Source organism: Drosophila innubila, chromosome X (genome assembly GCF_004354385.1).
Source record: "Drosophila innubila isolate TH190305 chromosome X, UK_Dinn_1.0, whole genome shotgun sequence".
Classification (NCBI taxonomy): Eukaryota; Metazoa; Arthropoda; class Insecta; order Diptera; family Drosophilidae; genus Drosophila; species Drosophila innubila.
The window spans coordinates 25,460,130-25,526,756 of record NC_047626.1 but is presented as its reverse complement, the minus strand read 5'-3'; the positions used below and the strand labels follow the sequence as shown (position 1 = coordinate 25,526,756).

Here is a 66,627-nt window from a genome sequence, read left to right as displayed (position 1 = left end):
CTTGATTTCCGCTATTGTTTCCGGCTCCTCCTGTTTCAAGTTGAAATTGTTGTTGTTGTTGTTATTGATATTGATATTGAGCTTTTTGCTCTCCGTTGTTGTTGCTGTTAGTGTTGTTCTTGTGGTTGTAGTTGTTGCTGCGGCGTCTGTTGTTGTTGTTGTTGTTGTTAGTGTTGTGGTTGTAGTTTGTGGCTGTTGTTGTTGCTCCAGTACCATTATGGCCCACTCTTCCCTAAAGCTGTTGCCATATAATAATCTGATATATACATAGATTATCTTTTAACACTTTAAGCACTGGAAAAACACATACACACGAATTGCACAGTTATTGCCGTTAACCGTTAGTTTGTTTGTTTTCGGTTTGGTTTTTTACGTGCTCAAAAAAAAAATACAATACACACAATTATTGCTATTGATAGAGTTGTTGCTGTTTGCCGTCGGCCGGCGTGCAAAATGCCAAAAATTCCAAATGCAAAAACAAAACACACACTGTTAAAAAAGCACAGAGCGCGACTCTCAATCAAATTTAATAAGTTGTTCGCAATGCGAGAGAGTTTATGTACATGTGTGTGAGAGTGTGTGTGTGTGTGCGACAGCAGCAACTGCAGCAGACGACGCAAGCGCTCGCAATGAAAATTCAATTTGAACTGAGCGCCGCTGACGACGCGCCAAGCGAGGAAACCAAAAGTCCAAACAACCCAAAAACGCAGCGTCTACGTCGACGTCGACGTCAGCGTCAACGAATGCGCCAAGCCACAGAGAGCGAGAGAGCGCGTGCATTGAATGAGCGAGCGAGGCAGATAGCGAGGACAACCACCGCACCAACACCAACCAAAAACGAACAGCGGCAGCGGCAGCGACAGCGACGGCGACAGCGATGCCAAGCAGCGAGCAGAGATTGTTGCCATGTTGTTGCGGTTGCGTTTAAGTGTATACGTGTGTGTGTGTGTGAGTGTGTGTGCGAGCGAGCTGGAAATTCATCAAAAAGCAACAACCACTTAATTTTTATATGCACAGCGTCGCCTGTTTCAATTTTGATCAACTTGCTGCTGCTGCTGCTGCCGTCGGCTGCAAAACGGCAACGTCGTCGTCCCTGGGTAATTTATTTAAAAGAAATGCCACTATATCTCCATGTGTGTGTGTGTGTGTGTGTGTTTGTGCTTGTGTGTTTCTCTTTTTGTCTGTATTTCGTGCATGGCCATTTTCAATATGGAGTCACTGCTCGTTTGACTTAAGCGAGAGCGAGACAAACAGCTTGCGTCTCGCCACTTTCATTGGCTGTCTAAAGCTTTATGAATACTGGGAATTTTGTCAGACGACTGAGTCGCCATTGCCAAAAACGACTTGAAGAGTTTTCAATTTTCTTCGCATGTGAGCAGCTGTATAAGTTTGTGAGTGTGTGTGCTTGCGTGTGTGTGTGTGAGTGTGACTTTTCCAAGGGCGGAGTTATGCAGCATTTTTCAATTTGCGCCACATCAAATTATTATGCTCCACTCCTCTGCCAGCGTCGACGCAACGCATTCAACTCTCATGATGAGCTCAACCCTCGTTCTGCTCGCTCGCTGCTCCCAATAACCATAAATGGCAATTTCGCAGCGCCAAATAGAAAATGAAAATTCGTTAACAATTAATTAGCAAACGATTGTGCACAGCCCTCTGCCCTCTCCCTCTCCCTCCTTCCCCCTCCACCCAATGCATTCCCTATTGCTAGGTACAACAAAAAATTCAAATAACACAAAAAAAAAAAACGCAAGAAAAACGCGTGCGTTTTGTGCGCGTTGTTTGTTGTTTATTTGCTTCGTTGTTTTTTCTTTGCTCTATTTTTTTTGTTTTCAATTAAAATCTCTGCACTGCCCTGGAGAGCTGCAGCATATGCAGTGAGGCCTGCGTGCGAGCGAGATGGCAATAGCTCAGCAGCAGCATCAACAGACACAACGGCGACCAATTTGCTTTTAATTTGTTAACATAAACGCCTCGTCCTTCTGCTCCAACTGCGACTCCAACTTCAAGTCGTGTGTGTGTGTGTGTGCATGTGTGTGTATGTGTGTGTGTGTGTGTGTGCGTGGCCTGCGCATGAATCATTCATATTATTAGTGCTGTTAGCAGCGACGCCGACTGCAGCAGAGGCAGCAGAGGCAGCAGCGCCACTTTACTTAACCCATTTGCTCTGCAGCATCCCCCACTGCTTCAACCCCCCTCACCACCACCGCACGGTCAGTCAACCAGCCAGCAAAGCTGACTAAAAGCTGAGCAATCAATGTCATTGTTGCGGGGGCGTCTATAAAGCATATTTTTTCGTTAGCTGCAAAAGCTCAGCAACCACCCCTAAAGTGGCAGCTTGCCACACCTCCAAAACGGAGCATCATCCCCTTGCCCCCCTTTTACTCCTGCTGCTGCAGTGTCAACTGTTTTGTTGGCAGGTTACTTAATTGCTCTGCTCTTTGCTCCAACTCTAGCTGCTCTTCCTCTTCCTAGTTTCAGTAGCTCCATCCCCTTCACCCCTTCACCCCTCCACGGCAAAGTCTCTCGGGCAAGCTATTCCATGTCACATGTGCGCCGTTGTCGGTTGGTGTTAATTTTATTAATGACATACAACGCCAGTGGCCATTCCCATTCCCTGCCCCCCCCCCCATCCCTCTGCAACTCCCCAGCTCACCTGACATCCCTATTCACCTAACTGACGCGCGTTGTTAATACAATTTTCATGCGTACGAAAACTTAATTAATTCTGCTTCAGTTTGTTGCAAAAAGTTTTCCGTTTTTTCCTTTTTCCTCGACAAAAATGGCAGCCGTCAGTTGGAGAGGTACAGGAGAGTGTGGGGGAGGGGGTGGAGCTTAGGAAAGAGCAAGTTTTACCTTGTCAACCCTGAACTTTCCCCACACACACAGTTGAGCTTTGCAACCGCCTTCTGCAAATCAAATGAATGAATTTTAATTATTTTTGTGGTTACCCTGCTCCCTTCTCATTCCCTCCTACACATCCCCCAACTGCATACTAAATCAAAAAAAAAAAACAGAGAAAAGCAGCAAGAATAAAAACACACAAAACGTAAAGAGAGAAGAAAAGTTTTTGGTAAAGCAAAAAGTTTTTAGAGCAGGTAGCTGAAAAAGTTTTTCAGACTAGCCGGAAACAGGAACATAAGCCCCGGGGAGACTTTTCCGCATGCCACAAAACCGGAAATAATATGAAAAACAAGCAGAAACAGCAACAAACCATATAACATCGGAAATTCAAAAAACAACGGGGAATCGCTTATAATATAAGCCTTTTATCATACTGAAATAAGTTCCAAAATACTAGCTGGAGGAATAAAAGATATTTGACTTGGATATCTCACAGTTTTCTTCGGAATATTTGACTTAATAACGGGAATCTAGACTCGAGACATTCGTCTTAAGAAAACTTTGACATATTGAAAATAAAATATTGCATATGCAAATTTTTAATAACAAATGAACTTTGCAAATAAATCATATAAAAGAAAATAATAGAAATGATGAGATCCCTAAAAATAACATTTTTTACAAAACCAAATTTTGCTTAGAGAAATTCCTTAATTAATTATTGTTTTTATTATAAAAGTATTAAAATTGTATGCAATGTTATAGCTTTAAAATTTGGTAAAAGTTTCGATTTCTATTCAATTAATTCTTAAATTGGTATTATTACTATTCTATTAGTTAAATGATATATATTTATAGTTTATCAATATATATTTAGATGACACATATACAAAAGTGTAATGAATTCTTTAATTAATAAAATTAAAATTAATTATTAGAAATAAAAATATTTCAACAGTGGTTTGACTTACCATCGAACATTTTCAACATTTATTAACATATTTTAAAGTACCAAATATTTTTATTAAAAAAATTCAATGTCAATGCTAATTAACATCCGATTTCATTAGCAATATTCAATGCCAAAAACATAACTTATTAATTGATTTTTAAGCATTACTAATTAAAATATTTTCACTAACACTACTTTTTTAATGCTAGTGAAATTAAATTTCATTATCACTACTTTTTTCAATGGTAATTAAAAATAAAACAATGCTTAAATATTAATATATTATAATATATATGTATACTATCTTTGGCTCTCAAGTAAATAAAATATCACACAAATTGCTAGAGCACTCGGAAGCTGTATCTTGCTACGTTGCAATGCGTTGCTGAAAACGGTTTAACAATACTGGGAAATGAACATGAACGAATACTGGGCAATTTGCCGTTCAAGCTGTGGGACATTTGTGTTGCTTCTGAAAGTGTTTAATGAAATTGTTGTTTGATTGTCACATCAAGTGCCACAAAGGGACGACAAACCAATGTCATAAGTAAAAGAAGAACAAAGCGAAGAAAATATTAATGCTCGTAAATAAACAATGTACGGGAAATTAACAATCGTTATATTATTATATATACTATAAGAATCGGGCTATAAACAAGATTGCCATGTGGTTCTACAGCATCTTTTTATAGATCTATAAGATATGATATTTGCTACATAACAAATAAGATAAGATTTACACTTATCAAAAAGAAGACATTAAGAAAATGTACTCGTATAATATGGAATGAATGAAATATAGATTTGAAGGTAAAGAATATGAAAGCTAAAGATAGAATAAGAAAGAGATAATTGTATGAGGCAATAAACTACCACAATGAAATATGGAATAGAAGATATATAAAACAATTGATGTTAGTAACAAGAGAAAGCGTACACACAGGAAAAATTCAGTAATCCGTACTCAAATCAAGTACGATCGATGTCTATCCCGTAAATTCTTGAGTCAAGTACAGAAGACTCATATCAAGTATTATTTATTTAATCCCAAAATACTTGATCCTAGACTTTTTTAAGTACTTTTGGGATAAGTTCAAGAACAATTTGTACTTATTCCAAGCGCGTTTCAAACTATATTTATTCTTTTAAATACTTATATTGAGAACTTGCATATTTAAAATATGTATGAAATTTATTGTGAGTATAACATTATAAAATGTAATATATATAGCTAAAACAAAAATAACATTTTTTTTATTTCTGAACTAATTTCGTATTTGCAATGAATTCCTAAAATAATCATATCAAATATTTTTTTATTTTATTATTACTTTGTTTTTATTTTGTTTGTTTTTGCTTTGTTTGTTTCATTGTTTTTTTAACTTTATTTTTGTTACTTTATGTTTTATTTCTCTTTTCTTAACTTTATTTTTTTAATTATATATTTTATTTTTATGAACATGTCGTGCTAAAATGACTGGTATTCAAAATCAAGAATATGCGTCTAAAATGTACTTATACATTTTGAAATGTATCTTTTTTTAATAACTTTTGAGACTTCTGACTTAATATAACTTAATGTTAGTATTGGCTTCTTTTCTCGCTCTTCTTTTCTTGCAATCGCATCCCGACATATTCGCCCCTATCTGCCCACCGTGCTCCGTCCTGATTTCTACACATTTCTCTCAATCGGAACAGTTGTGCTTTCAATTAAATATTAGCCCTAATCGCCGTGTTAATTGCTTGTCAACGAGACAGCGAACAGATAAACCATAACCATAACCATAATGTAACCGCAACATATCGAAAGTCAAATGACACGCCCACTTGACACACTCGCCGTGTGGCACTGTGGCAATGTGGCAAGGAGCAAGGATCAACAGATGCAGCGCAACATTTTGGATGCTTCTTCATATTATGATTATTATTATGATTGTTATACTTTCATGCATTTATTTTTTCCTGTGACAACAATGAAAACAAAACACATGTGTCGCTAATTTGAACCGGAATCTGTGGCACGCCCACTTTGCAACAACACTGAATGTGGCAAGTGATGCGTTGCGTTGTTGCAATCACTCGTAAAAAATTGCTTTCAATGCAAGCCAGGACAACCCTCAGTGAGGGTAACCCTGCCCCTGCCCCTTCGCCCACTGCTGCTGCCTCTCATTGTTGTTGTTGCTGTGGTTGCTGTTGTTGTTGTTGTTGTTGTTGTTAGTGGTCTCGTTGTTGCATCCACCAGACAAAGTCAAGTCACACGAAATTATGGCAATTACGTTAAGCAGCCATTTATTTTTATGAGCCCACGAATTATGAATAATTGCGCCTCATACACCAACAACAGCAACAACAACCAGAATAACAGCAACAACATCAGCAGCAGCAGCCACAACAACAGCAACAACAGTTAGTTGTCGTTGTCCGCACTAACTAGAAATTCTGGCGATTTTGGCCAAGTGGCAACGTGGGCAGATTTGTGGGGGAGTATGTGTGTGTTTGTGTGTGTGTGTGTGTGTGTGGGAGGGGCAGGAGGAGGGAGAGGGAGAAGCGAAAGCATGTCAACAATATCGTTAGCACGCAAGTTCGAAAATTCATTTGACACTTCGACTGCCACTATAATGAAAATGTCCATAGTGTGTCAATTAAATGCACGACTCTAACATATCCTGTGCAACAATTCGAAAAAATTTTAGACATGCGTATACACTAACAATTTATCTTTAGCTATTTTGTTTTTAATTTTTCCTACACTCTAAAACGAGCAATGAACGACCACAAAATACCCTATAAATCAGTTCAAAAACATGCATAAGCTTATACTCCAAAGGCTAGATAGACTTGTTGTGTTTCTTTGATTTATTCAATATATATACTCCTTGTCAGACTATGAAATACCCTGTAAATTTAAGTAGAACACATTTTCAAGTTTAGTTTTGTTCAGTTAATTTTTGTTAAGAAAAATTTGAAATGTCTCACTCATCTACACTGATGTCAGCAATGATAAGCTGTGCAACACCCTGTGAATCAATATGAAAATTATTTTACAGCGTTTATTTTAACAGATAGTGTCGTTCGGTTGCTTTTACTTAAATTAAAGCCTTAAAAAGACTCTAATCAGCATAAGCTGCAGTGATAGACTTTGGAATACCCTGTAATACAATTGAAAATATACTATCAGATTAAATCGCATTGACTTAAAGATTCTTGCATTAGCGACTCTTAGATGTCCTGTAAATCTTCACTTCCCAGTGATAAATTGAAATCTTCGCAATTGAATATTCGCAACTTCGCTTACATCATCAAGTATCCGTCACATACTTGCCTAACATACCCATTAGAATATCTAGAAAAGTGCGTCTCACATTTCTCTGGATCTAAGGGATGGGATTTTGAACAGTTCAGACATCAGCTCATCATCAAAGATGTGTTGAGGGTGCATGAAGTGTAAATGGAAATTCGTCATTAGGCTCATAAAATTGCAATGATTCGGCAGGAATCAAAGCAAAATCTTGAGAAAAAATTGTAAGGGAAACTTGACAAACGACAAGCAATAGATGCAGTCAAATCAGATCCAAGCGACTGCGTAATACTCTACAATAGAGCAGATTAAATTCAACTCAAAGTACAGTTCGAATTCTTGCTAAATGTATCAAAAGCAAGTTAAATAAAATCTCTTAATGTAAGTTTAAAAACCCAGGACAAACTGAATGAACAAATGGTCAGTCTCCACTTGTTGTCAGGGTGGCAGTTAGCGGATAGAGTGCTCTGGGGATTCCATAAGATGGTTTCTGGTTGGGCGCAGACAACGACGGCGACGATGACAACAATTGACATTCATTGGCCAGTTTGATGGTTCACGGCCGAAACGACCCCAAAGAAAAATAAAAAAAAAAGAAGAGAACTTAGGAAAACTTTTGCGCCTTTGTCATTGTCTAGTTCGCATTCTCAGCATCTCCACACTGAAAAAAAAATGTTTGAAAATCAAGATTTTGGTCTCAAAACTAAGAGATTTGGTCTAAAAAATGCGTCGAGAACATAAAATTCTAATAAAGAGAAAACACACATTTGGAATAAGAACAAGTTTTTATTTTTAGAATAAATGTTCTTAAAAATTAAGTCGAAAAATCAAAATATTACAAATTATTTTTAAATATTTATTTTATTTTTGCTATTTTAATTTCCTAACAATTTAAGATTTTTATTCTTGTATTAAGAACTTGGATTTTTTTGATTAATATTCTGAGTATTATTAATATGATCTTAAAATGGGCTTACTTTAAGAACAAAATACTTAAGGTAAATGTTCTTGATTTTAGAAGTTGTTTTTATTTTTCAGTGCAGCTCCTTCTCAATTTCATTCGCCGTTTCAGTCTCATTTTCATCGTTGTCTTCTTAGCTGTCGCGATTGATTTTCTCTAACGCCAACTTCTCTCAACATTCGTCCCAGTCCTCTTCCTCGTCCTCAGATTTATCCTTGACTGCGTCTCATCGCGACGCTGGCGGCAAATAAATTACATTGTAATTTGTGTGTCCCTGTCGTTGTTATTGTTGTCCTGGCTAGACCGCGTCCAACCCTCAAATTGGGGCGTCGACTATGACTCCTTATTGTTGTTGTTGTTGTTGTTGTTGTACTGCTCCTGTTGTTATTGTTGTTGTTGCTTTAGTGTGGACTCGTAATTTGATTTCGAGTGCCTTTTGCCCACAGAACACCGCCCACCGCCCACCGTTTTGGCATTGCTCATTTTTAGCTTGGCGACGTGCCCAGCAGCCCTCAATGAACCCCCCTCCCCCTCCCCCTCCTGCCACGCCCTCAACCTCACCCTTCGCTCGCCAGTGCTGTGAGCTCATTTAAAGTTGATGGTGTGTGAAAAAATGTGAACAGATTGTTATGTAATTGAGTTTTTAGGCAGCCGTTTTGAGGTCGCCTTTTGTGGCTGACTCGTTGGCTGACTGCCTGATGTCCTTGCTGCTCCTTTTAGCTTACATCCTTCCTCCTCACCCCTCCGCCTCCTTCTCTCGCTCTCTCTCTCTCTCTTTCCTTTTGTTTTGTTGTCGTATTTGTTACATTTATTTGTCGCTTGATTTGATTTTGTTCCCCTGCCTTCACTTGACGGCACGTTCTTCCTTTTTTTCTTTGTTGCCCCCCTCCCCCTTCCCACTCGTTTTCAGCCCCTTTGCGGTTTATTTGGCATCACAACTCTTGGCGCTGTATTAGCTGCCCAATTTGTGGCTCGTATTTTAACTTGTACAATGTACATAGTTAAGTGATTGTATATTTAGCTTATTACAGCCCTAACACATAATATAATAAAAAACAAGCATAATTATCTTAATTAAAGTTATTTCTAGTTAGTTCTCTATAAACTTAAATATGCATGTGGTCAAAACTGTTGAGAAAATCAGTTATAATTGATTATTAATAGTAATTAATATTGTCTAAGTGATACAATATGATTATATTCGTGCATAGATAAAAATATTCGTGTTCTATAACCAAGATTTTGGTCTCAAAACTAAGAATTTTGATCTTAAAAATGCGTCGTGAACATAAAATTCTTTTAATAAAAAAATACATCTTGGTTTTGAGTACATTTCAAATAAAACCCAGTTCTTAAAATAAATGTTCTTTTTATAAGAGTAAATGTTCCAAAAATAAAATTAAAAAAAAAAATGGGATTTTTCAATTTATAACCTTCTTTTTTTTGATAAATATTCTTAGTATTAGTTATATGGTCTTAAAATGGTCTTATTTTTATAATAAAATATTAAAGAGGAATTTTTGTAGAGATATTTACAGAAATCAATTGCTGAAATATGTACAAAAATCATGTTTGGAAATAATTACTGAAATCATGTGCAGAAATAATATACAGAAATGAGTACCGAAAACAACAGTAATTTTCTGTAGATATTATTGAATTTTATATAGCGTGAAGTCGAAAGAACAAGAAAACAGTAATCGTATAAATGCATCTAACAATTTATTCATTTATTTGATCACTTCACTCAGTTAAAACGTGTTTGGCTGACTAAATGAATTGAAAGTGTGCAGTGATTATATCAATAAATGCACCTTATAGTCACACTTAACTGTTGTATTCATTTAACAATCCCAATATGAATATTCATTGTATTCAACGTTTCTTTTGTGCCGAATTTCGGAACCAGCCATAAAATGAATAACATGAAAGAAGAATTACAAAAAAAAAAAAAAAAAAAAGAATGCAACGATGCACATGGATTGGTCATGGTTGTCTCAGTCTCAGTCGCAGTCTCGTCGATTGTCGGTTGTTGGTTGTTGGTTGTCGGTTGTTGCATGCAACGATCACGAATAACACCCTAAGATGTGGACTCGTTTATGTGCAGGTTACCTCCTCCGCCTCTTGCCTTCTTTCCCCCTGTTTCTGTTCTTATTAGCTTGCATTTAAAACCCAGCAGGGTTTTCACACCTTTTGCGCCCCACTGCGTCTGTCTAACTATCTCGCTCGCTCGCTCGCTCGCTCTCTCCCTCTCTCACTCTCTTACCTCTTTTGCACTCTGCCCAAAGTGCCGACAATGAGGAAGGAAGAGGAGAAAGGGAGGGAGAAACTGAAGCTGGGAAGAGCGCACGCGCGGCACAATCAAATTCAAATCACTTTGCATCTTTGAGATCTCAATAAAAATCTTGTTCTTCTCCTTTTGTTGTTGTTCTTGTTGTTATTGCTGTTGTTGTAGCTGTTGTTGTTGTTGTGGTTGTTGTGGTTCTGTTGTTGCCGTTGACTTTAATTGTTGCCGCAGGAGCATTGCTCAAATATTAATTGGTTTTGTCTGTATGCCCGTGCGGAGGATTTCTGGCTAAAGATGCTGACGCCGCTGCTGACGTCGACGTCAACGTCAACGTCGCGGCTGCCTTTTGTGTTTTGTGTTGCGGCTGCAAAAATTAATTACGATATCATGATTTACAAAATTAGCCGCAAATGGCGCGGCCTTTTTTTCCACTCTTTCTTTCTTTGGCCAATTCAAAAAGGGGCGTGACATTGAGGGCATGGTTCCCGTAGGGTTTTGATACCCTTTAACCGTTAAATGGCTAAGCAGAGGGTATTAATAAGTTGTGCTTATTTATTCGAGTTATAAGTTGGCCGATTGATATACATATAGTACTATACATTCATATAAGGGTTTAACTTTTTATTTTTGGAGGTATTCTTTAGTACGAGTCAAGGACTATTTTTCGTAAGTGGAGTTGGATGCGAAAAAAATAATCTGTTTGTTATAAAGTAAGGCAGTTATTCCGGACAGTTATCAACTAATTACGGAGCTTTGTATAATTTTTGAAAAAAACGCTGACAGTCAAGATTACAAGTAAGTTAAACCTTATAAATAAAGGCACTTGTGTCAATATACTTCGATTTATTCGTTGTCTAAAATTGCATTGAACAATCTCTGGAAAAAAAAAAAAAAATTCTAAGAGAAGACTTCAAGTAATTCTTTAAATTCTTATTCTTCGCATAATAAATCGATTCGGGAATAACGTAAATTTCGTATATTTTTATATTTTACTATCCTTAACTTGTTCAAGCAATGTATAAAAAATAATAAAAATCATTATCGTTAGTTCGATTTTTTAAAAAGTCAGATGTCTTTTCATATAGTAATTTTATAGATTTAAGAATCAAGAAAAAAAAAATTTTTCCTTTTTATAAATGTTTGTAATAATATCCAATATTTTAGTTGGGATAGTATGTAAGTTTATGAACTTATAATTTATATTTAATTTCAATGTTGCTTTTTGAATTGAATTTTTTGTTACTAATGCAATAATTTATAATTCACTATGTACACAATTAAACATGTTAAATGAATAAAATAGTACTAGAGCTTAAGAGTTCAAGAAACCGGATACTATAAGTCTCAGCTAGACTGGAAAAATTAATAAAAAATTGAAAATATTTCTAAATATTACTTTTAAGTTGTGTGAAAAAATCTCGGGAAATTGTTAATTCGTAAAAAAGTTCTTGACTTTATACTGAATTTTTGTGATAATAAAAGATTATGAAAATGAGTGGAGCTACAGTTTAATTCGCATACTGACACCCCCTGGTTTGAAAATTATTACAATTCTGAAGTTTGGAAGTCAATAATAAAAGAAATTGGAATGTAGGTCGAAAGGGTTGTGATTGAAAGCTAGCGGACAAATGCAAAGCATATAAATCGTGTCCAATCTCAGCAACAGCATCGCTGGCAAACCCTCAAAATGTATGTGTATGTGGGTTGTGCCAACGCCTACAAATGGCATCACTTGCCAAATTGCTATCCCCGATTTCGGGGGCACAAATCATTTGGCACAGTGTGAAGAGAGGCCACCCTATGACCCAATCGGCAGCAACCCCGTCAATCTCGTCCTCCATCCACCAAGCTTCCCCTCCTCTTCCGAATCAGCAATCGCTTTGATGGACACGTAGAAGTCATCAGTGGCGTTCATTATGTTTGCAAGGGGGGAGAGGGGCATGCCACAAATTGTGGCCTCATTCATTTTCATAAGCACTAAGCTACCACACATCCAATATTCCAATGCTCCAATGTTAGCTGTTGGGAAGAAAAGGTGTCGGGGTCGCAGTTTCCTTGGGCTCTTCGGCTTGGTTCGTTTTGGGAACCTGGCAAGGGCAATTAATGCGCCCAGTGGTCCACCTGATCGGCCTTGGGCCGTTTACGCGATGCTCCACATACACTGATAAAAAATAATGTTCGAAAATCAAGATATTGGTCTCAAAATTAGGAACTTTGGCGTCGAAAACACAAAACTCTTAAATTAAGAAAACACATATTGGTTTTGAAAACATTTCAAATAACACCAAGTACTTATTTAAGAATAAATGTTCTTAAAATTAAAATAACAAAAATTAAAAATGATTTTTAAATTGATTTTTTTTTTTTGTGATTAATTTTGCTTTATATGGTATAAACATTTTAATCTAAATTTATATTTTTATAAATGTTATTTTACTTTATTACGAGTAGGATTCGAACCCGTGCCTGCTTTCATCTGAAGCGGCGACTGTACCGAGAACGCTACTGAACCCCTTATGTCATATAATAAAATAGAACATATTAATACTTTCCTAACAATTTTTATTCTTGTATTAAAAACTTTGATTGTTAAGATTAATATTCGTAGTATTAGTAATATGGTCTTAAAATGTTTTTATTTTAAGAACAAAATATTTAAGTTAGTCTTTTTTTCAGTGTAAGAGTTGCAGCTTAAATCTTGGGTCGCAGCTGCCCCGAAGATTTGACCACGCCCTGTTTTAAGCTGGCTGCTCTGTATAAAATGGGGGGCCGCAGGCGTTGCCACTGTTACAATTTTGTCGCTTTTGCGCTTTGGTAATTAACATTGTTGCACGTTGCACAGTTGCACAGTTGCACAGTTGCAGTTGCATTTGCCGCTTTGACGTTTTTGTACTCTGGCTTTTTTGCATATGCCCATTGCGTTTTGCGTTTATTAATGTCATCAACGCCCTAATGGCCACGCCCCGCCTGTCCGGTCGTGCCACAGTTGACAACTCAATTGTTTGGGGCCGTCGTCATTAAAATGATTTCTGCGATCGCCCGGCAAAAAGTCGCCTAACAACAGCCAAAGGCAAACAACTACAACTGCAACAAAAAAATTGGAGCTAATTTGATTAATATGCAACGCACAGAGACTCCCTCTTCCCCCCGCCCAATGCCCCTCTATCAGTGGCACCCTAATGATGGGAAGTACGAATGCGTTTTGGCTCCCAAGCTGTTGGATGCGGACGCGGAACCCGCAATTCGTAATTCGCAATTCGCACGACGCGTAATTGCAATTGTAATTAGTGCAAGTGTTCAATGCGGCAAGTGGAGCAATCACACATACAATTGCCCCTACACAATGCACCCTGCATCAGGCATCATGCATCCTACAGAAAGCAACCTTACACCCATTCATCCTATATCTTCCATGTCCTCTACAAGTCATACATAGCCTACATCCTACTTCTTACACCCTGCATTCAACACATTCTACAACTTCCTTTAAACTGTATAAATCCGCTCCTCAATACCCTTTATTTATGTTCATTACACTGTACTACATTCTGAGAGCCCTAAAGCCCTACACGCCTCGTTCTTCAATCAACAATCTACAGTACAATCTCCGAATACAAAACCAAATTGTAAGACCCATATTTTCAGGAAGCCAGAGACCAGTCCAAAACTATTTAATTGTAACAAGGCTACAAACCACCCAAATTTTGGTAAAGATTCGGTTCGATGGCTCGAACCAAAGAGCAAGACTAAGCTTCGGTTTTTAAAGCGGGTTTTAAACCTCCTGAACCTGAAGTTTGGGTTCGAACCTTGGTTAAATTTATTTAAAAAAAATAAAATTCAACTCGAAGTCTCAAATATTAGGAATACAGAAAATGTATGAAATCATTTTTTTTCGAACGGACCATGTATTTAAGAAAGGTTCGGTTCATGATACGTTTCGGGTTGCTTAAAAACTCGAAACTTATTCATAGTCATTTATTATATTATTTATAGTTATTTTGATATTTATTAAATTTTTAGTTTTACTTTTTGTACTTAATTTGATTGCAATTTTATTTTAGGCAATAAAATATAAATCATTCAGTGTAATGGGTATGTAAAGTAAATAATACTCTTAAATATATAGTGTTATTACAAAAACATTTTTCAAAATTTATAAGAAATGTAGTTGAGAAATCGCCAATAATTGTACACTTTCGTGTCTATAGGTCATTATGCTGGGCGAGGCCCGGAACAGAACGAATAAAGACCGTAGTGACAATTTTTAAGGCCTTAGGCTATTGATATACAAAGCCTGGAGCGGCCCATTAAGAATTTTTTCGCAACTTTAAAATTGTTTGTCAAAAAATTAGGTCATGAACTCTATTGTCATCTTTAGCACAACTCACTACAGTTAAAACTTTCTCCAGCAGGGTATAGAGTTTCCTACACCCTACACTGAAAAGAAGACAAACTCCTAAAATCAAGAACATTCATCGTACATATTTTGTTCTTAAAGTAAGACCATTTAATAATACTAAGAATATTAATCTAAAAAATCCAAGTTCTTTATAGAAGAATAAAAATCTTAAATTGTTAGGAAGGTATAATTATCTATATCTACTATTTCATATGAAACAAGTAGTGCACTCGTGGCGCTCTGGTTAGAGACGCCGCTTCAGCTAAAGCAGCAGGCGAAGGGTTCGAATCCCACTTGTGACAAGGCAAAAAAAAAACATTTATAAAATTACCGAAGACAGAATAAAATGTATATAAATCAAAATTAAAACAACAATAAAAAATTGTAAATTTTAGAATCATTTCTAAATTTTTTATTTTTGACTTCAATTTTAAGAGAAGTTATTCCTATAATAGGAGCAGTGTACACATCTAGATCTCTGCAAAGAGCACCCTACACATTGCACCCTATACGCTCCATACTGCACCCTACACTCCACCCGATGCGTAAACTTCAGACAAATACACACACACACACACGCACAGCTCAAAATTTGCCTAATCCCGGACACACGCATGGCATCGATTTCACGGGAAGCAACCGCAGGCAGTTGTCTAGTGCTCCACAGAGACCTGCTTAGCCGGTTAGCTGGTTGGCTGGTTGGCTAGATGGTTCGATGGCTTACACAGAGCTTGCAACGCAACAACAGCAATGTGAGCCTGGTGCAAGGATTTGTTGCTTTGACACGGCCACATTTCACGCCTCCTTTGCGAAATATGCTGGGAAAGCAAAGCTCGATATGGAAACAACCACCGAGATGCGTATGGCGGGATAAGGATATGACAAATTTCACGCACCTTCCAGGACTAAGGTGGACGTCGTTATCGGCTTAACTTTCGCCCTCCTCCCCCTGCCGTCGAGCGTTGGTTAGATTTCAAATATTCCAAAATTTGAAAAGCCGATAATGAAGTCAAGATTGCAATCGACCAATCGACCAATCAGGCAATCGGGCAATCCAGAAAGGTGGTTGAAGCCAGCAGCAGGACACACTTTAATCAATCGCAACCGATTTGTCGGCTTAACATGTACAACATGACGTAAATAGTGGGAATGGGATTGGGAATAGGAATGGGAATAGGAAAGGGAATAGGATGTAGGTTGTGGATTGTGGGTTGTGGAAACAACGCAATACAAAGCCTCGAAGGGTGTCGAGCATTAAAGTGAGCAATCGACGAGGATTTGCGTCTCTGGAGGCGACTTGTGTTGGTTGCTTCTTCGGGATTAGCGCCAGTTTTGTCTGTCTAAAGTGGCCAGCTAATAGTTGTTGTTACAGACAGAGCGTGAGAAGATGAGGTGGAGGTGGAGGAACGTCTGCCTGCCAATAGCGGAGGCTTAACAGCGCAAAAAATAAGAAACAAATATTTAGAATCGATGTAGATTTGTCTAGTACAAGTGCTCGTAAGTGGTTAAGATATAGGAAATTATATGATAGTTATGGGAAATAAATAAATTGATAGATAATATACCTTAGAAAGATTAGTTCATGTAAATATATCTGAAGTGAGATAAATAGAGTTAGAATGTATAGCAAAACTATTCGGAAAGGCTATAGTCGAGCTCCAGTCTATAGGATACCCGTTATTTATTTCAATATATAATATACAAAAGTACTCTACAGAAATAAAATCTTACAGGGTAAAATGAAAACATTTTTAAAATTACCAAAGACAGTATAAAATGTATGTAAATCAATATTAAAATAACTAAAATAAAATATAAATTTAAAATTAATTTGTAATTTTTTAATTTTTGACTTAAATTTTAAGAACATTTATTCTTATAATAGGAACATTTATTCTTAAAATAAAAATTTGGTCTTATATCAAATGTTCTTAAAACCAAAGTGTGTTTTCTCATTTTAAGAATTGTATGTTCTCGACGCATTTTTTGGACCAAAGCTCTTAGTTTTGAGCCAAAAATCTTGATTCTCGATTATTTTTTTCAGCAACGAATATACGAAAATATGTAAATTATATGAAAAAAAGCAATGAAGAATAAATAGGGAATGAAAAAGAGCATGAAAATATGAAGATTATACTAATATTGGTACACTCATAAGGAAAAAAATTGTGACTTAGTGGACGAAAATAGAGATCAATTAAGAAAATGCTTAAAGCAGATGATAAAGTTAAGAACTAGGTGATAATATAAGGAGTTGGGATAACAGTGAATTTCAGTTACAAGTACAAAAAATAATTTTAGAAAAGCATTATCTTAAGAGAAGGAGGATGGTCAGGAGACACAAAATGAATGGCACTCGACAAGGACATAAATGTACATATATAATGGCTTAAATGCGACTATTATAACTAATCGGGAGTTAGGATCAATCGCCTTTTGTTCGGCTGACTTTGCACATATACGAAATGCAAACATCCCCCTTGAAAGATGACGACCCAATCTCCCCCTCCCTCTCACCCTCTCTCTCCTACTGTCTATCTTTCTCTTTCTCTGACAAGATGGACCCTTGACAATGGCTCAATTTTTATGCGATTTACTTGTTGTGATAAGCATTCGTCGACTGTCGACTGTCGTCTCGTGTTGTGTCGTGTCAAACGACACCCCGAACAAGTTGAAATCAAAATGCGAAATCAAATTCCATTGGCAACCCCAAAGCTGCTGGAAATAATTTGAAAATTACTTTTGTCCAAAAGAGGGCAACATTTTTATGAAGGTCGCGTGCGGTTTGAGTTTGAGATCCGTTGGTGATAAGCCTAGAATACCAAAAGTATATAAATCATTCAAATCTACATATAGCAAGAGAGAGACAGAGAGAGAGAGAGAGAGAGAGAGAGAGAGCGATAGAGGCAGCTAAACCCAAAGCTAACCCTAATACTCGTCACCCTCAGTTCGCCTATCTAAACTAAGGTTTGCTTTATTGTTTGATAAGTATTTTGATAATATTTTGAGTGCTGTGCGAAAACAATGGGAAAGTATGAAGCGTTTAACACCCCGCTGAGTGGGATGAGGGGGGAGGGAAAGGGGCAAGGGGCAAGGCATTGTTGTCTATTTCTGTAAACAGGTTTCTCATTATTAAATTGAGATTTATGACAAGTTAAGCAACACTTAATGCATTGGCCAACTGGCATTTAACAACACTGGACGCAGCCGTAACACAACACAACACAACCTATGCCTTGTCTTTATGCCTGTTCCTATCACTGTCCCTGTCTTTATCCCCCTTCCCATCCATGTGAAGTCGGGACAGGTAATGAGCACCTTGGCGTGCCAAAATGACAACCTGCGCGCAAATTGGATTACTTCATTGCAACGCGGTCAGATAAGAGCAACAGCAACAGCAACAACATCAGCAACAGCAGCAACAACAACATCAGTCGGCTAACATCAAGAATCGGGAAAAAAAAGGATCTCTTGGGGCAGAATGGCGAAATAAATAAATAAATACAATTTTGCAGCCATGCATTTGGCCGATTGATTTCTCCAAGCACGAAAATGGCAACTGGCAGCAGTTGGCGGCGGCAACAGCAGCAACAGCAACAGCAGCAACATCACTAGAAGCAACAGCCACCAAAGGATGGGAAGAGAAAGGAGAGGGGGGGAGGGGAAACTTGCAACTCGCTCGCAGCTCGCAGCTCGCAAATTGCCGCATATTTGTTGAGTAATTACGCTTTAACTTGTAATAAAGAAGACAAACAATAAAACGAGGACCTGGCCATGGATCTCAGCTAAGGATGAGGTTTAACCAACGACCAACAGCAACAGCAGCAGCAACAACAACAGCAACAACAACAGCAGGAGATGCAGAGTAGCGGGGGTAAGTAACGAGAAGAAGATGAAGAAGAAGACAACTGGCGGCGCGTTCTCAATTGAAAAGCGTGAATAACAAACGTGAACGGGCCGCAAACGCGCAAATTGGCTAAGAAGTCAGTCAGTCAGTCAGGAGACGGAGACGGAGACACGTCTCCAGCAACAAATCCGATCACAGTGCCAGCGCGTTTATGCGTGTCCACTTATTGTGATAAGGAAATATCACGAAAACTGTGTCGCTTATTTTTTTATTCATTTCTATTTACACTTTTGTTTTTATCACTCTTTCCGATTTTGTGCGTTGATTTTATTTGGTTGCCTTTTCTTCTGTTCGCATCTTCTTTACTTTGTTCTCTTTTCATTTTTCACTTTCCAATCTCTTGTTTTCCTTTCTCCTGTCCTTTAACATTCTTGCATTTTTTTTACAACTTTTATCCTGATAACATTTTTGAACATGTAAATTTTTTCTTTACTCAATCCTCTCTTTTTTTTCTTACTCCCTCTTCCCCCATTCCTTAATCTTTTTTTCTTCTCCATTTATTCACCTTCATTCTCTACTCTCACTTCTCTATTTTATCATATCTATCTTCTTTCCTCTTTCTTGATCAATTTTATTTGGTTGCCTTTTCTTCTGTTCGCATCTTCTTTACTTTGTTCTCTTTTCTTTCCACTTTCCATCTTTTCTTTTCCTCAGTTCTCTTTTTTTTTCCTCCTCCTTATTCTTTAATCTTTTGTTTCTTTTCCATTTATTCACATTCTTTCTCTACTCTCATGTCTCTATTTTATCATCTCTATCTTCTTTCCTCCTTCTCAATTTATTTGTTCGCCTTTTCTTCTGCTCGCTTCTTCTTTACTTTCTTCTTATTTCCTTTGTCCACTTTCCACTTTGTTCTTTTCAAATCCCATTTCCTTTAACTCTCTTGCATTTTCTTTATCTATAACATTTATCCTGATTACATTTTTTAACACTTAAATTTTTTCTTCTCTCAATCTTCTCCTTTTTTGCTTACTCCCTCTACCTCAATTCTATAATCTTTTTATCTTCTCAATTTATTCACTTTCTTTCTCTACTCTCAATTCTCCATTTTATCATCTCTGTCTTCTTTCCTGGCCTTTTTGCCTCTTCTCCGTCACTCTTCTTAATTCCCTGCTCTCTTCTCTCTTCTCGATCTTATTTCCGATTATTTGTTCCCTCTATCTTTTATCCTCTATTTAAATCCTTTTTTTCATTTCTTTTTTTTCCTACGTTATCCCTACTTTTCTTTCCTTTCCCCACTCTCTCCTTATTTCTATTTCATCCCAATTTTAGTTTAGCCATAGCTTTTCTCTGTTTCCTCCTTTCTTCTTCTTCTTTTTCTAATATTCCTCCTTCTTCTTGTTTCCTCATTCTTCTATATTCCATTATCCTTTTTCTATATTTTTCAATCTCCAATTTCTTAGTTCGTTTTCCTTATCTCTCTTCATAATACATTTTTTAATTTTCTTCCTTTTTACCACTATCTTCTACTATTTGCTTGCTTCTATCTTTATTGTGTTTTGCTATTTTTGCTTCCATAGTCTCTTTTAATCTTCCCCCTTTGTCCAACTCTCTTCTCTACTTTATCATCTCTTCTCCCTGCTCTCTTTTTCTTCATTCTTTCTATTCTCTTTTTTCTTTTGACTTCTTACAGAATCTTCCCTTAATTGTACTAAAGTTGCACTCTTCTCCCTGCTCTTTTGTCTTTCCTCTTCTTGTCTCTTCTTTCTTTTAGCTTCTTTTAGATTCTCCGCTTGATTGTGATAAAGTTGCACGCATAAACCTCATCTTTGCCCAACTCTTATAACTTTTAGATGCTCCTAAGACCCCTTCCCCTCTCTCTTCCCCTCTCTCGCTCTCTCACTCTGTCTGTCTCTTTCGCGCACTTTCTGTTCTTGGTTAGCCACAAAACAAATCTTTGCACTAAGCAGGCAGTCAAACCAAAGATTCACAGAGCCAAAGAGGCAAACGTAGCATCGCTTAATTTACTGTTGAGGATTGTGAGACGGAAACGGAGACGGGATGCAGACAGAGACAGAGACGGAGACGGAGATGGGAGAGCGAGATGGAAGACTGGCTGTTTGGCTGTTTGGTTGTTTGGTTGTTTGGTTGGTTCGTTCGTTGGTTCGACTTGCAAACCATAAAATGCATTATTATGCTAAATGACTATAAAAATCACGTTTACAATCCATTTATGCCTGGGATAATAACCCATCTCTTTTGAACTGCGGCGCAAGGAAGAAGCTGCCATGGACTACACTCTACACTCTACAGTCCACAGTCTACAGTACCGGACTCTGGCCATACTCGTACTGTATATGTACATATGTATATAGCCTGCATAGGCTGCAGTTGAAGTTGGCTAAAACCCTGAGAGGCAGCATTTGTTTACGCCGCGAATAATTGAGTTATCTGATCCCTGCTAGCCACAAGACAGACACGAAACATGGCAACACATGATGACTCCGGATGGAGTCCGGGGCAGGACAGGGCAGGACAGGGCAGGACAGGGGTCTAAATGGGGGCCCTGCAAACGAGACTCTGGCCTAGGCTAGGCTTACAAACGGTGGAATGGGGAGGGGTGAGGAGGGAGGGGGTGGTAGGGCAGACATGTTGCAACGGCCGCGGCGTTGCATGTTTGGCAGCAGGTAGGTGTGGCCGGCCTACGTAGCAAATTGCTGGGGCGCATTAGAAGGCAACGCCGCCCAGTTACCTCACCCCCCCCCTCCCTCCGCCACCTCCTCTGACAGTCCCCCTCCCAGTCCAAGTCCAGGTCTTAGGACCAAAACGCATGGCCAAGAGACTCGAGCTGCTTGGCAGTTGGTAATGACTTTATTTGGTTGCTGCGTTAATGGGCCGCTGTCGCTGCCAACGTCGACGTCGGCGCCGACGCATGCAGCGCAAATTGAAAGCGCATTTCAAAATTTTTCACACCTGAAAATTGTTTCGTTTCAAGATGTGTTGTTGTTTTTTTTTTCTTCTTTTTCTTGACTGACGTCGCTCACCGCAGGGAGGCACAAGGAGGCGGGGGCGTGGCTGAGAGCCAGTGCAGGGAGGAGGGGGAACGGTGGACGGTGGACGGGGGTTTGTGCAGCAAGTGCAGCGAATTAAATGCGGCCTGGAAACACTTTTCACGTAGCGCCGCTGACGATTGCAGCCAAAGTCAAAAAGGTGCCGACCGTCGGTTGCAATTAATCAAAATTTAATTTCAAAAAGGCGACGTCGACCGAGGCAGCGACAGCGACAGCGGCAGCGGCTGAGACTGCTGACTGCACTTGAAGCAGCCGAAAAAAATAATAAAAAAAATTGAAAAGGCTAAAGAGAAAACTGGCAAAAGAAAATGTAATTAATCACCAGGCGGTTGTTGTAGTTGCTGTATATGATGTTGTTGTTGTTATTATTTTTCGTTTCATCTTGTCTTGTTGTTGGATAAAAATGAAAAGCCGCAAATGCAACAAAAGCAACAAAAGCGACAAAACAAAAGTAACGCCAGTCGCAGCAAAGAAAGGCGCCCCTCCACCCCCTGCCGCTCCTCTTGCCCCCTTCCATCAACCACCTCTTGAGTGCATGAAAAACCGTTACACCCTATAGAGGAAAATACTTATGTTAATACGTTATTGGCTTTAAATTCGTTGGGATCCAACATAATAACATAATTCACAGCAAACAAAGGCAATTAAATCCATACTTATGACTGCATCTGATTCGATTATTTCATTTGTTTAGAGCCCTTGATGATAATCGAATTTCTAGAAATACAATATCTATTATGAACTGCAGTTGGGCTCTTGATTTTTTCCATTTTATTTTGTTGTTATGCAAATTCTGTTGTTTTTCTTTATGTTCGATATTTTTATTTGCAGCTCCTTCCACCCATATACGAAATCAAATAAGATCTTTCCCATCTAAGCCGCGTTAAAAAATAAATTATAAAAACCCCATTATTTACAGTAATTGTTTCGACAAATTTAAAAAATTCACGAATGGTTTTTGTTCTCACAATTAAACATGTGAATATTTTCTTTCATTTTAATCACAATTAATAAATACAGCTTCACCCAACACTTATTAAAATTATTATCATTACTTAATCTTGTTTCAAAACAAAATTGTGTTTTTAATTTTAGTCGCAAATTCATAACTTTAAATAAAATGTAGTTCGTATTTAAATTGTGCGCCAAGAACACTGTTGCCTACTTAGATATTTTATAGCTTGGTCTGACAATTTTCAAATTTCGTTTGTTAAAAAACTGGAAAATTGCTGTTAGCCGGAAATTTGGTTGTTTTAAATATATTTTCAGCTATCTTTTGCTTCTAATATTATTCCTAAAATTATGCAAAGCCTTTTTTAGACAATTTCTAAATTTTTAAGCTAGAAATTTTAAAAATTGTTCAAAATACTTACAGAATGAAATTTTTAACTTCTTTCCCTTTGGGCGACGAGCTTCAAAATTTCATTGAAAAATTCACCTTTATTTTATCTAATTTTAAATTTTAAATTTTTATCAAATTATGAATTTATTGAAAAGTTATTTCAATTTAGCAATTTGCATTACCTTACATTTAAATTCAGCTTCGCAGCGCCATCTGGGTCACATTTTTTTCTCTTAAAACTGTCAGCACTTACCAAGAGCCACTTAAAAAAAAGTTAGCAAAAATGCTCATAGATGGTGCCCCAAAATAAATTGAAGTGGACACCACCCGGAAGTTGCAACAGATGGCGCTAGCTGTAAAAAAAAAACAAAAACTGCAAACGGCGCGCAATTTAAATTTGTTTAGATTTTAGCAACAATTGGGAAAAAAATAAACAATTGAATAAAAAAAAGGTCCGTTTTTTATGAATGCTGAGAGTTAGTTGTGCCACAGAAGGAAAAGTTATGTAGTTTAATTGAATTTAATTAATACGAAAATTCGAAAAATTTCGAATCAAAATTGCATAATTTCTAGAAGCTCCAGATTATGACATGAATATGGGAATATATCTGCGAACTAAGCTTGCCAACCTTGTAGAGGAATAAAACAAGAGAGTAGCAACAATTTTGTTTAGTTTTTATTATTAAAAATTTGTTATATTGCCTTTCCATTGCTCATTTGCCAGTGACCATTTTATCTTTAATTTTTTTTATTACTTTTTCTGGTCGCTTTGTTATTGTTTTTATTGTATTTTGTTATTTTTTCATTAATAATTAATTTTGTATTTTGTTCTATTGCTTAATTCATTTCCATAGACAGAGAACACACTATGCAACAAGATGCCAAATCGAACAGAGAACATAGTGTAACATAGTTGAAGGGTTCGTAGAATTTGTTGCATAGTGTAATTTAATTGCAACTGTTGGTGTATTTCGCTTTTTGTTTGGTTTGAAAATAAAACAGAATTCATTGACATTCGTTTGTTTGTTCACATACACACACATATATGTTATATATTATTCGTGAATTTATAAACATAAATATATACAAAGTGTACTTCAATACAATTAAATTAAAAACAAATAAAAAAAATAGGTAAATGGGAAAAAATAATGTATCGAAATGAGCCTAAAACATAAATAACAAATAAGTACAAAACAAATATGGTTTAACAATTATTCAATTAATTAATGCATAAAATCAATGTACATATTGCGTTTGGCAAGCGAATTCTCGTTTGCAATATCCCCCGCCCCCCAACTCCTCAACTAATCAAATACATAATAATAATATTTTATACATAATTAATAATTAGCATCAACATTTATGCTTATTTATCCGATGTTTAATGCATATTTCGTAATCATTTCGTTTCGTTTAATTCATATTTTGTTGTGTTAGCCAAGATTTTTGTTTAAACTCTGGGCACGATTTATAGAGAGCGTTTCGATGATGCTGATAAAGGTGATGATTTGCATTTCTACAACACAATAATTAATATCAATTTTTTAACAAGAAGCGACAAATATTTTGAGCAATTTTTGAGTATTTTTCGCAGTGTCAGACCATAAATTTGCCAAAGATTCGTAAGTTACAAAACTAACATTATAGATAAGCAAATATATTTATATATACATATATATATATATATATATCTATAATCATGTTATGTTGCTTCGTTGTATCGTTGATTATTACTTGAGCAAATTTATTAGTTTAACAAACAGAAGATTAACTCGAATTGAAGCATTTGTAAATTGAGAAACATTCTTCATATCTTAAACTTATCTTATAATAATACACACATCTCTCTTTCTCTCTCTCTTTCTTTCACATTCTTACGGTCTCTCTCTCTATCTGAATGTTACATTTTTTTGGGGGAAATCACAGCTAAAAGGCAAGCATTAAAGTTATACAATTCTAGAATTTCATCACACTCGAATCGAATCGACATGTCGTGCACAAAGTTTGGAGCTGGCTGTTTTTTTGTTTGTTTGTTTGTTTTTGTCATTTGTTATCTATTATAATTGTTATAGTTATGCATAATTATATACATCTATTGTTTGTTTCTTGTATTTTCGTCTCTTGTTGCCTGTGTTGCTATTGTTTCTTGTTGTTTTTGTTTTTTACTTGGCTACGCATAATCATTTTAATTTATATAATATGTTTTGTTTTTGCATTTACTTTTCATTAATTAGTTAATATTTATAGTATAGCACCGAGTACAAAAAATGATCAATTAACAGAGTTTTGAATTTTGTTTTTTCGTCATCCTTTCGATTGTTTGTATGTTTTTTTTTACACAACAACAATTTGCTGTTGGTTTTGTTGTTGTGGTTTTAACGGTTTAAATGCCATTGCTCTTGTTTGCTGAATCATTTGTTTATCTGTTTTTAAATTCTACTACTTATATAATGTAATAATTTCTGTTTGCTTTCGCTTTCACTTTCGTCGTCATCATCGCATTCTGTTCCTGTTTTTTCTCCTGTCACAAGTCAATAATTATCATTTTTGTCGTCAGTTGTCTTGCTAAATTTTACATGGATCCCTCGCCGGAAATCTATCAAACAGAAACATTTACAAATGAGTATTAAGATGCATCAAATGAGGACCGAAGACTCACCTGCGAGTGCGAACTGTCGCTTTCCACCTGCTCGGAGTAGCAATGCTTATAGTTAAGATAGTCTAGAAGTCTTCTTGGTAATGGCAATGTCTGTATTAGATCCTTTCGTATAACCGCCTTTAGTATAACAAATCTGTAAGCAGAAGGATTATTTACAGAGTATACTTCTACACTGTTAAGCTGGTCAAAACTCACCTGCACATATGCTGCAAGCTTTGTACATGCTTAAATCTAGATACGGGATTGGTTAATTGCACACGCATTGGTCCATGTTCCGGCCGACGATGCAGAAAGAATAAATATCTGAAAAAATAGATTGCAGCATAGGTAAAGTTATTTCATTTTAACTGCAAATTAGTATAACTTACCTGCCACTACGCGAATGCTCGACGGCCTTCTCAATGAACTCGGTTATAGTTTGGGATTTGAACTTGGCATACGAGCCAAACGAGAATGTGCCTGAAGAGATGAAAGAGAGCGAGACAAACGATTATTAAATAATTTATAATTTTGAGGTTCACATTTAAATACATTCTGGTTTTGTTTGAAGAGACACGCGACGAGTAAGTATTTTAATTTTAACAAGTAAAATATGCAATAAATAATAAATCCAATTTCAATAAGTAAATATTGCAAACAGGGAATCAAATCGAATCGAATATCGGCTCGGAAAGAAGTATTTTGGTAAAAGTTTATGTTTCGGTATATGCTGTTTATATAAATTATGATAAAAGAAGTTGATTAAATGTTGAAACGTTGCGATTTGAATGTAAAGTGAATTAAGAGGTCAATCCATGATTAAAATAACGTTCCGTTGATCCGGCCATGGTCATGTTCATTTGTTCTTATTTGTTCATGTTGCCACTAAGCAAATAACCTATAGAGTTTTCATTTCATACAACGATAATGTCCATACAAACATTTACTACGGACATGAAAAAAAAAATCGTCCTCTTCGTAGTGTGAAATGAAAACTTAGTGATGTTACTCAACAAGAAGATGTTTGCTTAACAAAAAGGCGATTGCTCGCTTATATTACTCGGTCCACAATTTCAAATATTACACAATCTTAAATACTTTACTTTATTATGATTAAAACTAACGAGACATACCCTGGTCCTGCTCGATGCGCACATGGCGCACGCAGTTGTTCAGCTTGAAGCTCAACGAGAATATATAATGATCATCGGAGCTGTCGCGCACTATGAACGAGCCATCAGGCTCATTAGAAAGCACCTTCTCGGCGGCCTCACTCGACAATGGACCCCAATACCAGCCATACTGCAAAAGCAAAAGTGATAAGTAACGAGTGACGAGTAACGAGTAACGAGTAGCTTGTAGCGAGCTGCAACTTACGTCTTTGACCTTCTCAATACTTGAGGTAAACTGCAGCGCACGCGGCTCCTGAGCGGCGTTGCTCTTCTTTGGATCCTCCGTCTCCGTCTCGGCGGCATCAATGGCATAAGCTGCAAGGGTGTTTACTAAGATTAGTTTAACTTGCAACTTGGGGGCAACTTAGAAGAGACTCCTTACCCTTTTTTGGCAATGGCGGTAATGCACGTGATTGAAACTTTTTACGCAAATCGGCATTTGGTTCACTTCGATTGAGGCAATTGTTTGCCTCCTCTGTGGCATCTGTGGCACTTGCCGCACAACTGGCCGACGCTGCCGCTGCTGACGTCGAGTTGGCGCTGACAGCTGCCGCTGTTGCCGCCGCAGCCGCTGCAGCAGCGGCTGCATTCGCACGACAACGATTGTGATTGCTGCGACGAAAGCGAAAAATGCTACAAAACTTTTGCTTCAAGTTTAATGAGAATTGTGACTTTTTCTCCGTGTGCAAGACGTGTTTGTTGTTCGTGTTGTTGTGCAACAATTGATGGTCGTTTGTTGTGGCAAGCAGCAGCTTATCCGATGAGGTTGGCACCTGTGTTCCAGGTGTTTGTTGTTGTGCATAATTGCTGCCGTTGTTGCTGATGTTATTGTTGTTGTTATTATTATTATTAAGCTTATCATTGTCAATATTATGTTTGTTCTGTTTGCTCAGATATTTGGCGCTGCTCTCACCGCTGCTAGCACCACCGCCACCACCAGCACCAGCACCACCACTAGCATTATTGGTGGTGCGATTGGTGCCAATGCTGCTGCGCGTGCGCGCCGTCGTTGTTGTTGTATTTGTTGTATTGGTGGTATTTGTGGACACGCTCCAAATCGTCTCATTGCTCGACTTGACGGCCATGACTTTGGCATTGCCCATTGCTGAAGTGTTTAACATTTTGTTGTTGCCAGCAACACTTGCAACACCAGCAGCACCAACACCAACACCAATAGCAACATTGCCGCCTGCTGTCCAGGATGTTTTGCCAGCATCCGAATAGAGCGTATGATAGAATTGCTTCACTTCATCCAGTGTCATGTGCAACGGTTCCGCTTCACTTTGCTGCACAGGCGTACGATATTTACCATGCTTGCCACCACCTCCGCCTCCTCCTCCCTTGTCACCGCCATCGTCGCTCGTCTCAGTTGTGGCACCTGTGGCATAACGTTGCTTGCGCTTGTTACGTTTGTTGCGTCTGCTTGCCGCCTTGTGGTAAGCCGGTTGCTGCTTCTCCAATTGTTGTTGCTGCTTCTCCAATTGTTGTTGCTGCTGCTGCTGCTGCTGCTCGATCATGTCAACGGGAAAGGCATAAATATCCGAATCGATGGGTACATTATAGAAATCAGAGATCTCGCGCGTGAACAACGCATCATGAGACATTGCCTGTGTGATGAATATCGAATCGTCGGGTTTATTCGCCGACGAGACATTCAGTGAATTGTGCGAGCTGCTGAGACGACTGTTTAACGAGTTCCTTGAATTGGGACGCTGTCCGTGCTGATAATGTCCATGATGCTGATGATGATGATGATGCGCTGGATGATGATAATGCGAATGATGCGAATGATAATGACAATGACTCGTATGTCCCAATGGACTATAAAGCAATTGTCTACGCTGCAAGCTGCTGTTGTCCGTCTGCTGTGGAAGTTGTTGTTGCTGTCGTTGTTGTTGGGAATGTTGTTGCTGCAATGTTGCTGTTGCTGTTGCAGTTGCAGTTGTTGTTTGCCTGCTACGTGCACCATAGTATAAATCGTAGTCGTGTATTTCCGATAATCCAGCGCTATTGAAACGCTGCTGTGCCGCCGCCGCCTTGGCACTGGCAATGCTATCCTGTTCCGTGGGTATGGCCTTGAAGTAGCGCGTATGATCCTGATAATAGGGACACAGCGTTTGCTTAATCTTTATTATGGATACGGGCGGCGGCGGTGATGGCAACGATGGTGAGCAACTGCTTTGCTCTGAGGCCGCTTCCTCCTCCTCCTCCTCGTCCTCACCCTCATCAACATCATCATCATCATCGTCATCCTCGTCGAGCAGGTCTATGCTGTTGCCCAGCGAGCTGCTTATTATATTATTTGGCTCATCATATATATTATCCGAATGGCTATTTAATATGGAATCGCTTGAATACAGATGCTTATTAATGGCATACGATTCCTTGAGCGTACGCTCCTGCTGTTGATGCGGATGCGGATGTGAATGTGGATGCGGATGTGGATGCTGATGCTGGCACAGCATCGTCGTTGCGGTGGGCTGTGTGGTCACCACCACAGTGGCTGTGGCAGTGGCATGCGTCGTCCCCACATCGCGCGTTTCCGGCTTGGCCAGGAGCAGCACCAGCTCCTGGCTGGCGGCACCACTAGCAACCGCTGCACTGACCATGGTCACATCATCTTTCAGATGCTCAAACGATGACTGCGACGATGTCCAGCGTCGCAGGCTATTCACAATATTCTTGGAGATCGAACGCACCAGTGTCGTTTGCGGTGAATCCTGAAACTCTGGCGGCGGATCTATCGGTGCCAATGGACCCTTCTTCAGCGTATTAAAGTTCTCAGCACTCATGCCGCCCTCCGAGCAATTGTCCAGTGAATCAAACTGCGACACTTCGCCATCACTTTCCACCATCTGTTTAAAAAAGAGAAGTAGATGTACTCAATAAGACAACTAGTTAAAGTATATTCCATGTTAAACTTTACCTCAATTTCAAACTTGCACATGCCAATGCGATAGGAGTCACCGCTCGATATGGAGCTATTTGTGGTGAGGGGAACTCCACTGTCATCGCTCAGCGATGCAGCCGCATTCAGTTCGATGCTGTTGGCGCTGACCAGTTCATGATCTCGTTGTGTTGCGGGCGGGGGCATCATGCTGCTGAAGCTGTCGCTGCTGCAAATGCTAACGGTCACTCCGTTTTGAATTCCATTTCCACTCCCACTTCCAGTTCCAGTTCCGTTTCCGGTGGTGATTGTTGCTGTTGTTGTTGTTGTTGTTGTCGTTGTGGTACCATTGCCATTGCAGAGAGGATTCTGATTAAGGCTCTGGTTTTGATTACCATTCTCCTTAAGCTTAATGGACGATTCCATGTTATGTGTCTGCCTGTGTCTGTCTGTCTGTCTGTCTGTGTGTGTGTGTGTGTGGTGTATGTTTGAGTGTGTGCTGCAAATTGTAAGAAGAAAACATGTAAGAACACGCTAGATTTAATTTAAACCGATCGACTATAAAATAGTTTAAAGCTGCAGTGGTATAAAAACTACAGCATATATTTAGGCGCTAGTGTTAAAGAACTTCAAACAAACATTAACTACCATTATATTTATCCGTTCTTAATGCAATTTACTAGCACGATTGACAATAATACAAGTGAATGATCACTATTAAATTGAATGCTTTATCTTAAAAAGTGTGGGAGAGCTGAAGTGTTTTCCGGAAGGGCGGAAAACACTGTGATGTTCGCGGAGATCGAATTTGGTAGCCCCTGCTCTTATAGTCTCTGAGATCAGACAGACAGACGCGTTGGTTAGAAACTCAAAACAGCCATAGTTACCGATATATATATCTACGATCTTGATGCGACTAATTGGAATGAATGAATAAAATATAGGGGAATGATCACAAGCAAACAAAATTGTTTTATCTTATAAACTGTGAGAGTGTTGGAGTATTTTCCCGTTACAAGGGGCGTAAAAAGGAGTGGCGATGTTTAAAAAAAAACTGCGATGTCCGTGGAAATAATATAATATAATAATATGTATGATTGAAGCTCTCTAATATTTGATATCGAGAGTTAATGTTGATCAGGAATATATGTATAGCATGTATATAATTTATGCGATCTGCCACGCCTCCTTCTCCCTGTTATATACATTGCAACGAAAGCAATACAGACTAATTGCTTGATTGCAAAATTGAACCATTTTCGAGTTCGACTTTTGATTCATTTATGGCACTTCGATTTAAAATGGTACTGATTGTGTATTGTGAGCATACATATTTTTGCATGAATGCTAAGTGGATTAATTGATTGATTGATTAATTGATGACACACATCGCACACATTACATGACCTTTGGGTGCGGCGAAGTTGATGCAGTTGCTGCTGCTGCTGCATGCAGCGAATGCACCGAATTGAAGGTCAATGACAGTTGCGTGCGCCACCCCACGACCATCCACCTCCCCTTCTCCCAACCACCAACCTCTCCTCTGCCACCGTCGAACGTTTCGACAGCATTTGCTTGTGCGCAGAAAACTGTTGCCAATTTAGTAGTAGATTTTGGGCGTAGATTTTTTTTTGCTACCTTTTTAGAAAATGCGCTGACGCCTTCGCTGGTAATTTAAAAATTCACACACTCACATGAATACAAATACATTCTAGCATCCACCCACACACACACACATATATGCTAACACAAGACCAAAACATTTGAGTGCGTAAAAAATGCTGCGGTGTGTGTAATACGCTAGCTCACACATACACATACACATGTACACACACACACACACATGCAGCACCGCCCAGCAGAAACAGCCCAAAAGGAGTAGCCGGGAAATGCGACGCTGTTTCGCTGCCACTGCCGACGTCGCTGCTGCTGCTGCTGTCGTCGTCGTCGTCGTCGCCTTCGTAGTAAGTCGTGCGCTGTAGTAATTTTTTTATGATAGCTGAAAGCCGCTGCCGCTATTTTAATGCGAATGCAGGCAGTCAAGCGTTATTGCATTGCACTTATATATTTTGACATCTACAGCGACAGCGAGTGAGAGCGAGCTAACAAGCGGCTTTGAGTGGGAGAGATAGTGATAACAAATATTCTTATTAGAATTTTTGTCACTTTGTATATACACAACTGGGCACACACACACTCGCATTTGCACTCGCATGCACATACACACCGACACACATACATACATACGTAGGAAACGACGCAGCAGCAGCTCACATGCACGTAACACCTTTGCTTAATTTAATTATTGCTCTCCTGGCTCTCGCGTACTCACTGCCAGACACTAATACACACAAATCCACACGCACATTTTGACATTTATACGAGTGTCGCACACAAACACACACACACACACATATATAGATAAAATGCAATAGCATTCATGACAATTCCACGGCGCATACAATTTTCATTGCACTTGCCTTCTTGCTCTGGCTCTGGCTCTCTTGCCTGCCTGTGACTTCTCTCCAACGCCTACAGATCGCACTTATTGCTTAACACACGCACTTTGATAATAAACACATATTGATTGCTTGCATTTGCACACATTGCAATTGTTTTTCGGCTGCTGCTTTCAATTTCAGCATTATTTTATTCGCCCAAAACTTCGACGTCGTTTCAGCGTCGTCTCCCGTGCACTGTTGCCAGCTTAGCTATTTTATAGCTGGTTCTGGCTATTTTCAGAGTTCGTTTGCTAGAAACATTTCAAGATTGCCATTAGCTGGAAATCTAGCTATTTTGAATTTATTTTCAGCTCAGTTTTGTCCACAAAAACAAATTTAGATGCTTTCCAGCCAGAAACAGCTTGACAACACTGGTGTGGAAACACTGTTTTAATCCAAAGGTTGCCACCCGGTCCAAAGGCCACCCTGCAACATTTTCCGTTTCAGCAACATGTACCAATTTAAGTACAATGGCAAAAATGATAACTTGGAAAATAATTACCTTTTCTTTTAAAATTAATGTTTGCATAATTTTTGTTACAATCCATCTATTTTGTTAACTTCTATCTCCTTGGTGTGACGAACTTTAAGGCTTTATTAAAATGTTTTACTTAATTTTATCTAATTTCGAATTTTAAATTTTCAATGTAATATTAATTTACTGAAAAGTTATTGCATTTTAAAACTGAATTAGCTTACAAAAATTTGTGATCAAATTATTCATGTGACTTGCTGACAGCAGAATGAAGCACAATTTATGTGACGCCAATGTGAACACTTTGTCACAAATTAACATAGATCGTATGGTCACAGTGTGAAGCTAACAATATTTACAATTTATCGATAACATGAGAGAATTTGAAATTCAAATTTTAAAGTTTTCCCAGACATATAAAAAATTATTAATTTTATAGAATTTTGTTCAAATTTATTCACATTTAATGCAAGAACAAAGACAATTAACTTATATACTACAAGAAAAAAACCAAATTGAAGCCAACAAGATCAATTAACACACAGCGACTTCATTAAATGCAAACTGATCTGAGTGAGTTTTGATCCTGTTTAGGGCATCATACGCAGGGCACCGTCCAGGCGGATGATCTCGCCGTTGAGCAGTGGGTTCTCATAGATGGCCTGCACCAGATGGGCGTACTCACTGGGCTCGCCCAGGCGCTGGGGGAAGGGTATCGACTTGGCCAGAAAGCCGCGCACCTTCTCGGGCAGGGCAGCCAACATGGGTGTGTTGAACAAACCAGGAGCAATGGTGCAGATGCGGATTCCCTGCGTGCTCAGGTCCCGGGCAATGGGCAGGGTCATGCCCACAACGGCTGCCTTGGATGCCGCATAGGCGGCCTGTCCGATCTGACCATCGTAGGCGGCAACCGAAGCGGTGTTCACGATGACACCACGTTGACCATCCTGGTTGGGTGCATTGGTACCCATCAGACCCGCCGACAGGCGAATCACATTGAACGTGCCCACGGTATTAATGTTGATCACGCGCTGGAAATCCTCCAGTTTGTGGGCCACGTTCTTATTGAAGTTGTACGTCTTCACAGCAGTTGCTGTGCCGGCACAGTTGACCGTGAGGTCGAGGCGACCAAACTTATCCTTGGCCGTCTGGATGGCAGCACTCACATCCTTCTCGGAGGTCACATCCACGGGCACAAACACCACATTGTCGCCCAGTTCCTTGGCCACTTCGTTGCCCTTCGACGACGGCAGATCGGCGAGCACAACACTCGCTCCCTGCCTCGCCAGTCGCTCGGCTGTGGCACGGCCCAGGCCGGAGGCTCCACCAGTCACCAAGGAGACAACGTTCTACAAAAAGCCGAATGTTTGATTACAAAAATTTCTATATTTTTTTATTCTTTCAATCATAATTTTTCAGAAAAAAATATAATCCATATTATAATGATTAGTTCTTGAGTATTATTTTTTACCTAAAAATAAAACTCAAGTAGTTAATTTGACTTTTTCAAGGGATTTATCGTCTATTTGTATGGGCCCAAATAAATAAAAAATGGTAGCCCAAATTCTTAATTTTCAGTCAATTCTTCAATGATTTCACCAAGAAACCATTGTTTTAAATCAATTTTTATTTATTTATAGCATGCTATTATTATCATATCGTTAGTGCTTTTAGTTCAATTCTGACAAGATTGGTATCAAAACTCTTCTTAGGACAAGGATTTTTAAAATTTCGGAGAACCAATTCTCGTTAAAACATAATTTTTCTCCATGCCAAGACTAAAAACACAACATTTTTCAACTCAAAAAACTTATTAATATTCCTAAATTGAGTAATTGTTTATTATATATGTATCAGTTAAGGCTAAAATTCGGGACCTCAATGGACAGCGAATGATCATGAATTCTCTTAAAATGTGTCTGCGGTTTCTTCTTAAATGCATTCAATTAAGTACATATAAACAATTAAGAAAATGCAATTAAAGAGCAGTTTCGGACTTTGTTATGAATCATGTGTGCCAAGTTTCATAGACTCTGGCTTTTAAATTGCTTGTGTAAATTTGATGTTTTTATTTCGATTTCGAAATTAATTCACATATAAGGAGTCTACATACAAAATCTGAATCTTCTAGCTCTTCTGATGTTGATAAAAAATATGTACAGTATATCAAGTCATTGTTTTGACAACGAAATGTTATGAATATTTATTAATTTTTAATTTAACTTGTTTTAAGAACAATATTATAAGAAACGCAAAAGTAATACAAAAACAGGTTTTATTTTCAAAATAAATATGCGAATTTTTAAATTTGTCAAAACAGTCACTCGATTCTCGTCTGTTGCAAACATTTGCACAAACTTAATATACCCTCGGCACAGGGTATACAAAGTGCTGTGTGTCAAACTGATTTAGCTCATTTCACGTTCATCTGCCCTATAAATTTGATAAAAATGTACCAAGGATTTTTGTGATTATTGTGTAACGATAACGGTGCGCGTGAATGTTTGCGGTACAAGGTACACATAACATACAGTTATTCTTAGCAGACAATGGTCGTCCCAATTGGACTTTGCACCCGGCAGAAGCAAATAATTTGCTGTCCCCAGACTCTTTATTTGCATTATCAGCATTGTAAACGAGAGCAGTCTGTTTATATTGTTGTAAGTTCAATGTGCGATTCTTACCTTGATCATATTGATGCTTTTGGGTTAAATTAAAAACAATTGATTGAGCAACTGTGGAGAAATCTGGAAGACTGGAAAAACACCGGTTGCTGTTGCTGCTCTGCAGTGTTGCCAACCTTTTAGAGGAAAAATAGGTGCTGCCAACCTGTTTTAATGGTCATGTCGCAAGAAAAAACGGGCTGGCAGGCTTGGTTCACGGATTAAAGCCAATTTTTAATATTGTGATCGATTTCCGAAATTTATTAAAATATAAAATTTCTATAATTTTTAAGGTAAAATTTGTTATAGGAATAATAGCTGAAAAAATATTAATAGCTATCAAAAATCTAAGTTGGCAACATTGGATGCTGTTGGAGTGCTCTGACGACCAGGGCTGTTGAATAACTATAGATAACTTGTTTCGATCTATCCTTAATACACCAACCTCTATCGATATATGTGTATCGCTATATCGTCGCAATATAACAACACAACGACGTAGCTGGTTCACACTGTGTTACGCTGTGACGATGTAGACTTTAACTATTATTATCCCATTTTCTTGTGTGCACAATTTGTTTGTTAATATAGCGTTAATATATAGCGTTAACGCTAAAAAAAAAAAATATTCATTACTGTGACAGTTGATTTCTGTGGCACTATGACACTAAGATGCGACAAATTGTGCCGCAATGTAAACATAGCATTGTGTAATTGAACTTATCGATTAGAGCTCGTGGGGTTCAATTTACATATCGGTTAACCAATGGTTAATCGGAACCTTAAAGAATATAAATAAATTACTAAGGCGATAAAAATGTTGTTGTGGTTGCTTATTTGTAACCGCTTTGTACAATTTGTGTATTCTTTTCAAACGTTAACGACTTATCTGACTGTCCCGATTAATGATTGTAATTATCGATAATTCAGGGCTGCTTGTGATCAGCTGATTCGCTTTACTGTTTTGTTTTATTTATCCGTAGTACCGTTGACTCGTTGCTTCTATGAAACGCAAAAAACTTGAGCGTTGGAAATCGCACAATGGATGGACAAAAAAGTGTTGGTAGCTTAAACATAGCTACAAAAAGACCAATTGATGATGAAGCCAAGCTTAGAACTATCAACATGCGTCGAGAACAATGTGAGTATAGATTGCTTATAACTGTTGCAACGGTTAATAAATAATTTGACATTTTTCGACATGTTTCACAGTGAGCACCAATAATAAACAACCAGCTCAAGATCGACTTAAGCGTTTACAGACAAAACTAAAGCAAGTGAATAACAAAAAACCAGAAAAAGACAGAATTGCAGTTAAGAAAACCAACAGGAATAGCAGCAGTAACTCTCCCAATACCAATGTAAGCAATAACAACCAACAATTCCAAGTCAAAACTTTAGTGGAAACATCGATACCTGAATCAAACCGATATGCGGAGAAACTAAGGACTTGGTCCTATGTCGACAAGCCGAAGATCGGACAGCCATATGAATCAGTTAACTCCTCTGCGAGTGGCTTCAACAAAAGTCGGACGATTCCGAATCCCTTCGCCAATCGTGGCAGCAGCAGAAATGCCTGGGCAAAGCCCAAAGCGCTCCTCGATGCCAGCAATAGGCTGGAAGTCAATCGTTCCACAAGTGGTAAGTGATCTATGAAGAGGAAGCTTGAAATAGTTAAAAAAAATATATATGGGCAATGGGCAAACGGAAAATTGATCTTAAACTAACGTCTTGTGAAATTTTCTTGCAGAAACATTTTCAAGTTACTTATTTAAAAATTTTACGCATAAATTAGTTCATTAGTTTGAGCATGCCGACTGCATCTTTGAATAAATTAAGTATTTCCATATTTTTGCCTGTTTTGCCAAAAGTTGACTTCCAAAATGAAGTGTTTGTACTATAATGATTTTTTGAAGATGTCTTTCTTTTAGGAACAAAAAATTAATTAAACTGCAAGGAAAACACTTTAATTCTAGTAATAAAGCTTCTTGGTGACTTAAAAAGTTAAAAAGTAATTCATACGAAGTAAACAAAAAGCATAAAAAACATAATGGAAATTAAAAAAAAAAACTTAATATTTTTAAATCAAACCAAAAATATTATTAAGAAATATCATTACATAACATTTTAAGATTAATTGCATCAAAATATTCGTTCACGTTTCGCTGAAATCAGTATTTGAACAGGTCACCGAAAAAACTAATTCTGTTTAAATAGCGTGCGAATGCCTTAGTTTTTTGAAATTTTTTTGAAAATGAACAATTGCCCAAAATCCACCTTAGCACCAAAAATAGTGCTAATCAAGACCTATAAGTTTCGCCTTTTGTCACAATAAATAATGTTTTCACTTTGAATGCGTACGAGTGTCGCATTCGACATTAGAGAATTACCCATATGTATATATCAAAACTAGTTAGTCATTAGCTTTATTACAACAATTAATCATTAGTCTTACGTATTATCATCTCTCTGAATTCTTATGATTTTCTGCGATTGTTCGTTTTAAAGATGGTTAAAAAAAATCCGATACATTCATTCGCATGTTACAAAAACAGAAGCTGCTCTCACGGTGAATAGTTTAAACATTGATATAGCCTAAATCTGATGGAATATTTAAAAGTAACAAATTTTCAAATGTCATGCATAAATGCATCTTTATTAAGTTTTTTATTTGATTCAAAAATATTAAATACTTTATTTATAATTTATTGTTATTCACTGTCGCACTCTAAAATTGTGTTTCTTCATAAAGTATGATGTTCTTTTTTATTAAGTTTGAAAAATATATATAAGCTTTTTAAAACGTTAACAAACTTTTAAGAATTATTATTATCAGAATTCATTAATTATAGTATTATTATTATTCACTTTCTCTGCATGGTCGAATGTACATACACTCCGTTTTGAAAATCAATTTTGAAGAAAACAGGCAAAAATATAGAAAAACTAAATTCATTCAAAGAAGCAGTCAGCCTGACCATAAGAAAATTAATTCATGTGTACAATGTTAAGGAAAGTAACTAAAAAATGTTTTTTGTTTTAATTTTTAAATTTTTCTGCGGTTGGCATTTCTCTGAATATGCCCATATGTAGACAAAAATCCAGTTTATTGGTTGAATTTTGTTTCTACAAATTTTTATATATCTATACAAGTGAACATTAAAGCATTATCTCTGAATTAGACCAAGATAAACTGTGTTTATAATTTTTTAACATTATTCTGTTTCCCGCAACATTTTTCTAACTGACGAAAAGAATTTTGCCGCATTTCCTTCATAAAAATATTACTGTTTTTATTCAAAATTTTTATTTTTTTTTTATTCTTTTTGGATGCAGCCAACCAACGACTGGCCCTGCTACGTGAATCTCTCCAGCAGAAACATAAGGAGAGCATTAGCACGATGAACACCAACAACAACACCACCAACACCAACAACAACAGCAATAACAATCAATTGATGAAACTGCCAGCCGAAACTGCCCCAAAAATCATTAAACCCGAAAAGACAATCAATTTTCCAAACAATAATTTATCAACTGATGAAATGGAGCCCATGGACATAGACTGTGATCAGCAGGAAGAGGTGACAACTAATAGCACTGTGGTGGGTACAATAAGGAATTCTCTTCCGAATAACCTTAGTTTATCTGCTTATTTAAAATATAGAGTATGTCAAGTAATTGTTTATAAAAAAAATTCACAAATTATTATTATATACAAATTTAGTTCCTTTTTTTTCCTATGTATTTTTTTATGGTTCGAAGAACATTCAAAAATAAAAATTAATTTGACAAAGTATTAATTTTTTGTAGTTATTTATTTATTAAACCCCAATATAACTTTATTGAGCTTATTTTAAGAACCACATAGAAATTACTTATCCATAAAATAAGATAAATATTAAAACCAAAGAAAATTTATCTCAATGATTTTATGTGCAATTTTTTCTTTGTCGAAAGAATTACTTGACATACTGTATACTTCAAGTTATCCTATTTGAACTATCCTTTGATGTATAATAATTATTTTATGCTTCAGGTGGGTTTAAATGGGAGCACAACGGTTTCGACAAAGGAAGAACATTCGGATAGACCTTTGCTGGAATGGATATCATCAGAACAGGAGCTACCCAAACGTCTCGAGGATCATATGTATTTTGTGCTGGACACAAATGTGCTCATGAACAATCTGGCGTTTGTGGAGGATCTGAGCCGAGTGGCATTGGGGGAAACTAGTGGCAGTATGCTTTTCATACCCTATATTGTCATCAAGGAACTGGATAAGCTCAAGGACAGACGCAGCGAGGATTCACTTAAGCGCACAGCTGCCATTCGTGCTATACACTATCTGAACAACAAGTTCGACGATAGCCTCAAGATTCAGGGTGAGCATAGCTATGAAATTGAACATGTTCCATGATTTTTACGTTCTTTCTCGCATTACCAATTAGCTCAATCTGCGCTGGAGGAGGCAGAACATTTGATCGAGGTGGATTCTGCAGATGATAGCATTGTTAACTGTTGCCTACAGTTGATGGCCCAGGTGCCCAATCTGATGCTCCTGACCAACGATGCCAATTTGCGCCTTAAAGCCAACGCCTCATCGATATTAGTTTCGTGCCGTTCCGATTTGTTGAATGACTATCGGGAGAAATTTGATGCATTACCAGTATAACGATAACACTGCCGTCTGGCGATGATGATGAGGTGAAGACTGCATCTGTGATAGGCATTTGTCGGATGGCAGAACAGGAGCAAGTAGGAAGTGAGGAGTAGGAGAATATGGTGGAGATAAAGTAACCACTGCACCGCGGCCAACATGAAGTACAATCGCATCTAATCAAACCAAACATCAATATAGATAGATATCTATCTATACAACTTTTAGTCTACACAGTCATCATACATGTAGATATGTATATACATACCTCACCACATACATTACATCACAAAACAAATCGTACACTGAATTATAAACTTTGAAGTTTATACAATAAGAAATCCGCCTCGTTCTATTTACATTTTGATAAGCCATATACTTATTGCCCTTGAATCTGACACTGTTCGGGGTGTTTTGTCTTTATAAACAGTTTTGCAGCGGAAAATCAAATGTAAATAATGTTCAAATATGTCAAATACTAAATAAAGTATTTCTTTTCAAAATGTGTGTAATATTGTAGTTTATAATAGAACCAATAGTTTATCAAAGATGTGCTAGTTTGTTATAGATTCGATACAGAGCTCCATTTATTATTTAGTTCATAATTTATTTTACAAATCTGAAATCTTTAAACTGTTTAAATTTAACAGATCACAAATTGTATAACAAATTGGATAATAAGATTCACAATACTGAAAGAAATTTCTCTTAAAAAAATAATATTTTATCGATTACAATTGTTTACAATTAATCTTTTGTTTTATATTAGTTTTAACATTTTAGAAAAGAACTGATTGCTTATAAAATGTCTAATAGTTTGTAATAGATTTGTTAAACCATCTGATATCTCACTTTATAACATATCAGTATTTTTGGAAAATAAGTGATACAATATTATGAAATAATAGATCTGGTAGAGTTATTTTAATAGGAAGAGTTTCAGATGAAAGACGTCAAATCGTTGGTATCTAAGAATTTAATGGGAAGATATCGCCATGTTAGAGTATTTCGAGCGCGGTGTGTGTCTTTTGGATGAATCATTTTTGGATACGAGTATCTATTGTTTAATTTTAATTAAGCTCAAACCAGAGGCGCCGCACTTTTGTCGCACTCGTATTTCCTAACATTGTGTCGACTTTGGAGGGAGGCTTATCGAAGGGTAAATAATTTGGATCGCTTGCCGCTTCCGCTGCTGCCGGCTCTGACCCGGCTATGAAGTGTCGGTCTGGTTCTGGGTCTGGATGCAGTTCATCGTTCAAAGCGCACTGGACGCTTGTGGTGTGCGGTGGTGTTCAACTCCAAGTGAAGACAAAGCGAAAGCAAGGAAAAGAAAGAGGAGGATTCGTTTCTGGGTGACAGCGACAACTTTATTATTGCCTGGCACAATAACTTAGGCTATATAAAAATTGTATGTATGAATTATATACATATATGTGCATATATATATATATATAAAGTATGTATATATATATATATGAATTTAAATTAATGTTATGTATAGAGAGAGTGTAGGTATGTGGTGGTGGTGATGGTGGTGGTGATGGTGATGTTAGTGATGGTGGTGGTGAATGTGTGTGGTTGTGGTTTGTAATTGCCATATACGCTCCGCTCTGCTAATGTACAAACTGGCGAGTTAAGTTATGATTTAGTTGTTTATACACATTGCAATTGCAAATTGATATCGTTCCAAACGCTGTGACGCTCCCACTGCTGCAGGAGGAGCGTCGCCCGATGCAGCGCCATTAGTTGACGCCAGCTCCAGGCCAAGCTCCTGTCCTACAATTTGTTATCGAGATTACCCATTAGCTGCATGCGCTCCAGTTGCTCGGCAAGAGCACGCTGTTCGGTGGTTAAGCGCAGTATCTCCTGTTTCTCCTCGTTGGTGTGTCCCTTGCGCTTGGCCCGATACTGCAGCATGCGCTTGTAGCACTCAAGTATCTCCTGATCGATGGTGTCCAGCTTACGCTTGAGTTCAATGCGTTTGATCTCCTCGCTGGCGGCGGCACGCAGACGCTTCAGTTCCTCGCTGTTGAACTGCGCCACACTGCTGATCTCCGATGTGACGCGCTTGATCTCGAGCAGCACCTCATCGACATCCTCGTGGGCGGCCAGTTCGCTGGCATCGATCAGTCCGCTGTCGATGAGCTCCTTTTTCAGTCGCTGCTCAATGCCAACGCCATGCTTGAGCATCGACAGCGAACGAAAGTTGGCCGAGCCGACGGCTGCATTGCCGACTGCATTGCTGGAGGAGGAGTGTGTGTTCTCGTTGCTGCTGCTGTTGCTGTGATCCCCAACCGCCGCCTGTTCGCTGGGCAGCGATTCGTCCAGCAGCGCCGAGACCAGACGCTGGGTCAGCGGCCCCGTTATGCTCTCCTCCAGCATCCCGTCGGCCTTCTTCAGCATTGCCGTCGCATTCAGTGACTTCTGACGTGCTCCACCCGGCTGCAGAGTCTTCATATCCTCCTGCGCCCAGACGGTGGAGTAATGCGGACCCAGCTGTGGTATTGGCGGCACCAAGGGGCCACGATACTGCTCCAGCAGATCGTCAATCAGTCGCAGATCCTCGTTGGTCAGTGGCATGCAATATGGCTCAATCGATAGCCAAAACTTGTTGGGCATATCATTCTTGGGCATGCTCACTTTTGGCAGTTGCTGTTGTGTGTGTGTTAGTTGTTGTTGCTGCTGCTGCTGCTGTTGTTGTTGCTGCTGCTGGTGCTGTTGCATGTTGGGCAGTGTTGGCACATAATCCATGCTATCATCCGTATGCGGACTGTTCTTGCTCATCTGCTTGGATACCGCTCCCTGGAGCTGCTGCTGTTGCTTTAATATCGTCATGGATGAGTGCTTCTTGCGCACGCCCGTCGGCTCATCGCGCAGTTTACGCTTGGAGTTGCCGGATGCGGTGGCCGGACTGCCGACACCGCTGCCACTGCCGCCGCCAGTGGCCGCACTGCCCATGCCCAGAATGCCATTGAGCATGGCTTGATTGATGGGCGGTGAACCAGGCGGTACACGCTCCAACTTGCGACGATCCTGACGCTTCTCATCCTTGTCCAGGCTATCGTATTCGGCCTTAAGTACACGTGCACGCAATGCCACATTGGAGAGCATCAACTCCAGCTCCAGCTGCACTGCATCCAAATCCTCGGCAGCCAAATGATCGTCGGCGGGACGCTGCAATGCAGCTGCAAGCGTTGGTAATTGTTTGGCCACATCGCGACTGCGAATCAGCGGTATTATCGTGCCGCTGGGCATCGCAAACACATCGGCATCCGTTGTTGCATGGGACGCTGATTTGCTGCCGCTTGCGCCCGCACCTGCACCGCTGCCCACGCCTCCGCCCCCGCCTCCACCACCACCACCGCCTGCGCCAGCGACCCCGCTGCCATTGGTGTTATTGTTTGTGAGCAATTTGCCAGCTGACATGCCAAAGCCAGCGCCACCGCCACCGCCGCCAAAGTGGCCCATCTTTATATTCTTGATGTTCGTACTCATTTCCAGCAGCAAAAACTTGCGCAGCTTCGCGTGTTGTCGTTCTTGTGCAATTCTATGCAATATATTTGCGAAAAAGTCAACTGAGTTGAGTTTGTGTCGAATCGTTCGGATTTAGTTCTATTGAACTAATCATTAAAGTGAACGAACGAACTAAACCCCTGATTGTAGGTCATTTAGTTCAGTGAATAGAATTCTAATATAGTTCGTTCACTGAACGAAAAGTGCCGTTGTTTTTTGGTGCGTCCTTCAACCGAGGGCTGCCCATCCAGTTCGATTTCCGATCTGGTTTGATTTTTTTTACTCAAAAAAATAAGTACATTTTCGACAATGAGTTTTTCTACCTTTTTTCAAATTGTTTTAGCTATAATTTTTTAAAACTTTTCCAAAATTTTTGTTTGAATTTTCTCGATATTTGGATATATATATATTTTTTTTAAATTAAATTTTCTAACTTTTCTTACCCGAGGGCTGACAAACTTTTTTTTTTAATTTTTTTAAATTTTCATCAAATTTATTAATTTTTTATTGAGTTTCTTGCGTTCTTAAATTTCAATTTTCATCAGTGATGGGCGATAAAATCGGCAAAATCAGTTGACCATCGATAACAACGATTAGTTCTCTCATCAAAAATTGATAAATTGAACTGCCGATAGCTAGAACGATAACGATCGCAGCATTGCGCGCATTTACCAATACTGTCCATCGATAAGCGTAGCGCTTTGTATCGTCCCTGGTTTTTTGTTTCGTTTGCATTTTGTTCTTTGTTGTTCCGTGCGCGCTATTCTGTGATAAAGTGTACTTAACCACTTAGTTAACGTTATCAATTAGTAATGCTTAGGTGGTGGCCTAACTGCATACCTATTAACGTATGCCCATAACACAATATTTGGTTTAACAACCAGCAATAAACAAAACATTATAACAATAACAACAATAGAAGCAACAACACAACAGGAGAGCAGCAGCCAGAAGCGAGCAGCGCTGTAGCAGCCGCAGCAGCAGCAGCAGCCAGTGTTTGTATGTCAACAGGCTTGTGTATAGAGATGTGTAATTTTATGTAATTGAAAAGCAATTTTGAATCAGCAACAAAGTTAAACTTAATCTCGTGATGCCTTCAATTAATTGGGCTGCTCAATCACAAGACGCAGTCGCTGCTGCTGCAGCAACAATTTATCTGGCGCCTTGTCCAGTCAGAGCAGAGCAGAGCAGCGCTGCTTTCATTTCGCCAGAATTCCTTCAATATCTGAGTCAGAACAAGACGGGCTTTGCATTTCTTTGGGTTGACAGCTTTATTGATCAAATATTTAACGTATGTTTTAGTGTATGCGGGTGTGTGTGTGAGTGTATTGGTATTTGTCGAATGTGTTTAGTTTGTTGTGCTAGTTGTTGTTGTTGTCAGTTGGCTTATCAGCGCGTATTTAAGACAGCAGACAAAATCAAACAGAGCAACTGCACTGATAAGAGCACAGGCAACAAGTGTTTTACTGCTAAGAAACAGAAATTGATACAAAAAGAAAAAAAAATACATTTCAACAAAAAACATTCGATCAATTAGTTTTGTATCTTCAGTTATGGTTTGAATGGCAAGCAATTCATCAATTGGACATTCTATATTTAAGATTTAATGTTGACGTTAATTGAATGAACGCTTCCATTTGACGTATTGACGCACTGACGCTCAATCAATTAACACCTGTGGGTGTATAGCTCTCTATATATATGTGTGTGTGTGTGTGTGTGTGTCCTGATTAAGAACAAAAGTCAAGGCAAGAGTTAAAGCCACAAGTTGTTGTAGCCCTTTTTATACCCTTGCTGAGGGTATTATAATTTTGTCACAAAACATCTAACGCATTCAAGGACATAAAGTATATATATTCTTGAACTGGAAGACGAACTAACTTGATATGGCAATAACGGACGTTTATATGCAGCCTTCTGTCTTTCTCCGTATTTTTCCTACAGGCAGAATATATGTCAAAATCAGCCGGATCTGATATCTGTACCTTATCTGTACAATACCAAGATTAACCTCAGGTATAAAAACTTTGTTGTTTCTTCAGATATCTCAACTATTCTCCCAGATTGTGCAGTTAATATTGTCCTGTATATCCTTACCAAATTTGATACAAATAATATAACTATATCATATATATTCCATTGGAACGAGCGGTTAAAAATCAATCTTTAGTACGAAAACCTTTTTATTTTTTAAGATATCTTATCCAAACCCGCACATTGTTAATTTGGTATTATCCATATCGTATACATTATACGATCAGTCGAAAATCAATCTTTAAGGGCGAACATTTTTTTTACTGGTTTATTTATATGGAGTTTTTTATTCCGGGGTCGTTTTGCATCCAGTGAAACTAGCCCTTTAGTATGAAAATTTATTTTTTAAGATATCTTATCCAAACCCGCACATTGTTAATTTGGTATTATCCATATCGTATACATTATACGATCAGTCGAAAATCAATCTTTAAGGGCGAACATTTTTTTTACTGGTTTATTTATATGGAGTTTTTTATTCCGGGGTCGTTTTGCATCCAGTGAAACTAGCCCTTTAGTATGCAAATTTTTTTATTTTCTTGCGATATCTCTACTTATCTAAAAAAATTTTCATCTGCCATTCTCTTACATACTTAAAAATTTTGGTAAACACCTAACTATGAGATCATGTAGCTGGCACAGGAACAATACCCTGCAAGGGTATCAGATCTTCGTTATCAATGAAAGATAAAGTTTCTTTCTTGTCTTCTGTCCCGTCGTGCGTCTTGGCAAATATTTATGCAATTAATTGATTAAAATGCGAACGGTTGTGTTTACACAGCGCACTGAGAACGACAAAATTTTCCAATTTACTTAGCTTATTAAGCGAAACGCGCTAATGAAAATAAACAAATTCTCGTAAGGCCACAAAAAAAAAAAAAAAACACTGACTAACAAAAAGAAACTCATTTTGTTGGCTTATCAGAGATGTGCCCACATTGTCGGTCGCCTCCCTTTGCCTCGAGTTGCCAACTGCCTTTGTTATTTACAACAAGTTCTGTAACTGCCCTCCGATTAGATACAGTCCCTCCCCCCATCTCGCTCCTTCTTCGCCATTTGGTTTCCCTATTGCATTTTATCGGAAAATTAACGAATGCAGCCATGCATTAAATAAGCCAACTCAAGTTGTTGATTTTTGGATTTGTGATAATTTCAGCGCCGGTTGAAGCCACCTAAGAACCAAGCCAGGGGCACGACTGCATCGATAGCACCATGAAGTTCGCCGAGCATCTGTCGGCGCACATAACGCCGGAGTGGCGCAAACAGTACATCAACTATGAGGTAAGACATGTGTAACCCTTCAAATCGTATCTATTACCATTTTACGTGCGGGGATACTTATGGATGTGCCATTCAATTGTTCGATATGCATCATTATTTTGTTTTTAGACAGTATAGTTAAAAATGAAAGCATATAAAGTAGACGTATATATTCTTGATCAGCATCAACAACCGAGTCAATGTGTCCACCTGTATGAACACGAAGATCTCTGAGCCTACGAGAGCTAGAGATACCAAACTTAGCATGTAGATTCCTGTTTATTATAATCAGACCAAGTTTATTTTAACTTTCAAGCAAATTATAATTTTCTGGTAATGTTTCAAAATTTCATAGTGAAAACTTTTCTTTTCGTCAAGCACTGACCGACAGCCATGGGGAAAATGTATGAGTTGGATTACGAATTGAGTTCGCACCCACAATGACTCAAATCTATTTTTAAAATTAAAACAAATGCATTAAAACTTCACAATTAACGTTAAAGATATAATAATTAATATTTATAGTTCAGATATCAGCATATCAGTTTCTCCTTACTCAGATAATAAAGTGATAAGCTAATATACATACATATATAATTGTTCTTGCAGGAAATGAAAGCGATGCTCTATTTGGCCGTGGAGGAGGCGCCTTCGGTGGACAGCGTGGAGGATGAGGTGTTGAAGCGTCATTTTGCCAACTTTGATGAAAACTTCTTTCACTATTGCGACAAGGAGCTAAAGAAGATCAATACATTCTACTCAGAAAAGTTGGCAGAGGCGACACGTAAATTTGCCACACTTAATGCGGAACTCAAGTCGAGCATCGAGGAATCGGAGCGTACTGCCAAAAAGTCAAAGGGTCAGAAACGACACGCGGCATTGCCCGATCGCAAGGCGCGAGAATTGAAATTGGCCTTCAGTGAATTCTACTTGAGTCTGATACTCTTGCAGAACTATCAGAATTTGAATCATACGGGTTTTCGCAAAATACTCAAAAAGCATGATAAGGTAAATATGAAATTAAAATACAAGAACAATAAGTGTAAGTGAAATGGATATTAAATATGTATTTATTCATATTAATTAATTGCAGCTGCTGCGCGTGGACAGTGGAGCAAAGTGGCGGCAAGAGTATGTGGAGGCATCACATTTCTTTATCAACAAAGATATTGACAACATTATCAATGAAACTGAAACGACCGTCACCGGGGAATTGGAGGGAGGTGATCGTCAGCGTGCCATGAAACGATTGCGTGTCCCACCACTGGGGGAACAGCAGAGTCCATGGACAACCTTTAAAGTTGGTCTATTCTCAGGCAGCTTTATTGTTCTGGGCATCGTTGTTGTGCTCTCAGCCATATTCCATGATATCACCGGCGAGAATCTAAAGGTCACATTTCGCTTATATCGCGGCCCATTGCTGATCATTGAGTTCATCTTTCTCATTGGCGTTAACATTTATGGCTGGCGTTCGTCGGGCGTGAATCATGTGCTAATCTTTGAACTGGATCCGCGAAATCATCTATCGGAACAGCATCTCATGGAGCTGGCGGCAATATTCGGTGTCGTCTGGACGTTGAGTATGCTGAGCTTTCTGTATAGCGCCAGTCTCAGTATACCGGCATTCATAAATCCATTGACCCTTACACTGATTATGGTCGTGTTTCTGGTCAATCCGTTTCATGTGCTCCATCACGATGCACGCTTCTGGCTGCTGCGCATCACGGGACGCTGTCTGGCGGCGCCATTTTTCCATGTGGGCTTCGCTGATTTCTGGCTGGGCGATCAATTGAATTCGTTGGCTACCGCCATACTCGACTTTGAGTATCTCATATGCTTCTATTTCACCAATGGCAACTGGTCAGAGGCAAGAGATGCGTCCATTTGCATGGAAAAGGATTTTATAGTGCGTCCCATTGTTAATTGCCTACCAGCCTGGTTTCGTTTTGCCCAATGTCTGCGGCGTTATCGTGACTCTCGAGAAGCTTTTCCCCATCTCGTCAATGCCGGCAAATATTCGACAACATTTCTGGTTGTCATCTTTGCCACTCTCAAAAGCTTCAACAGTCGTAAGTGCTAACGCATGCCATCTCTTTCCTTTAGCTGCCAACTTCTGTCTCTTTCCTTTTCATGTTAGCCAACTATGCCAACACATTTGATAATCCCTACACCTGGCTTTGGATAATCTCATCGATTGTGTCGTCATGCTATTCCTACACCTGGGATATTAAAATGGATTGGGGTCTCTTTGATAAGAATGCCGGCGAGAACACATTCCTCCGCGAGGAGGTCGTGTATTCTTCCACGGTGAGTAGACTATATCAAGGCTGCAAACGAGTGATGTAAATCCTTACTGTGAATTGAGTTTAAAATCGGAATGTAAAAGTCGATTTCACTACCTAAATCATACTATCGAAATTATCCAATTAATTGTCATTCATCTTTCTGCAGGGCTTTTATTACTTTGCTATATTGGAAGATTTGGCGCTGAGGTTCATTTGGGCATTATCCTTTTATTTGACTGAAATGAAAATTGTGACCGGCGATATTATGACCTCTATAACAGGCATACTGGAAGTCTTTCGGTAAACCCGTTTCATCTATATCTTTATCATCATATTTATTGTAATCTCTTCTATGCAGTCGATTCGTTTGGAACTTTTTCCGTTTGGAGAACGAGCATCTAAATAATTGTGGTAAATTCCGTGCCGTGCGCGATATTTCAATAGCACCGCTGGACTCATCCGATCAGACATTGATATTGCGTATGATGGATGAAACGGATGGTGTGATTAATCGCTACACAAAAACGAACCGACCCAAGCCAAAGAAGGTCAAGGATCCCGAGAAGCGCAGCCTGCTGCATCCGCGCGGTTCCCTACAAGATCTGAGCATTGACATCGATGGCAGCAAAAAGCTTTAAAGCACTTTAGTTTTTTTTTTTTTGCTCTTTGCCCTCTCAGCGAGCTTCCTAGCAAACGGATTTCTTTTCTTCACTTTTTCTTGGCACGTCACCATTAACATAGTTGTAATTTTTTTTGTTTGTTTTTAGTTAATGTTTACAACTAGTTACTAAGTACTTAAAAGCAAGAAAAACTTATGCAACTCCCAATTCCTGCAATAATTAGACCTTAAGTTTAACTACTAAATTAGCATTCCATTTACGCATCTAACAAAAATAGGACCAATCCCTCCCCCAACTAGAAGCCCCAAATTCAGATAATTAATACAGCGGCAGTATTACTTAGAAAGGCGATTTATTATAACTTCCTCCTTCCCATAGATAAAGATTTATACCTAAACATACAAGATCGAAGCATTGGCAATACCCTATAGCACAAAAAACATTCCTTTTATAGTTAAACATTAATGAGACCTTAATTAAGCTTTAGTCAATTAGGTGAAATGCCTTTAATTATTTTGGAATTTTCTAAAAGGATATATACTACATATCCTGTTTGTTTACACAACTGTTCTTTGTATTTTATATAGTTGTGCAGTTTAGTTCAATTTATTTATGTTTTTTCGAGAGTCTTTCTGTTTCTTAGATATATAAATAGATTGAAAATATTTTTGCGAAATTTTTTTTTTGAGCCATTTGCAAAAAAAAAAAAAGGAACAGACTTCAGACGTTTAACGTTAGCAATGTACCAAGTGTAAAGTTTAGAAAGTGGCCTTGTATTGTCCCTCTTAATATTTTTTGTCTTTTATCGAACCAATTGAAAGGTGTACATACAATAATTTTATACAAATGTATAGTATATATCTATATATATATATATATATAAATAATAAAACAGAACTGAAGCAAGGACTGTTGTTAAAAACTACAGAACTCTAGGAACGACTCTATATATAGCTATATCTTATGAACAGAATCGATTGATATGATTAACAAAACACAAAGACACAAAACACACAAAGCACACATTCACATAAACATATATAACATATACATTAACATATACATATATTACGAGTAAATTGTATTATCGGGTTACGCCTCGAAGGGAAACCCCGAAACAGAATTGAAACGAATTGTACGAAATAAATTTACCTAGAAACATGCAGCATATATCGATACCATTGTTAATTTAAGACGGTCTCAACTAGGAGACATTCTCAAGCACGGCACAAACAAGAGCAGTTCCACGCATTATCCAGAATTCAGGATCATTTTTGCTGCGCAAGAGAATGGAGAGCACAAAGTTCGTCGAGTGTCCTGTTGTTGAAAGTACGCCGGAACGTTGTTGTGTCTTGTACAACGGTGCCTCATATCGAACAAGGGTGCTGACCTCCAGACATGGCATAAAGCGTATTACAGGCATACGTGTATAGAGTTCACCGAATTTGGCGTCGCATAGTCCGCCCTTGGAGAGATCCCAGCGAGCGGCCTCCACAAAAATGCCATGGACATTAATCATGGCATCGGTGCACTCCTCCAGACTCCCATAAAGACGAGCGTCCTATCAAGGAAGTTATTTAAAAATAAATAAGCGCAATAAGTCATATGTTACCCACATTAGCATTCGCATTGTGCAGCTCGAAGAAATCCTGTTGCACCAATTCCATTTCGATGACTTGAAAATCGATTTTGAGCGAATCGATGGGAAGGACTCGACGACGTGCGTACGTCTGCAGGACGCCGGTTAAAAAGGATTGCGGAAAGAAGAAGCCGCTTATCCAATACGAACGTGGTGCTCCATTCTCTGCCCAATGCTGGATAAAGTCAATGCGACGTTGAAAATCCACAATGTAATTGGGCAATGGCTTAACAGATAGAAAGCTCCGTTTGGCCCACATCGCGGGCACTATATTGGCCAACAGGGCTCGAAATACCATTTCCAGATCCTCCGACATCACGACCAGACCCTTGATGGCCTTGGACAGATTGCCAAGACTGTCATGAATTATGCCCAAAGCGATATTGAAGCGATCGATCTCCTGCACAAGGACCGTGGTTAACGATGGCATCTGACCTTTGTTATCCAGCTGGAAAGGTATGGAAGATGGGTTTGGATTGGGAGCGAATGTATGTACATATGTGGGTTACTTACCACCGTAAGGGTGTCGTGTATAGGTTCACGTTGAATTTTGATGGTGAGCGAGGATTGAATGCGAGCAATTATCTGTTGGCAGAGATCATTCTCCATGGCCTGACCCTCATCGGCTGAGGAACGTGGCTGTCCCAGGAGCAGAGTGCTGATAAAGAACTCGGTTTCCTTGCTCTGGAACACAATGTTGGCGTTCTGATTCATGCCAAAGATCTCGGGATCCTCCAGCACCGGAAAACCTAGTACAAATGTTGCGTATTCCTTCAGTGTCTGCCCCTGAGGATCACGATAGTAAGAATCACCACGACAATACTTGTATCCCGGCTGTATAATGCGCTCCGAGGAGAAGATGGTTAGAATCGTGCGCAGACAGCGTAAATCCCAATAATCTGTAACGCGTCCTCCCCAAGTAATTTCACCATTGATGTAGAGTATAGCCTCCCATGGAATGTCCTCCATGACCTCGCGATTGATAAAGAAGTCGAGAGTCTTGAGACCACATTCACGATCGCTCTCACTGAACTCATAGGTGATGTTCCAGCCCAGAGGACCGAACTTTCGGCGCTCCAACAGCACCGCATGGAACATACAAAGACCAAAGACAATTGCACGCCATTTGCCACTTTGGATGTGCTGCTCAAAGAAGTCCACTTTGAGATCACCCAACGCCCCAATGACATTCGCTTTGATGCCCTTGGGTGGCTCATTTGTGATTTTCACCGAGTTCTGGAGCACACTGATGGGAAATGATTGTGTCGGCATCGATGAGAGATATAAACGAAAGTCGGGATTCGCTTTAGTTATGCCCAAGGTGAGATTGCGGACAATTGTTTCGAGAACACGCATCCAGGAGGTTGCCAAGTGACAGTTCTGCAGGAATACCCAGTGACCCATGCGCAGACTCTTATCAATCAAACTCTCGGCGAGGGGTCCTTGCCCCTGACCCAAAGATATTGAGTAATACTTATCTGTGAACTTCATCTCCGTGGTGAACTTAAGGAAACCCGACATAGGATCCGAGCCCGTCGAGAGCACAAAGATCAGCGGCGTTACAGCCGAAGTGTCCAGATAGCTGTTGAATGGAATCATATTATTACAATAGTCCTTCTCTTTAGCTGGAGCTAAACTTACACTGTGCTCAGTTGTGTTCCGCTGGCGGACACCTCAGTAAAGTACTTGCCCACTGTGGCATGCAGGTAACTAACGACATTCAGCAGGAAACGTGGCTTACGGAACGTGGCAATGAACATGAGTTTGTGGAAGATGTGAAGACGTTTGTTCCATTTGTCAGTGGGTTCAGCTTTCGATTTGGCAAAGTCAAAGACCTCTTTGTTGTCCTGCAGCGTCAGGAAGAAGGGCTTATCGATCTCGTTGGTGAAACCGGCAAAGGAATCCTTGAAATTGTCCTCTAAAAATATAGCTGCCTCCCATTCCATTTGACTGAGCTTCACGTTGGCGGGTTGGGCCTTAATACGCACCGTTCCCACGGCGCCGCGGGTCAGAAACCCGAATTCTTCCTCAGTGACACGTCCCTCTTGACGCTCCACGGCCAACGTCAACAGGAAACTAAAGATGAGCTTATGGTTTTCGAAGAGGCCACGCGATATATTATCATAGATGGCTCTCAGTTCATCCACCATCAATGTGGCGATGCGAACCTCAACGGCCATGGCCGGATGATCGAGACGAAGGACATTACAAAAGACTTGAGTGAAGTACTTTAAACTGTATTGATACATGGGATCGATCTCGGCCAGACCGGCAACCACAAAGTATAGGATGGCCCCACGAGATGATAGAATGCGATATCGTTCTCGGGAAGCTGTTATTATCTTTTCCGTTTCCTCCGTATCAATCAGACGAGCGGCAATGATCAGAGAAGTTTCCTAAGGATGTTTCAAAGGGTAAACCAACCCTTCAAGAGGGTAAAGCACTTGGACTCACCTTGGCATCGTTAAGGGTTTCGACAAGCTCCTCGTCATCCAGTATATTGCCCTCGGAGTTGAAGAGCAGCTTGAGCACTTTATCCTCCAGCGATAGCAACTGTTGTTTATCCGCGTTGATTTTCACAACAAGATCATTACGTTGTGCCTCCATGACGGGCAACTCAATGGCCACAATGTCGCTGTTAGTAGGAATGTGCTTAGGTATAAATTGCGACTTATCAGGTTATCAGGTCACACTTACGCAAGTAGCTGATCCTCCAGGCCACTTTCAGTGACCAGAAAGTTGACGAGGGTCACATTAATGCACACCTCGGGCATATAATGCGGATTGGGTAACTTGGTGGTCATATACAGTTTGAAGTTGTCATCGTAATCGATAACCTGATCGCCGAGCTTCAAATAGATCCGACCCTCAGATTTGTAAGTCTCCCGCTGGAGTATGGGACGCAAGGAGGGATCTATGGTCTCGTCGAGTTCCTCTAGCAAGACCGGATAGCCCTGACGTACGCTATTCTCGAGCACCCGCATCATGGATGCATCTGTCATTTTGATCACCTGCAGATTGTTGGCCTTCTCCATGTTGCGTATCCAACGATTAGCCTGCTCCTGGGGATCAATCATTAGGGCCCAGCGCAAGGCACGCGTGGCATAGATGCCATTCTCAATGGATATGTTGTCCTTGGGTAAGCCATCGACATTCCACTGACGCATCTCGTAGGCATCACCAAGGACCTTCAGAAGATTGAACTCCTTACTCGACGGTATGTTATATTCACGGCACTTGTCCACCCAGAATTGACTCATTTCGCGACGATATTCATTGGAAAACGCGCCCAGATAGGCGACACATGCAGCTGCCACCAGGACATCTCCTGGCACACAGGCCAAGTCCGCGGTCAACGATTTCACCGTCTCGCGCCAGCGAACTTGCTCATCCGCCAGGGCTGAGGTTAGACGACCCGCTCGATTGATTCGTCCATAGGTGAGATCGACATTGTCCTGGATGACCTGGAATTCACGTTGTTTTTCCTCCAGGCTGTCGCGTAATGATTGAATCTTCGCTTCGACTGCAGCCAGTTCCTTTTGTTTCTGTCGCAGTACTTTCATAACATCCTTAAGCTCCGCTTCAGCAGCTTCTTTGCGCTTTATCTTTGGTTCGACTACCTTGTAGACCTTGGAGAATTTGTCCATGGCAATTACCCACATGCTCACGGACTTGGCCACCTTGGAGACTTTCTCGAATTTCTGTAGATTGAATGAGACCCCATTGAGTTGTGTGAGTATGTGGCTAAAACTCTTTGACTTACAGCGGGCACAAAGTCCTTGTGATCTATGTACTTTTTGACCTTCTTCAGGACATCTTCCTTCATGTGCTCCTTGTCGTACTCGAAAAGTCGTTTAATGAAATTGATGTCAGCCATAATGGCCTTGGCCGAGGCCCATGTGGGTCTTTAGAGCACAATCATCATAATCTTAGTCTCAACCATGTTTTGTTATTATTAAAAAACTTACTTAGCACCTAGAAGGATGCAAACGGCTTCCATGCAAAACTGCACCAGAGCTGGAGGCGTCGTGAAGGACTTCAGTTCATTGATGTCCGCTTTGGTAAGTCCTTTGAGGGCTTCCTCGGACTCGCGCAGTGCAGGCATTGCTATCTCCAGGTCCTTGCTTGCATCTTCGGATATAGCCTGGGCAATGGCTGCCTTCTCTTTGGCATTCGCCTCATCCTCCATGACACCTTGTTTGACAGCGTCCGCCTGTTTCGTCTCCTTTGTCAAATTGTCCACCAGTGCCTTCATCATTGCCGACTTCTCATCCAGTTGTGGCACCATCACCTCCAGTTCCTTCTGCATGACCGCAATCTACAGTGACCAGGCAAGTACTTAAAAAATGAAGGTACATTGTGTTAGCGTTATTACTTACCACTTCATTGGTCTCTAAGAGCTTGTTAAGACCGCTGGCAATTCGTTTGCGTTTCGCAATAATTTCCTGGGTCTTGACCTTCAGCAGACTCTGGTAGAGCTTAAGCAGCTCCAGATAACTGCTGGGTGTGGTATAATAATGTCGCTTCATCTCCTTATAGAAGCGAACAGATGCATCCTCGACAGTCTGGAGCAAATTTAAAATTAGTCAATGTATTAAGCGGAAAGTCTTAATCGTACCTTGTGCATGAACACTGTGGTGCTGGCCAAGGAGATACGTTCATTCATGTTGGGTGAAATCTTTGTCAGCAGACCCAGGGCAACGGAATACAACGCCTCAGTGGGCCAGCTGGTAAACCAATCAATGGTCGTGCAGTTGACCAGGGATGGAAACATGCGACAACGTCGACGGAAGGCATCGCCCACTGGACTCATGGACATAACCACATGCAGATTGTTGCGCACTCGGTTAATGAAGAACTTATAGATCTCATCGCGGTGACAGCTCTGTGAGAAAGAACACTTTCGGGATGTTTTCTGGAGAAGATGAGCAGGGATCTTACCTCATCCTTTTTGCTAGCATTGCAGGCATCACGTGCATCCAAGATGACCTTCTCGTATTCATCGCCCTCGAAGAGATTGGGCACCTCACCAGAGTTTAAAATGTTGTTGATATCTTCCAGAAATTCCTCTTCCACTATCTGGCTGTCGATCAGCAGGAAAGTGACGGGTTGGTTCTCAATCTATAAAAAGGAAGTAAGGAAAGAAGAAAATAAGTGAGCAAAGAAGTTAGTATGAAAGGAAGGAAATGAGGAAGAACGAGGTTAGAGAGGAGGGAAGGAAGGAGGGGAAGAAGGAAGGAAAGGAAAAAAGGAAGGAGGGATGAAAGAAGGGAAGATGTAAATTATGATCATAGGCTGTTTTCCGATCGATACTTACCCCGCCGATACGATAGAGTACTCGCAGATCCTCGTGGAACGCATTAAGATCGTAATTTCGTCGCATTTCAATTTGCCAACAGTTGTACTCGTTCACATGGGAGGCCAAGCGAGTGAGAGACTGTTTTCCCATACCAGCCACGCCCACCAGAAGGCCATTGCCACGATCGCTGCGCAGAAGACGGGCCAGACGCACCGTATGCTCCATGGCATCCTGGAAGAGTATCAATTTCATTTGCTTACCCACCGCCATGGAGTTGTAATCGATAATGTAATCATTGAGCACGCTCTCCAGTTTGCTATGATCCCTGATCTCGTCATAGACCCTTTCGTTCTTCGGCTTGCCAAAGACCATGAAGTCTCCGAAGAGTACATCAGGCTCATCTGGGTGGACGACGTCGCGATTAAAATGATCTTTGCACACATCGTTCATGAGGGTCTTAAAGATCGCTTTGTCCTCGTTGTTAATGAGACGATCGTGAAAGACTCGAGTTGTCTCGTGATAGAACAACCTCAATATTTGGTTCTCCAAGTTGTAGTGCATGTTGTCCGCTTGGAGTATGCCCTGTATGCACTTGGAAAGATCTCGCAGATTAAAGATATAGTGGGATCGATCTGGTGTCGGCAACATCACTTTCGCCACACGCATATAGACATCCACACAAGCATGCACCATTGACTCGGAGAGGGCGCGAATGACAGAGGAGAAGGTTTGCAGGAAACCCAACAAGATGCCATTGAAGATCTGTGTGAGCGTCTCCTCATTAGGCTTAGGGAGTGAGAACAGTGCAAAGTGTCGGACGAAGCGTGGAGTAAGTGGATTACGACCACCACCAGGTGGTGCACAAGCGCACCCCAAAACCACATCAAGTATGTCCTTCCAGAAGAGCTTCTCCCGATCATAGAAACCCTTGAAGTCCAGAAATTGTCTGCACGTTGACATAACAGAAAATAGACTATAGACATTACGATCTTAAGATTTAATCTCACCTGAGCAGCTCGATGGCCGGCTGACTGCCGTAGGTGTCCAACTTGGGCATGTTCACATCATCAATAAAGATGATAACAGTTTTACCCACGGGAGCACCAAGTTGTGTGCGTTTTCGCTTCTCCAGTGGCCCCTCGATCATTTCCTGGGTGCGCAAGCTGCTCGTTTGGGCCGAAAAGTTGAGCACAACAGGTATGACTCTACCATCGGCTAGACGTTTCATACAACTGACCGCAAGAACGGTCTTTCCCACACCCGTTTCACCCGTGAACATGACCGGAAAATCCCGCTTGAAGAGCAAATCAGCCACATATCTAAGGAGAATGCCAGTTTTCAATGACGCTTAGCTTATAGGGTTGGGTTGGGTCTTACCCATATTTTGTTGTATCTACTGTGGGCACCTGCATATCATAGTAGGAGACTTCTGAGCTGTAGGTAAATTCTGGCATAATTTCATTCCAATTTCCCCAGTCATTGGTCTCCAGATTAACGCGATAGTTCCACATGGAACGCTCTGGCATGCTAAAAAAGAACAGTAATGTGATGCTAGTTGAGCAAGAATTAGCTTGGAAGCACTTACTCCATGTGTGGATGTGTGGCCATAGCCCTGCCCCAAAAGTCCTCGAAGGACATCTTCTCAGCGTCTTTCAAATTGGATGCAATAGCCCAGAGCACACACCAAGTGAAGATTTTTGTAATCAGTTTCTTGGCCGCCTCATCGGTCATGGAATGCCAGCGTGGCACCTCGAGCTGGGAAGAGATGAGAGAGCAACACAGACGCACCTTGGAACCCAACACCTGATGTATAGTGTAGGAAGCGCGTTTCCTTTCAATTTTCAAAGCCTTCTCGAAGTAACCGATAAACAACTGATAGAGGAACTCGGCCAAGGCGGGAGGCAGCTTCTGTGACATATCCAGTTCACGCCAGGTATCCACAAGTGGTATCCAGCCGAGATCACCAGGATCAACGTAGACCATGCCGCAGCGTGAGACCGTTGCGGGAGATGCCTGCAACAGATCCTGCACTTCGAAGAGCATGTGTATCCAGGCGGTCAGCTTAATGCGCTCTGAGTTGGCCAGGCAGAGCATCTTGTTATCATCCAGCACAGTGTTCAAGTTCTCAATCCACACAGCATCCACGGGACCATCGCACATGATCCACTGATGGATCTCCTCTGGAAATTGGTATATAATATTAAATTACTTTCGAGAAATTTCTCAGACTTACCCTCCACATTGACCGCGGTGCGCACAGCCAGACCGAGGAGTCCATCCTGCCATTCCAATGTCTTTGTGTCCACGTAGCCGTAAAGTTCATTCATGTTGACAGCCTTGGGATTCATTGTCTGTATGACCACCGGACGAAAGTTGGGATCTTGGATCTCGTTCTCGAACAAATGAGCCAACGCGAACTCGAGTGCATGTAGTACCACCGACTTGCCACCACCAGTGGGACCAACTGTCATTACACCCCAACGCACACACATTGTCTCGTAGAGCTGAAGACACTTTCGAATGGTCGTCGGTACGGGCTGAAGACTCTTGAGACGTAGGCCGATGCGTAGACTCGCCTCCAGATGCGGATGCTGTGAGTCGGGTAGCTCAACACCCGGAAAAAGATCACTGAGAATACCACGAAAGAGTATGGCATCGTCGGCCAAAAACTTGGGTATATTCGAATCACGTAATGCGGCAATCAGCGTGATATCCTCCCGCTGATTCGGAGAGGCACGCTTCAGTGCACCAGCCATGACCAGGACAGATTTGACTGCTCGCATACCGAAATCATAATGATTCTGTTGACTGAGCTGTTGGCTGCAAAGCTGATACATCTGCACCATCTTGCGAGCTAGAATCTTTGGATCCTCGAAGCCCTCCGAGTAGAGAATGACCTCGGAAATGAGCGCATAGTCCGGCACCATCATGGATATAGGACGGAATAGAGCCTTCAGATTGTCCGGCAGTTCGGTACGGCCGGCATAGCCCGGATTCATGGTGATAAACACGCAACACGAATGATTGATTTTAATCTCGCGACCCTCGAAAACAAACCTGTCATGATAGGAAAGAAAAATGCTTATAATTTCAAAAGGATAGCATTCGCCTTACCGTTTCACCCTCATGACCTTGGCTGTGCGTATGGTGATCAGTTGCTGGGCAATCACAGACAGCACCTCGATGTCAATACGATTGAACTCGTCAAAGCAGCACCAGGCACCGCATTGCGCTAATCCCGAGAAGAAGCGACCCATCATCTTGTAATCGAGGCCATCAGAGCAATTAAAGACCACACACTGTTTGGCCAGAGCCTTGGCTAAATCTTTGGTTGTCTCCGTTTTTCCCGTACCCGCAGGACCAGCCGGTGCACCACCCAAATCCATCTGAAAGGCACCCATCAAACACAGATAACAGCGATCAGTCAAGGGTGTTAGCACAAGGACACCGCCAGCTCCAAGATACTCATAGTAATAGGGTATATTAGCGGCCGCCATGCGGGAGTAGACCGTCTCCGTTTCGATAGCCCAATAAAAGCGCAACATCTTCAACCAATTGAAGTCGGTGCTGAAGTGAAATTTGGTAAATGGTGTCTAAGAGAAATTCTTGAGGAGATTCGTCTTGGTCTACTTACGAGTTAAAGACACCCTTCTCGATCAGCATGTGCACTGAGTCCTTGGCATGCACATCGATGGTAATCAAAGCACAAAGGATCTTTCTCAACAATGAACTGATATTTTTTCTAGTTAGAGCCGCCAGTGCTCCCAGATCCTGCAGGCATTTTGTTTCGAATTTCGTCATCTTCTCAATGACCCCCAGTTGTGTCTTTTCTTTGGCATCAAAGATGCGATGTATATCGGTTGCCCAGTAAACCTGGGATACGGTTATGACCACCTGATTGGGATGGTCCTGGAACCATTCGTCACGCTCCTTGGCCGCATAGCATTGATAGCCAAAGCGCATGTATCGCTTGCAGGAAACGAACATTGCGTCCTCCACTTTGCTGAGCCATTCCTCGACAGCGCCGCGTGCCTTCAACCCCTTGCCAAACTGTAGCTTCTCACCCTCGGGCGAGAGAAAGGCAATTATATCATTGGTGGCTATCATCTTACCATCACCACCTTCCTTTTGACCAAACTCTAGGCGATAGATTGCATCGAAGCATTTGCGTAGATGCGGTTGAACTGCTTGCGGTATTCGCGTCTGGGCAAGAATCTCCAACAGCTCATCGTTGGACAGGAAGTAGAATCTAAAAAGGAATTGTTAGTTAGGGTCTTTAACCGTTATTCCTTGTAGCAACCTGGGAAAGACCACACGTTTTACTTCCAGATAAGCTTCTAGGCCACGTGAAATCAGATCGAGTAAACGATTGTCCTCCTTCAGCATGTCGTAAACCTCCACGCTGGACATGGTGGGAAGGGCTAGGGCTACTTTTTTGGCCTGACGCACAATCTCCTTGAAGTTCTTGTCTACCTGATTGAACATCTTGGCCTCATGGGGCAGTTGACGTTGTATATCTGCTGAGGCAAAGATTGCCTCCAGATAGATCCAAGCTCCCTGGCAATCCATCCAAGCCTCTGTTTAATGTATAAGTTAGATGGTATTCGACTTAGTTTAATGGCCTATGACCTACCAAAAGTTCTGCCAAATTGATCCAAAGCTGATATCCATTCGTCTACTCTCGTCTTAATCGGTCCCACAAACTTGGATGCGGCAATAGTGTTGATATTGACATTCGCATCGTCGAGAACCGATTGAAGCTCCTCGGTGCCCGCAAGGATAAAAACATCTTTCTGATCGTGATGCGTGGCAATGGATAATTCGGTTTCCTTCCACATGGTCTCAATGCCTTTGAGCATATTCTCTAGCTGCGTTTCACCCGTTGCCTGCGAGGAGATTTGCATCAAAGCCTCCGCATTGTTATCATCATCGAAGGCATGCGACTCTTCGTAGGTGCTAATTCTAATGTCTTTCTCCTGGAAGAACTTGCGGGCCAGCAGATCTTCGATTTCGGTCCAGTGACGCTGTGATGGAAGTTTCCAGTTATAAAGGATGCAATCTCTCAAATAATTCTTCTACTTACCGCACGCAGATTGGGATTACGCAGGTAGCCAATAACCGGTAGCTTCTCTTTGAACTCCTCGGCGGATTTGTGAAGTACTGGAACAATATCATTATCGGGTAGATATTTTTGGAACTGTAGACAGTTCTTAATGGTTTTAGCATTCAGGTCTATCATGTCTGCGACGACGAGAGTATTGAAATCGGCGGCCAACCAGCTGGCAAGGGATTCCTCCCAGTCAATGAGTGTTTTGTAGAGATTCTGCCGCATGCGTATATCATAGAACCCTGAGGCCATTTCTTCATACATTGTCAAATCGATTCTAAACTCCTTTTGATAGCCAATCAGCTCGTCTGCCTTCTCTCGACACCCGTTCATACGGTTCAAAAGTTCATCCAGCTTATCATTTACCGCATTTCGATCTGATTTACTCTATTGAAAATAAATGGTTTCAGGAGAGGGAACTATAGGATAAGCCAGGGATCTCTACTTACGGTCAGCAACCAGTCTTCGATGGCTTCGACGGCCACTTCATGGATGTCCTCCTTGAGTGCTTGTATGTCCTCCTGCATGGCCTCTTCCAGTTGATTGATAAAGTCCTGTCGCTTTTCAAGGATTTCCGCCAGGGTTTCCCTAGTGCGATTCAGATAGTCCTCCGTGTCCATATAGTCCTCTTTGCGCTCATCATCGATGGGGATATTAAAGTCCTTGATGATTAGCAGCAAGTCGTGCACATAGTCAACCACTTTGAACAGCTCGTCCAGCTCCTCGTCACAGTTGTCCAGAAATCGTATGTGGGCAACCAGCTGCAATGTCGCTGTCGGCTCATATCCGATGCGGCCATAGAAATCCTGTGCATCCTCATACAATTTTGTTGTCTCCTCCTCCGCCAGTTGGGGTAGATAGATGGCAAGCACATTCTGAAGGCGCTGACAAACCGGAGTAACTGCGTCTTTGAAGCCACTTTGACGCAACTTCAAGAGACCCAGGAAGACATGATCAAGTATGCCATCTAAAGCTCTCAGATTGTTGCAGTAGCGATCGCAGTAATTGCGCAAGGCCGTTAGATCTATGGAAGGAGGGCAGTAAGGAATAAAGATAAGGATTGAATATGAAATGGAGGAAAGAACGAACTGAAATAACAAACTCAACGAGTTCTTTAACTTTATTTAACGCTTAGGATCTATTCTGGTCAGAGTCGCAAAGCATCCTTACCCCGTTCGGTGCTTAGATCCTCGGGGTCTGTGGTAGCATCAATTTCATAGTTCTCCCGTATGGTTCTAAATCTCGCGGTGTAAAGATGTGCCATCTCATAGGCGGTGCGCATTAGGACAAACACATTCTTACTGCAAGAGAAATCCATACAATTTCTGTTACTGTCATTGTATACGATGGCGTCTTACCGATTGAAGTTAAATGTATTATCCTGTTTTAATAGGAAGGTCAAATCGGGCGCACTTTGATACAAACACTCCTCTTGACGTCCCATAATTGATGGTCTAGATAAAGTAAAGAACTTAAGCTGGGACTGAAACTAGATAAAAGATTAGACAACCTACTGTGTGTACTGCGCAAATTCAGAATCTGTGGTAAAGGGTGGTATGTCTAATACGGTCTCCAGAATCAGACCCGTGATGCGTTGAAATATCAACTTAAGTACATCTTCCAGAGGCTCCACCTCAATGCGATCAGGCAGCAGACGCAGTGAAGCTAAGAAAAATGGATTCTGCGGAGCGTTGGGCGGTCGCGGTTTCTCCACACGCGAATCCAGGCGATCGTGACGGGTAATTTCCGCCTCCGTTGGACCCACCTGATGATGTTCATTGAAGGCATGATGTAGATCCGCATAGCTCTGAATGGTGACGCGATAGAGTGCCTGATACAGCATCATATCGCAGTAGCTTAAAAAGCTACAAACAAATTGATTGTGAAAGAAAGTTACGAGAATAGTAATAAGCAAGTGGGAAAGGCTATAGTCGAGATCCCGACCATAGGGTACCCGTTACTTATTTCAGTATATATAAAAGTACTTTAAAGAAATTACTACCTAATAAAAACTACTGCATACTTTTAGGTGATTGTATTGAAATAATAACTTTATTAATAAGTTTGGCTAGCTATTACTCCCGTTTTTCTTGTGCGATCTTGCTGCGGTTAGGTGATGTTATAGATAATATTAAAAGATAACGTTAATTACCATAAGAACTGTATTATCTTAAAAACTGTGGGTGTGGTGGTTTTTCGCGATTTGCTGGGGCGGAGGGGGGCGTTGCTTAAATTTGAAGCAAACTTGATCTGCTTGGGGTGTATAGAGATCTGTGTGCCAAAATTGGTTACTCTATATCATATAGTCTCTGAGACATTTTTGTTCATACGGACAGACAGACAGACAGACGGACAGAAAAACGGACAGAAAGACGGACAGACAGACGGACAGACATACGGACAGACAGACGGACAGACAGATGGACAGACAGACGGACAGACAGACGGACAGACAGACGGACAGACAGACGGACAGACAGACGGACATGGCTATATCGACTAAGCTGTTAATGCTGATCAAGAATATATAAATACTTTATGGGGTCGGAGATGCCTCCTTCTCCCTGTTTCAGACATTCCAACGAAGACAATATACCCTCTTACTTATTTTTTAAATAATGGGCATAAAAACCATAGATAAGACTCACTTGGTAAGGGTCTTACAGAAGGCCCGTTTGCGTGCCCGATCCATAAAGCTGTGCGCCTCTCGCATTTTCTTAACCGATGGATAATAGTTGATTTCATCGTCAGGATAGAAGCCACGCGCCATAATGGCCTCCGTGCAAGAACGATCTATAGGGCATTTAATATAACATATAGTCTAAAGAGCTTTGGAGAAGTGTTGGACTTACATAAGGCTCTGCCTACGTAGGAACGGAATTCATGGAAAAGATAGTTGAGCTGCTCGTAGATGCGCATATGCAACTCAAGGAAGTAAAATGGATGCCATTCCTCGATATTCTCAATGTTGATAAAACTCAGACGTTCCAGGACGACAATGTCAGAGCGCATTCGTAGTATAGCCTTGGCCAGTTGCGGTATAACAATGAACAGATTGTTCTGCAGATGATTGCGGGCAGCGTTTAGTTTACGCCACTTAATGGTCTTCTCCCAAACTTTGAAGCCCTTCCATAAACGAAATATGGAGAAGGTGCGAATCTGTATGATGCTCAGGAATTGCTGAAACTCCTGTTGCCATTGATTGAGGGGCGTGAAGAAGTTTTCGGAGACACGCCAATAGGTAACTCCATGTCGAGTGACAGTATAATACGGCTTTAAGATATTCAAATTGGCAAATTCCACTTCGCGCAGACTGTAGGGAGTAAAATATTCGCTATCCTTGGGCAGCATATAGTCCAGATAGACATAGCTGTCGTCCTTCATATTCCGCATGCGATTGATAATTACATTTAAGTCTGGAATAAGCGAGGCGCCCGTCTTGATCTGCAGATTGTTGTCGATGGACATCTTTGTGGGTCGATCCCTAAATCCCGTGCGCAGACCCTTCTTGGAGCTTTTGCGGAGCGACCGATTCCTGGATGCAGCTGCTGATAGAATGGGACTGTTGCTGCCACTACCACGTGCCGATGCCGACTGCAGGCCACCAACGGTTGCCACACTGCCACGCTCCGTGTCGGCCATGTCGCCCCTATCCATCCCATTGCCGCTCTGCACGGATACCTGGCTGGGCCGCATCCTCAAGCCTCAAGCCTCAAGCCTCAAGCTGTGCTAAGCGTTTCTCCGGCTGCTCAAGTTCCGCACAACCAGCGGACCGCATACAACTTCACGATATCGGTGTAACAATCAACTGTATATACATATATGGATTTATATCTATATATTGTATGGGTGGGGATTTAATTTGAAATTGAATTGGCCTGGCAACTGTTGATTTGCTTGCTTGATTTCCCAAGCTACCGTTACAAGCAATCCACTGCCGTCATGGCAGCCGCTGAGCTTTTAAATGAGCTTTCAACCCTTGGCCATTGAAAACAGTTTGACAGCTGAAAGTTTGTGGCGCTTTATTTCAAATTATTAAAATTAATATTGAAAGGAATAATGAATTATATATATTTATTGATTTACCTTAAACTTTAAAATAAATTAAGTTTCAGGGATTTTAAATAACCGACTGAAATAAAAATTATTATTGTATAGTTAATAAGAAATTAAAAGCGAAATTAGAGAGCTTCGCTTAAAATTAAAGAAATTAAATTATTAAGAGTATTACAACAGTTTAAATTAATTTATTAAATTTAAAGTTAATAATTAAATGCAAACAAATATTTCAATTTAAATGTCAACCATTTTAAATGGATGGTCTAAATTTAATATACTTTTCTATTTAGTTTGAATTTAAATTATTTTGATCAAACATCACGCTTTAAACTTTAACATTAAAAAAAAATTAGAAATATTACAATAATATTTTAAATCATCATTTTTTATTATTAATATTTATTCAAAGTGCTGTTATCTATAAATTAAATTTATTTTGTAGCTTGTTTAAATCTTAATAAAGATTTGCGTTTTAAGCATTAAATTTACATGCAAATTTTAATGACTTTTTGAATTACATTATATTGTAATATTTAATTAGTTGTAAATTAATTCAACACAATAATAATTGAATAAATAGTTGCTCAATTTGATGGAAGCTTTCTTTTGAATGTCTTTCTAAATTCACAAAATGTTATAAATTTTGATAAAAAATTTAATAGTTTAAGTCTATGTTAATAAATAATTGTTATTTTGAAATTCTTAAACTCCAGTTGTATTAATGTCCGGTCCACAACATCTTTGGAGTTGCTGCGCATAGCTGTTACTCGTGGGTAGCTTTTGCTGGAAGCTTTTCAGTCGTTCAATTGTTGTG

The 66,627-nt window shown here is 40.0% G+C and overlaps 6 protein-coding genes across 8 annotated transcripts; 2 read left to right on the top strand and 4 right to left on the bottom strand.

Annotated features, from left to right (window-relative positions):
• Nucleotides 1–23,814: 23,814 nt before the first annotated feature.
• On the bottom strand, nucleotides 23,815–32,424 carry LOC117793645 (putative uncharacterized protein DDB_G0277255). Of its 2 annotated transcripts, none has more exons than XM_034634017.1 (9): nucleotides 32,179–32,424; nucleotides 29,738–30,197; nucleotides 27,194–29,666; nucleotides 27,017–27,141; nucleotides 26,773–26,941; nucleotides 26,029–26,119; nucleotides 25,856–25,963; nucleotides 25,661–25,793; nucleotides 23,815–25,597 (listed from the first exon to the last, which is right to left on the bottom strand). In XM_034634017.1, exons 2-9 carry the CDS (start codon nucleotides 30,122–30,124, stop codon nucleotides 25,574–25,576), a joined length of 3,510 nt encoding a protein of 1,169 aa, XP_034489908.1. In that variant the 5' UTR covers nucleotides 30,125–30,197; nucleotides 32,179–32,424; the 3' UTR covers nucleotides 23,815–25,573. The 2 variants fall into 2 exon arrangements, with proteins under 2 accessions (XP_034489908.1, XP_034489909.1); XM_034634018.1 differs by having other exon boundaries at nucleotides 27,017–27,126.
• A 677-nt stretch (nucleotides 32,425–33,101) lies between these two features.
• On the bottom strand, nucleotides 33,102–35,469 carry LOC117793649 (3-hydroxyacyl-CoA dehydrogenase type-2). The gene is made up of 2 exons (XM_034634023.1): nucleotides 35,359–35,469; nucleotides 33,102–34,023 (listed from the first exon to the last, which is right to left on the bottom strand). Exons 1-2 carry the CDS (start codon nucleotides 35,365–35,367, stop codon nucleotides 33,265–33,267), a joined length of 768 nt encoding a protein of 255 aa, XP_034489914.1. The 5' UTR covers nucleotides 35,368–35,469; the 3' UTR covers nucleotides 33,102–33,264.
• An 840-nt stretch (nucleotides 35,470–36,309) lies between these two features.
• Nucleotides 36,310–40,502, top strand: LOC117793648 (probable serine/threonine-protein kinase DDB_G0272254). The gene is made up of 5 exons (XM_034634022.1): nucleotides 36,310–36,478; nucleotides 36,550–36,978; nucleotides 38,674–38,942; nucleotides 39,377–39,722; nucleotides 39,789–40,502. The coding sequence occupies exons 1-5, from the start codon at nucleotides 36,379–36,381 to the stop codon at nucleotides 40,010–40,012; spliced, it is 1,368 nt and encodes a 455-aa protein (XP_034489913.1). The 5' UTR covers nucleotides 36,310–36,378; the 3' UTR covers nucleotides 40,013–40,502.
• Nucleotides 40,503–41,186: 684 nt separating this feature from the next.
• Nucleotides 41,187–50,879, top strand: LOC117793646 (xenotropic and polytropic retrovirus receptor 1). Of its 2 annotated transcripts, none has more exons than XM_034634021.1 (7): nucleotides 41,187–41,405; nucleotides 46,701–46,825; nucleotides 47,414–47,812; nucleotides 47,898–48,873; nucleotides 48,942–49,111; nucleotides 49,256–49,389; nucleotides 49,448–50,879. In XM_034634021.1, the coding sequence occupies exons 2-7, from the start codon at nucleotides 46,757–46,759 to the stop codon at nucleotides 49,725–49,727; spliced, it is 2,028 nt and encodes a 675-aa protein (XP_034489912.1). In that variant the 5' UTR covers nucleotides 41,187–41,405; nucleotides 46,701–46,756; the 3' UTR covers nucleotides 49,728–50,879. The 2 variants fall into 2 exon arrangements, with proteins under 2 accessions (XP_034489912.1, XP_034489910.1); XM_034634019.1 differs by lacking the exon at nucleotides 41,187–41,405 and adding an exon at nucleotides 44,213–44,509.
• On the bottom strand, nucleotides 41,336–43,465 carry LOC117788812 (transcriptional adapter 3-A). The gene is made up of 2 exons (XM_034627686.1): nucleotides 43,351–43,465; nucleotides 41,336–43,314 (listed from the first exon to the last, which is right to left on the bottom strand). Exons 1-2 carry the CDS (start codon nucleotides 43,463–43,465, stop codon nucleotides 41,774–41,776), a joined length of 1,656 nt encoding a protein of 551 aa, XP_034483577.1. The 3' UTR covers nucleotides 41,336–41,773.
• LOC117788792 (dynein heavy chain 6, axonemal) lies at nucleotides 50,871–65,450 on the bottom strand. The gene is made up of 27 exons (XM_034627663.1): nucleotides 64,607–65,450; nucleotides 64,403–64,547; nucleotides 63,269–63,619; nucleotides 63,113–63,208; nucleotides 62,925–63,055; nucleotides 62,204–62,778; nucleotides 61,731–62,141; nucleotides 61,281–61,671; nucleotides 60,948–61,224; nucleotides 60,282–60,896; nucleotides 59,762–60,214; nucleotides 58,881–59,704; nucleotides 58,233–58,827; nucleotides 58,025–58,174; nucleotides 57,655–57,966; nucleotides 56,666–57,593; nucleotides 56,290–56,469; nucleotides 55,967–56,233; nucleotides 55,728–55,913; nucleotides 55,317–55,666; nucleotides 55,112–55,253; nucleotides 54,046–55,049; nucleotides 53,803–53,983; nucleotides 52,990–53,744; nucleotides 51,862–52,930; nucleotides 51,326–51,796; nucleotides 50,871–51,270 (listed from the first exon to the last, which is right to left on the bottom strand). Exons 1-27 carry the CDS (start codon nucleotides 65,448–65,450, stop codon nucleotides 50,914–50,916), a joined length of 12,060 nt encoding a protein of 4,019 aa, XP_034483554.1. The 3' UTR covers nucleotides 50,871–50,913.
• Nucleotides 65,451–66,627: the final 1,177 nt, after the last annotated feature.

What these genes read in the sequence shown, in the direction of transcription:
- LOC117793645 (XM_034634017.1), bottom strand. Translation starts at nt 30,124, where the DNA reads ATGGAATCGTCCATTAAGCTTAAGGAGAATGGTAATCAAAACCAGAGC. An exon ending in GCGCATCGAGCAGGACCAGG is followed by an intron (nt 26,120 to 26,772) that starts GTATGTCTCGTT and finishes TCATCTCTTCAG; the next exon opens with GCACATTCTCGTTTGGCTCG. An exon ending in GAGCATTCGCGTAGTGGCAG is followed by an intron (nt 25,964 to 26,028) that starts GTAAGTTATACT and finishes CTATTTTTTCAG; the next exon opens with ATATTTATTCTTTCTGCATC.
- LOC117793648 (XM_034634022.1), top strand. Translation starts at nt 36,379, where the DNA reads ATGGATGGACAAAAAAGTGTTGGTAGCTTAAACATAGCTACAAAAAGA. An exon ending in CAACATGCGTCGAGAACAAT is followed by an intron (nt 36,479 to 36,549) that starts GTGAGTATAGAT and finishes CATGTTTCACAG; the next exon opens with TGAGCACCAATAATAAACAA. An exon ending in CGATAGCCTCAAGATTCAGG is followed by an intron (nt 39,723 to 39,788) that starts GTGAGCATAGCT and finishes ATTACCAATTAG; the next exon opens with CTCAATCTGCGCTGGAGGAG.
- LOC117788812 (XM_034627686.1), bottom strand. Translation starts at nt 43,465, where the DNA reads ATGGGCCACTTTGGCGGCGGTGGCGGTGGCGCTGGCTTTGGCATGTCA. An exon ending in TGGCGCAGGCGGTGGTGGTG is followed by an intron (nt 43,315 to 43,350) that starts GTGGAGGCGGGG and finishes GCAGCGGTGCAG; the next exon opens with GTGCGGGCGCAAGCGGCAGC.
- LOC117793646 (XM_034634021.1), top strand. Translation starts at nt 46,757, where the DNA reads ATGAAGTTCGCCGAGCATCTGTCGGCGCACATAACGCCGGAGTGGCGC. An exon ending in TACTCAAAAAGCATGATAAG is followed by an intron (nt 47,813 to 47,897) that starts GTAAATATGAAA and finishes AATTAATTGCAG; the next exon opens with CTGCTGCGCGTGGACAGTGG. An exon ending in GGCATACTGGAAGTCTTTCG is followed by an intron (nt 49,390 to 49,447) that starts GTAAACCCGTTT and finishes TCTTCTATGCAG; the next exon opens with TCGATTCGTTTGGAACTTTT.
- LOC117788792 (XM_034627663.1), bottom strand. Translation starts at nt 65,450, where the DNA reads ATGCGGCCCAGCCAGGTATCCGTGCAGAGCGGCAATGGGATGGATAGG. An exon ending in GCCACACATCCACACATGGA is followed by an intron (nt 58,175 to 58,232) that starts GTAAGTGCTTCC and finishes GTTCTTTTTTAG; the next exon opens with CATGCCAGAGCGTTCCATGT. An exon ending in TACTCTATCGTATCGGCGGG is followed by an intron (nt 56,470 to 56,665) that starts GTAAGTATCGAT and finishes TCCTTTTTATAG; the next exon opens with ATTGAGAACCAACCCGTCAC.